Source organism: Oncorhynchus tshawytscha, linkage group LG08 (genome assembly GCF_018296145.1).
Source record: "Oncorhynchus tshawytscha isolate Ot180627B linkage group LG08, Otsh_v2.0, whole genome shotgun sequence".
NCBI lineage: Eukaryota > Metazoa > Chordata > Actinopteri > Salmoniformes > Salmonidae > Oncorhynchus > Oncorhynchus tshawytscha.
This window is the reverse complement of record NC_056436.1, coordinates 9,270,592-9,327,580: the sequence shown is the minus strand read 5'-3', so window position 1 is coordinate 9,327,580 and position 56,989 is coordinate 9,270,592. Positions and strand designations below refer to the sequence as shown.

At 44.0% G+C, this 56,989-nt stretch overlaps 1 protein-coding gene across 1 annotated transcript; it reads left to right on the top strand.

Moving 5' to 3' along the window:
• Positions 1–18,372: 18,372 nt before the first annotated feature.
• On the top strand, positions 18,373–56,630 carry LOC112255814 (isthmin-2-like). The gene is made up of 6 exons (XM_042326239.1): positions 18,373–18,501; positions 29,678–29,923; positions 32,532–33,357; positions 44,061–44,198; positions 50,857–50,925; positions 55,414–56,630. Exons 1-6 carry the CDS (start codon positions 18,373–18,375, stop codon positions 55,929–55,931), a joined length of 1,926 nt encoding a protein of 641 aa, XP_042182173.1. The 3' UTR covers positions 55,932–56,630.
• Positions 56,631–56,989: the final 359 nt, after the last annotated feature.

Below are 56,989 nucleotides of genomic sequence, written 5' to 3'. Positions count from 1 at the left end.
ACATTAATTCAGGCAGGGAAGTAGAGAGAAACTGCTTAGGTTCCCTCCATCCCCTCTCTCCCCCCTCCTCTCCCCAAACCAGTTTTATTCTCATCAGCTCCACGCCTCTTATCGGCCTCTTCCAGACGCATGGCGGGCGAGAGCGAGATATTGAGGTGGCGATACATCAGACTTCGATCACTTTGTCCCCTTATCGGCCATGACACCAATCTCCTTGACTGACATTCCGGCCAAACTGTTATATACAATTCCTTCAGAAAGTACTCATACCACTTGACTTATTCCAGATTTTGTTTTGTTAGCCTGCATTCTTAATTTATTTTTAAAAATCTTACCCTTCCACACCCAATACCGCAAAAAGACATTGTGAAAACATGTTTTGTTTTTTTTACATTTTTGAAAATGTTTTGAAAATGAAATACGGTATGTGTATTCACGCCCCTATAAGGCAATACATGTTAGAATCACCTTTGGAAGCGAGTACAGCTGTGAGTCTTTCTGGGTAAGTCTCTAAGAGCTGTGAGTCTTTCTGGGTAAGTTTCTAAGAGCTGTGAGTCTTTCTGGGTCAGTCTCTAAGAGCTGTGAGTCTTTCTGGGTCAGTCTCTAAGAGCTGTGAGTCTTTCTGGGTAAGTCTCTAAGAGCTGTGAGTCTTTCTGGGTAAGTCTCTAAGAGCTGTGAGTCTTTCTGGGTCAGTCTCTAAGAGCTGTGAGTCTTTCTGGGTAAGTCTCTAAGAGCTGTGAGTCTTTCTGGGCAAGTCTCTAAGAGCTGTGAGTCTTTCTGGGTAAGTCTCTAAGAGCTGTGAGTCTTTCTGGGTCAGTCTCTAAGAGCTGTGAGTCTTTCTGGGTAAGTTTCTAAGAGCTGTGAGTCTTTCTGGGTAAGTCTCTAAGAGCTGTGAGTCTTTCTGGGTCAGTCTCTAAGAGCTGTGAGTCTTTCTGGGTAAGTCTCTAAGAGCTGTGAGTCTTTCTGGGTCAGTCTCTAAGAGCTGTGAGTCTTTCTGGGTCAGTCTCTAAGAGCTGTGAGTCTTTCTGGGTCAGTCTCTAAGAGCTGTGAGTCTTTCTGGGTCAGTCTCTAAGAGCTGTGAGTCTTTCTGGGTCAGTCTCTAAGAGCTGTGAGTCTTTCTGGGTCAGTCTCTAAGAGCTGTGAGTCTTTCTGGGTCAGTCTCTAAGAGCTGTGAGTCTTTCTGGGTCAGTCTCTAAGAGCTGTGAGTCTTTCTGGGTCAGTCTCTAAGAGCTGTGAGTCTTTCTGGGTCAGTCTCTAAGAGCTGTGAGTCTTTCTGGGTCAGTCTCTAAGAGCTGTGAGTCTTTCTGGGTAAGTCTCTAAGAGCTGTGTGAGACGTTCTGGGTAAGTCTCTAAGAGCTGTGAGTCTTTCTGGGTAAGTCTCTAAGATCTGTGAGTCTTTCTGGGTAAGTCTCTAACAGCTTTGCACAGCTGGATTGTAGAATATTTTCACATTACTCTTTAAAATTCTTGCTCTGTCAAGTTGTTTTTCAAGTCTTACCATGTTTATTATTATTTTTATTTATTTCACCTTTATTTAACCAGGTAGGCTAGTTGAGAACACCTTTATTTAACCAGGTAGGCTAGTTGAGAACACCTTTATTTAACCAGGTAGGCTAGTTGAGAACACCTTTATTTAACCAGGTAGGCTAGTTGAGAACACCTTTATTTAACCAGGTAGGCTAGTTGAGAACACCTTTATTTAACCAGGTAGGCTAGTTGAGAACACCTTTATTTAACCAGGTAGGCTAGTTGAGAACACCTTTATTTAACCAGGTAGGCTAGTTGAGAACACCTTTATTTAACCAGGTAGGCCAGTAGAGAACACCTTTATTTAACCAGGTAGGCTAGTTGAGAACACCTTTATTTAACCAGGTAGGCAAGTTGAGAACACCTTTATTTAACCAGGTAGTCAAGTTGAGAACAAGTTCTCATTTACAATTGCGACCTGGCCAAGATAAAGCAAAGCAGTTCGACACATACAACAACACAGAGTTACACATGGAGTAAAACAAACATACAGTCAATAATACAGTAGAAAAATAAGTCTATATACAATGTGAGCAAGTGAGGTGAGATAAGGGAGGTAAAGGCAAAAAAAAGACCATGGTGGCGAAGTAAATACAATATAGCAAGTAAAACACTGGAATGGTAGATCTGCAGTGGAAGAATATGCAAAGTAGAGACAGAAATAATGGGGTGCAAAGGAGCAAAATAAAATAAATAAATAAATACAGTAGGGGAAGAGGTAGTTCATTGGGCTAAATTATAGTTGGGTTATGTACAGGTGCAGTAATCTGTGAGCTGCTCTGACAGCTGGTGCTTAAAGCTAGTGAGGGAGATGTTTCCAGTTTCAGAGTTTTTTTTAGTTCATTCCAGTTATTGGCAGCAGAGAACTGGAAGGAGAGGCGTCCAAAGGAAGAATTGGTTTTGGGGGTGACCAGAGAGATATACCTGCTGGAGCGCGTGCTACAGGTGGGTGCTGCTATGGTGACCAGAGAGATATACCTGCTGGAGCGCGTGCTACAGGTGAGTGCTGCTGTGGTGACCAGAGAGATATACCTGCTGGAGCGTGTGCTACAGGTGGGTGCTGCTACGGTGACCAGCGAGCTGAGATAAGGGGGGACTTTACCTAGCAGGGTTTTGTAGATGACCTGGAGCCAGTGGGTTTGGCGACGATAATGAAGCGAGGGCGAGCCAACGAGAGTATACAGGTCACAGTGGTGGGTAGTATATGGGGTTTGGTGACAAAATGGATAGCACTGTGATAGACTGCATCCAATTTATTGAGTAGGGTATTGGAGGCTATTTTGTAAATGACATTGCCGAAGTCGAGGATCGGTAGGATGGTCAGTTTTACGAGGGTATGTTTGGCAGCATGAGTGAAGGATGCTTTGTTGCGAAATAGGAAGCCAATTCTAGATTTAACTTTGGATTGGAGATGTTTGATGTGAGTCTGGAAGGAGAGTTTACAGTCTAACCTTGGTATTTGTAGTTGTCCACATATTCTAAGTCAGAACCGTCCAGACTAGTGATGCTGGACGGGCGGGCAGGTGCAGGCAGCGATTGGTTGAAGAGCATGCATTTAGTTTTACTTGTATTTAAGAGCAGTTGGAGGCCACGGAAGGAGAGTTGTATGGCATTGAAGCTTGTCTGGAGGGTTGTTAACACAGTGTCCAAAGAAGGGCCAGAAGTATATAGAATGGTGTCATCTGCGTAGAGGTGGATCAGAGACTCACCAGCAGCAAGAGCGACATCATAGATGTATACAGAGAAGAGAGTCGGCCCAAGAATTGAACCCTGTGGCACCCCCATAGAGACTGCCAGAGGCCCGGACAACAGGCCCTCCGATTTGACACACTGAACTCTATCAGAGAAGTAGTTGGTGAACCAGGCGAGGCAATCATTTGAGAAACCAAGGCTATCGAGTCTGCCGATGAGGATGTGGTGATTGACAGAGTTGAAAGCCTTGGCCAGGTCAATGAATACGGCCGCACAGTATTGTTTCTTGTCGATGGCGGTTAAGATATCGTTTGGGACCTTGGGCGTGGCTGAGGTGCACCAGTGACCAGCTCTGAAACCAGGGGTGAATAGTTATGCACGATCAAGTTTTCTGTTTTTTTGTCCAATTTCTTGTTTGTTTCACAATAAAAAATATTTTGCATCTTCAAAGTGGTAGGCATGTTGTGTAAATCAAATTATACAAACCCACCCAAAAAAATCTATTTTAATTCCATGTTGTAAGGCAACCAAATAGGAAAAATGCCAAGGGGGGAATACTTTCACAAGCCACTGTATTTTCAAGGTGATTTAAGTCAAAACCATAACTAGGCCACTCAGGAACATTCATTATTTGGCCTTGTGTTTAGGTTATTGTCATGCTGAAAGGTCTCCCAGTGTCTGTTGGACAGCAGACTGAACCAAATTTTACCTGTGCTTATCTCTATTCCATTACTCTTCATCATAATATAATCTCCATTCCTTGCCGATGACAAGCATAACCATAACATGTTGCAGCCCCCACCATGCTTGAAAATGTGTTGTGTTGGATTTGCCTCAAACATAACATTTTGGGTTCAAAACATAAAGTTATTATCTTTGCCACATTTTGTGCAGTTTATTGGTGAATTGTAAACAGGATGCATGTTTTGGAATATTTTAATCTGTACAAGCTTCCTTCTTTTCACTCTACCATTTAGGTTAGTGTTGTGGAGTAACTACAAAGTTGTTGATCCATCCTCAGTTGTCTCCTATCACAGCCATTAAACTCTGTTTTAAAGTCACCATTGGCCTCATGGTGAAATCCCTGAGCGGTTTCCTTCCTCTCTGGTAACTCAGTTAGGAAGGACGCCTGTATCTTTGTAGTGACTGGGTGTATTGATACACCATCCAAAGTGTAATTAATAGCTTCACCGTGCTCAAAGGGATATTCAATGTCTGCTTTTTTGTATTGTTACTTATTTACCAATTAGTTCCCTTCTTTGCGAGGCATTGGAAAACGTCTCTGGTCTTTGTGGTTGAATCTGTGACCTAACAGCGACCCTAAGCACACAGCCAAGACAACACAGGAGTGGCTTCGGGACAAGTCTCTGAAAGTCCTTGAGTGGCTCAGCCAGAGCCCGGACTTTAACCCGATCAAACATCTCTGGAGAGACCTGAAAATAGCTGTGCACCGACGCCCCCCATCAAACCTGACAGAGCTTTAGAGGATCTGCATGGAAGAATGGGAGGAACTCCCCAAATACAGGTGTGCCAAGCTTGTAGTGTCATACCCAAGAAGACTCAAGGTTGTACTCTCTGCCAAAGGTGCTTCAACAAAGTACTGAGTAAAGGGTCTGAATAAATTTGCTAACATTTCTAAAAACCTGTTTTTGGTTTGTCATTCAAAATCTAATCAAATTTTATTAGTCCCATGTGTCACGTTCTGACCATCGTTCGTGTGTGTTTTCCTTGTTTTAGTGTTGGTCAGGACGTGAGCTGGGTGGGCATTCTATGTTGTGTGTCTGGTTTGTCTATTTCTATGTTTGGCCTGATATGGTTCTCAGAGGCAGGTGTTAGTCATTGTCTCTGATTGGGAACCATATTTAGGTAGCCTGTTTTGTGTTGGGTTTTGTGGGTGATTGTTCCTGTCTCTGTGTTTGTTGCACCAGATAGGGCTGTTTTTTTTTATTTTTTTTTAAATTACATTTCTTGTTTTGTAGATTGTTCATTGTTCATCTTTATTAAAGATGTTTACAAGGAACCACGCTGCGTTTTGGTCCGCCTCTCTTTCCCCAGAAGAAAACCATTACACCATGCGCCAAATACAACAGGTGTAGACCTTACAGTGAAATGCTTACTTACGAGCACCTAACCAACAATACAGTTTCTTCTGGAGGAGAAATAAAAACTAGCAAATAAGTAAAGAGCAGCATTAAAATAACAATAGTGAGACTATATACAGGGGGGTACAGGTAGAGAGTCAATGTGGAGGCTATATACAGGGGGGTACAGGTAGAGAGTCAATGTGGAGGCTATATACAGGGGGTACAGGGAGAGAGTCAATGTGGAGGCTATATACAGGGGGTACAGGTAGAGAGTCAATGTGGAGGCTATATACAGGGGGTACAGGGAGAGAGTCAATGTGGAGGCTATATACAGGGGGTACAGGTAGAGAGTCAATGTGGAGGCTATATACAGGGTGGTACCGGTACAGAGTCAATGTGGAGGCTATATACAGGGTGGTACCGGTACAGAGTCAATGTGGAGGCTATATACAGGGGGTACAGGTAGAGAGTCAATGTGGAGGCTATATACAGGGTGTTACGGTACAGAGTCAATGTGGAGGCTATATACAGGGTGGTACAGGTACAGAGTCAATGTGGAGGCTATATACAGGGGGTACAGGTAGAGAGTCAATGTGGAGGCTATATACAGGGTGGTACCGGTACAGAGTCAATGTGGAGGCTATATACAGGGGGTACAGGTAGAGAGTCAATGTGGAGGCTATATACAGGGGGGTACCGGTACAGAGTCAATGTGCGGGGGCACCGGATCACTGAGGTAATATGTACATGTAGGGAGAGTTATTAAAGTGACTATGCATAGATGATAAGAGAGTAGCATCGTAGTAAAGGGGGCGGCACACAATGCAAATAGTCCGGGTATCCATTTGGAGAATGGAGTTGTATGGCTTGGGGGTAGAAACTGTTTAGAAGCCTCTTGGACCTAGACTTGGCGCTCCGGTACCGCTTGCCGTGAGAACAGTCTATGACTAGGGTAGCTGGAGTCTGACAATTTTTAGGGCCTTCCTCTGACACCGCCTGGTATAGAGGTCCTGGATGTCAGGAAGCTTGGCCCCAGTGATGGGGTATTGTGTGTAGATTGACGAGGGAAAAAACAAACAATTGAATACATTTTAGAATACGGGTCTGAGTACTTTCTGAATGCACTGTAGCTAGATGTAATAGGCTAATGTTGACTGTCTGGCCTGACGCATTGTTGCCCATGAAAGGAAGTTAGGCTAGCTAGCAAGCATTTTAGCCAGTTAGCCTCGGACAACAAAACCTTAAAGCGTGTACTGTATCACAGAGTCAGACCGTTTAGGCAACATGAAAGAGGAGGATGGCATTGGCTGTAGTGTGAGTCAACATGTTACCCACCCACAGAAATCAGTAACATGAGTGGCCATATTATAATAGCTTACGTTCATTGGACTAAATCGTTTTTTGGTATCTTTTAGTTGTCACTGTGCTGGAATAGCGGAGGCCTGTTTTCATTGTGACTTGCTGTAACTCCCCATGGCCCTAAATCAATAGTTGTTTAGTAGTCGGAAAACATGTCGGAAACAGCAACTTGCTGTAGGTCATGTATGTTTTGTGGACTTCACAGGAGAGATGTTTCTGGTTTTGTGATGAAACAAAGGTGTGGTTGAATTTATTCCACCACTCACTGTGCTGTATCTTCTTATTGTCTCGGCTTTAGGCCTACATATCATGGTGCCAACGCATATGAACTAACAGGTTATAGAGCAAACAACGCAATTATCACAACACATACAGTAGGTTGTAATATGGCTTTTGATTTCTGGCTTGGCTTTCCGTGATTTTACCCACGCACCGCTACTGATAATAGTGGAGTCCTACCGCACCACACTGCCCATCCCACCTACTGGTGTGATGGTTCTACCCTGTCCTTGATGGAGGAGGTAGGTCAACTATATGTACTATATGTCCCCAAAGCCAACACCCCCTTTGGCCGCCTTTCCTTCCAGTTCTCTGCTGCCAGTGACTGGAACAAATTGCCAAAATCACTGAAGCTAGTATTTCACTGAATCACTGAAGACTTACATTTCCCTCACTAACTTTAAACATCTGCTATCTGAGCAGCTAACCGATCGCTGCAGCTGTACATAGTCCATCTGTAAATAACCCACCCAATCTACCTATTTCATCCCCATACTGTTTTTATTTACTTTCTGCTCTTTTGCACACCAGTATCTCTACTTGCACATCATCATCTGCTCATTTATCACTCCAGTGTTAATTTGCTCAATTGTAATTACTTTGCTACTTTGGCCTATTTATTGCCCTACCTCCTCTCACCATTTGCACACACTGTATATATACCTTCTTTTTTTCCTGTTGTGTTATTGAATGTGTAACAGGGTTATATTGGTGATTCCCCTTGCCACCTTATTGTTATGCCAATGGGTTTTTGGTTTTAGTTTTGTCTTGCCTTCACCTACTCAACAAGGTATCTCATTGGCTGGTTTGCTTAGCTTGCTTACGAGGGAGGATGTTTCATTAGAATCCTCCCAGTGAACAAGCACCAAACCATCGGTAAGTTATTGGTTGCAAAGCACCGTACGTCAAAAGTAATTTTTATACTCCCAAGTGATGATTTAAATGTACAATTTATATCAATTTGTTTGTAAATGTTATTTGAACATCACACATCAGATGCAGCGTTTTTTTGTGAATATTTGTTGTGCATTTTGTTGTAGAGAATTACCGCTAATACTAGCTAGCAACTTACTGTGTCTGGTGGGGGGCTGTATATTTTGTACAGTGCGTGAGTGCAGAGTTGGATGGTGAGCTGTGCATTGCATGATGTGCAATTTTGTGCTGTTCCTATCAGAATAAATCTCCATGACTGGTGCTACAAGTTGGAGTTCGTGTCGATGATTGATTGTACACAACGCAAGAAGGGTACTGTTACAAATGTATGCTTGTTTATTCCACGTGTAACTCTGTTTGTGTCGCACTGCTTTGCATTATCTTGGCCAGGTCGCAGTTTTAAATGAGAACTTGTTCTCAACTAGCCTACCTGGTTAAATAAAGGTTAAATAAAAAATAAAAATAAAAAACACTATGTGCCTTGGCCTAGTGAGGCTATCCCTAGTCTCCACTCTAACACAGGGCTAGGATAAAAAAAACACCTCATTTCCCACTTATAGGGCCAGGATAGAGGTTACTGATGAAATTCCAGCAGCTACAATCCCGGACATAAACGCTCCTAGCAACCAGAAACCAGAAGATGCTCTGCTAATCTTGATTATTGTCCAGTCGTGTGGTCGAGTGCTGCAAAGAAAGACCTAGTTAAGTTGCAGCTGGCCCAGAACAGAACGGGACATCTTGCTCTTCATTGTAAACAGAGGGCTGATATAAATACTATGCATGCTAGTCTCTCTTGGCTAAGATTTGAGGAGAGACAATTATATTAATTGAAATGCTAATCCTTTGCACATGAACGCTCACTCATTTGGGAGTAATTGCAATCAATTTATATTTATGCCCAGTGTGTCGTCGTAATCTCTGTTGGAATCATCAGTCCTTCTGTTGGAAGGTTCATCTGAGCGTCTCTCTCTGCTACCCTGAAGTCTCTCGTGGTTAGAATGGATACTTCAGAGTACCATTCAGAAATGTTCTCATGGAATAGATGTTTCGGCGGTTGTCGGTCTTCGCATCTCAGGTTGACAATTTCTAGCTGCAGACTAATTATTAGTATCTAAGATTTGCTCTTATTCTGTTGGGATCGAGTCTCAGAGTTTAACCATTTCCACCCGTGTAGCCAATGCTCCACATAGTATGGTTAGGAATTCAACAACCATTACAACCTTATACTGAATTTTTTGTGGTCTCTACTCAAACCTTTCCCCCCTCGGCGATCGAGGTATGCGTGGTCTCAAGAGGATTTCTTCAGGTGTTTTTTTTATATTCCTAACAGTAGAAAAGGGCTGTCCCATGAGCCTGATCATGTCGGTACTCATGGAGGCGAGCCAAGGACTTAATTAAACTTTAAAGGGAATACAATTCTCTCACATTAAATTAACATCATTACATCATTTCACAAATAGTTTCATCTTTACTCATTCATTTGATACAATAATTAGAAGAAAACCTCATAATGGAGGCACCTGTATAAACAGAGTTATGGTAATGTGGCTGGCTGTATTGTCTTTCATGAGGTCACAAACATGAACCAAAACGGACCGGGTCGTAGCTGGCTTCTCCACCGACCATTTACACATTCTCCAAAACATGGATATTGTTCAGTTCTCAAGTTCTGTGACGTAGAAGAGGTTCCTTTGTTCTACTGTGAAACTCTCTCTATACTGCATGGCCCTGAAGAGAGTCTCCTCCAGGAATTTACAACCTGAGATAACAGAACCCGGGTGTAGGAGGGAGGGGGAGGGGGATGCCACGCTCTATACGCAGAAAGGGCCACGTCATGACACCAGAAAGACTCACGGCTGTAATGCTGCCAAAGGTGCTTATACAAAGTATTGACTCAGGGGTGTAAATACTTATGTAAATGAGATATTTCTGTATTTCATTTTGAATACATTATTCAAAAGGCACTTGCACATCTGAGCTGTCTTTTTTACAGGTGCGTGGTAACAGTTTAATTAAATTAGGATTTATGAAAACTTGCTTGGTAGGTCGATGTCCTCATTGTGGTTTTACAGACGTGTTTAATACGTTTTATGTACACACTTTATTCAAATATTTATGCATATTGTTATATTTATTGTTATATTTAGTAGCACTTATTTGTTTCCCCTTGACTCCAACCCCATTTGATGTGTGGATCACATGTGTTTGGGGTTATGTCTAAATAAGTGTGCTAATTTAAAAATCTCACAAAAGCTCTGACGAAGGCCGTGAGGCCGATACATAAAGCTCTGACGAAGGCCGTGATGCCGATACGTAAAGCTCTGACGAAGGCCGTGATGCCGATACGTAAAGCTCTGACGAAGGCTGTGAGGCCGATATGTAAAGCTCTGACGAAGGCCGTGAGGCCGATACATAAAGCTCTGACGAAGGCCGTGATGCCGATACGTAAAGCTCTGACGAAGGCCGTGATGCCGATACGTAAAGCTCTGACGAAGGCTGTGAGGCCGATATGTAAAGCTCTGACGAAGGCTGTGAGGCCGATATGTAAAGCTCTGACGAAGGCAGTGAGGCCGATATGTAAAGCTCTGACGAAGGCAGTGAGGCCGATACATAAAGCTCTGACGAAGGCCGTGAGGCCGATACGTAAAGCTCTGACGAAGGCTGTGAGGCCGATACATAAAGCTCTGACGAAGGCCGTGATGCCGATACGTAAAGCTCTGACGAAGGCAGTGAGGCCGATACGTAAAGCTCTGACGAAGGCTGTGAGGCCGATACGTAAAGCTCTGACGAAGGCTGTGAGGCCGATCGTAATACTCTGAGGCAGTGAGGCCGTTTCTTATTTTTCTCATTCAAGGCAGTGAGGCCGAAACATTTCTGAAAACATGCCGTGAGGCCGAAAGACAATCTGATTTAATCCATGATGCCGATAGCTGTAACTCTGACGAAGGCTGTACATTAAGCTCTGAGAAGGCTGTGAGGCCGATACTTTCTGAATGGCAGTGAGGCCATATGTTCTGCTCTGACGATTTGTGAGGTATTCTATTTTGCTTCTGTTCTATTTTGATGCCGATTCTATTTTGTTCTGTTCTAAGGCTGTGAGGCCGATACGTAAAGCTCTGACGAAGGCCGTGATGCCGATACATAAAGCTCTGACGAAGGCTGTGAGGCCGATACGTAAAGCTTATTAAAGATCAGTAATACTATACAGAGCAGTGTGTGGGTTTCTTATTCTTTCTCATTCAATACATTAGAAAACATTTCTAAAAACATGTGTGAGAGAAAGACAATGTATTTAATCCATGTTGAATTCAAGCTGTAACACAACAACATGTACATTAAGTCAAGGGGTGAATACTTTCTGAATGCACTGTAACACATGTTCTGTTCTATTTTGATGTATTCTATTTTTTCTGTTCTATTCTATTTTGTTCTGTTCTATTTTGATGTATTCTATTTTGTTCTGTTCTATTCTATTTTGTTCTGTTCTATTTTGATGTATTCTATTTTGTTCTGTTCTATTCTATTTTGTTCTGTTCTATTTTGATGTATTCTATTTTGTTCTGTTCTGTTCTATTTTGATGTATTCTATTTTGTTCTGTTCTATTCTATTTTGTTCTGTTCTATTTTGATGTATTCTATTTTGTTCTGTTCTATTCTATTTTGTTCTGTTCTATTTTGATGTATTCTATTTTGTTCTGTTCTATTCTATTTTGTTCTGTTCTATTTTGATGTATTCTATTTTGTTCTGTTCTATTTTGATGTATTCTATTTTGTTCTGTTCTATTTTGATGTATTCTATTTTGTTCTGTTCTGTTCTATTTTGATGTATTCTATTTTGTTCTGTTCTATTCTATTTTGTTCTGTTCTATTTTGATGTATTCTATTTTGTTCTGTTCTATTCTATTTTGTTCTCTTCTATTTTGATGTATTCTATTTTGTTCTGTTCTATTCTATTTTGTTCTGTTCTATTTTGATGTATTCTATTTTGTTCTGTTCTATTTTGATGTATTCTATTTTGTTCTGTTCTATTTTGATGTATTCTATTTTGTTCTGTTCTGTTCTATTTTGATGTATTCTATTTTGTTCTGTTCTATTCTATTTTGTTCTGTTCTATTTTGATGTATTCTATTTTGTTCTGTTCTATTCTATTTTGTTCTCTTCTATTTTGATATATTCTATTTTGTTCTGTTCTATTCTATTTTGTTCTGTTCTATTTTGATGTATTCTATTTTGTTCTGTCCTATTCTATTTTGTTCTGTTCTATTTTGATGTATTCTCTTTTGCTGCATTCTATTTTGTTATATTCTGTTCTATTTTGTTTTATTCTATTTGTTCTATTCTATTTCACTCAATTCTAGGAATTGATAGAGTACCTGCGGTCCCACTCTCACGGTGCGGTGTATGCCACGTCAATGTCATCTCCCGTCGTGGAGCAGATCATCACCTCCATGAAGTGCATTATGGGGGAGGACGGGACAGCGATAGGTGAGTCTGACACGTAGAAACGTGGTAGATAGAATGGGAAAGGTTCCATTTTCCACACACACACTGATACAACTGAATGCAATTTTGAAGACATTGCACTTAGGTGCAAAAACATGTCATGAGGTGTTTGGTCTGGGGTTGGTACGGAATGATTTTCTATTGGTTCATACCAGCTATCACCACAAGGGGGCTGTAGAAGCTTGTGTGAGACTAGAGCAACTGCAGTTTACAACTGGTTGGGTTAGACTGCTCACTCTCGACAGGTAGACAGTGGGTTTCTTATTTACTGACTGTGTGTGAGGTAATCAGTGTTGTATATTGGTGGAAATGTACATGTTATACAGAGACTGGTGAAGGCTCTGACTATACAGTAGACCATTCAGTATTCATCTACAGTGCCATCAAGTGATCTTGGAATGGAATGAATGAGGGTGCAATCCTCAGCTTGCTCTGGGCTAAGTCAGAAGGAGACCGATTTAATTTAGGCTAGCTACCTGCAGTACTGGCCATGTCTGCAGACTCTCTCTCTCTCTTTCACTCACTCACTCACTCACTCACTCACTCACTCACTCACTCACTCACACACACACACACACACACACACACACACACACACACACACACACACACACACACACACACTTATATTGTCTCCACCGTGCGGCCTGTCTGATCACTGTCAGCTCTGTGGGCAGAACAGCTTAGGTGTCATATTCAGATGACCCTGGCACACACACACACACACGCACACGTACGCATGCCACTAAATCACGGCAGGACAACAACAACAACAAAAACAGTTCCTCTTGCCTTGTGCGTCCCAAGTGAAGTTGTGTGTGTGTGTGTGTGTGTGTGTGTGTGTGTGTGTGTGTGTGTGTGTGTGTGTGTGTGTGTGTGTGTGTGTGTGTGTGTGGGAAGAACATATCACATGCACGTATCTCAGTGAGAATCGGTGATTGAGAATGAGGAATCCGTTGGTATTGAGAATGAAGAATGAAGAGAGATTCAATGAGAGAATTGAGAATGAAGAATGAAGAGAGATTCAATGAGAGAATTGAGAATGAAGAATGAAGAGAGATTCAATGAGAGTATTGAGAATAAAGAATCAGAAAAAGTGATTGAGTGAGACGATCTCATCCTATATGAGGTTTTCAGACTTCAACTTGGCCTGTTAGAGGAAAAGTTAAATCGATCAACGCTTGGTTCTCACTCAACCTTCGTGTTGATCTCCGAAGACAAACACTGTGAGGTTTACCAGTGGAAGTCCATGGGGAAACCATCAAAAGATTCAAAACCCTTTTCTCTCTGTGTAACACAGATACATTACCCTACACTGTGGGAACAGGGCTTTTTTTTATATACACACACGCATACCAACATACACACATACACATGCATGCACAGCACACACACACACACACACACACACACACACACACACACACACACACACACACACACATACGCATGTACACATGCAAGCATGCACACACACATACGCACACATACACACATACACATGCAAGCATGCACACACACATACACACACAGTCCATGGTGTGATTGGATTCCAGCCAGGCAGTATAATTGATCTCCAAGCCAGGCAGTATAGTTGATCTCCTAGCCAGCCAGTATAATTGATCTTCTAGCCAGGCAGTATAATTGATCTCCTAGCCAGGCAGTATAATTGATCTCCTAGCCAGGCAGTATAATTGATCTCCTATCCAGGCAGTATAATGGCAGTATAATTGATCTCCTAGCCAGGCAGTATAATTGATCTTCTAGCCAGGCAGTATAATTGATCTCCTAGACAGGCAGTATAATTGATCTACTAGACAGGCAGTGGTACAGTAGAGCTATAATCTCTGAAGTTGCAGGAAACCTGTAAAGTGAAAACACGGTCTCAGACCTTTGGGCCAAACGCAGTCATTTTTCAGGACTAGTCTAGGCCTCATCGGGACCACAGACCAGGGCAGTCATTATACAGGGCTAGTCTAGGCCTCATCAGGACCACAGACCAGGGCAGTCATTATACAGGGCTAGTCTAGGCCTCATCAGGACCACAGACCAGGGCAGTCATTATACAGGGCTAGTCTAGGCCTCATCAGGACCACAGACCAGGGCAGTCATTATACAGGGCTAGTCTAGGCCTCATCAGGACCACAGACCAGGGTAGTGCGGATGAGGTTTGCAATGGAAATACAGTTGAAGTCGGAAGTTTACATACACTTAGGTTGGAGTTATTAAAACTAGTTTTTCAACCACTCCACAAATTTCTTGTTAACAAACTATAGTTTTGGCAAGTCGGTTAGGACATCTACTTTGTGCATGACACAAGTCATTTTTCCAACAATTGTTTACAGACAGATTATTTCCCTTATAATTGTCACGCCCTGACCTTAGAGCTTTTTATGTCTCTATTTTGGTTTGGTCAAGGTGTGATCTGGGGTGGGCATTCTATGTTCCTTCTTCTATGTTTTTGTATTTCTATGTTTTGACCGGGTATGGTTCTCAATCAGGGACAGCTTTCTATCGTTGTCTCTGTTTGGGAACCATACTTAGGTAGCTTTTTCCCACAGGGTTTTTTGTGGGTAGTTATTTTCTGTTTTGTGTTTCTGCACCTGACAGGACTGTTCTGGTTTTCGTTCATTCTCTGTGTTAGTTTTGTTATTTAGTGTTCAGTTGAAATAAGAGTATGAACACTTACCACACTGTGCTTTAGTCCGATGATTCCTCTTCTTCCGACGACGAATAATTCACAGTATCACAATTCCAGTGAATCAGAAGTTTACAACCACTAAGTTGATTGTGCCTTTAAACAGCACGAAAAATTCCAGAAAATTATGCCATGGCTTTAGAAGCTTCTGATAGGCTAATTGACATAATTTGAGTCAATTGGAGGTGTACCTGTGCATGTATTTCAAGGCCTACCTTCAAACTCAGTGCCTCTTTGCTTGACATCATGGGAAAATAAAAAGAAATTAGCCAAGACCTCAGGAAAAAAATTGTAGACCTCCACAAGTCTGGTTCATCCTTGGAAACAATTTCCAAACACCTGAAGGTACCACGCTCATCTGTACAAACAATAGTACGCAAGTATAAACACCATGGGACCACGCAGCCATCATACCCCTCAGGAAGGAGACGCGTTCTTTGGTGTGAAAAATGCATTTCAATCCCAGAACAACAGCAAAGGACCTTGTGAAGATGCTGGAGGAAACAGGTACAAAAGTATCTATATCCAGAGTTAATCGAGTCCTATATCCAAATGGACAATGACCCCAAGCATACTTCCAAAGTTGTGGCAAAATGGCTTAAGGACAACAAAGTCAAGGTATTGGAGTCGCCATCACAAAGCCCTGACCTCTCATAGAAAATTTGTGGGCAGAAGTGAAAAAGTGTGTGCTAGCAAGAAGGCCTACAAACCTGACTCAGTTACACCAGCTCTGTCAAGAAGATTGGGCCAAAATTCATCCAACTTATTGTGGGAAGCTTGTGGAAGTCAACCCGAAAAGTTTGACCCAAGTTAAACAATTTAAAGGCAATGCTTCCAAATACTAATTGAGTGCATGTAAACTTCTGACCCACTGGGAATGTGATGAAAGAAATAAAAGCTGAAATAAATCATTCTCTCTACTATTATTCTGACCTTTCACATTCTTAAAATAAAGTGGTGATCCTAACTGACCTCAGACAGGGAATAATTACTAGGATTAAATGTCAGGAATTGTGAAAAACTGAGTTTAAATGTATTTGGCTAAGGTTTATGTAAGCTTCCGACTTCAACTGTACTAAAAAAAGTGTTTCTTATTGGACAAATTCAGTTACTACCTCCCCTAATGAAGACGACCCGGGGGCTTGGACTACAGCCAGCCAGCCTAATGAAGACGACCCGGGACCTGGACTACAGCCAGCCAGCCTAATGAAGACGACCCGGGGGTCTGGACTACAGCCAGCCTAATGAAGACGACCCGGGGGTCTGGGCTACAGCCAACCAGCCTAATTAATTACTATTCTTCAGAGTGGGTTTACAAAGCCCTGTCACATGATTATTGGCATAACGTGGATCTATCATAGAGAGATGTTCTATCATAACGTGGATGTGTTCTATCATAACGTGGATGTGTTCTACCATAACGTGGATGTGTTCTATCATAACGTGGATGTGTTCTAACATAATCTGGATGTGTTCTACCATAACGTGGATGTGTTCTACCATAACGTGGATGTGTTCTAACATAACGTGGATGTGTTCTAACATAACATGGATGTGTTCTACCATAACGTGGATGGGTTCTAACATAACGTGGATGTGCTCTAACATAACGTGGATGTGTTCTAACATACAGTAACATGGATGTGTTCTATCATAACGTGGATGTGTTCTAACGTACAGTAACGTGGATGGGTTCTACCATAACGCGGATGTGTTCTAACATAACATGGATGTGTTCTACCATAACGTGGATGTGCTCTAACATAACGTGGATGTGTTCTAACATAACGTGGATGTGCTCTAACATAACGTGGATGTGTTCTAACATAACGTGGATGTGTTCTACCAATAGTGCATAATATTTGCAACACTTTTTTGAGGATAAAAGAAAAGTGCACTGTTGGCAACATATGATTGGATCACCTATTTGTAACTGCTTAACTTGTGTTACGGGCATCAACATGTCATTCAAATGATGTAACTAAGTTGTGTTTTATTATACATTTATTGTCATCAACTTATTACGCCCCTATTCACAAAACACCTCAGAGTGCTGATCAGGGATCAGCCCCCCTTCCTCCTTTATTCATGATGTTTTTAAATGCATCTGATCCTAGATCAGAACTCGTACCTATAGACATTTTGTGAATATGAGCCAGACCACTTCATACTTTCCATTTCATTTTGAAATGGCCTCTCATATTGCTTTTGCTATGTAATTGAACACAGTGGCGCGTGTTCAGTGGCGCGGGTTCAGTGGTGCTGTATGGCCGTGGGAAGATGCATTTAAATAAAGGTTAAATAAAATAAATTAATAAAATGTATCCAAATTTTTTTGCTCTGCCTCGCCCATACAGTATTTCTTTTTTTATGATCTTTAAATGTTATGTTTTATTTTTTATATGAATAATAGTTTTAATTGTGATTTATCAGGGGGTGCTGGCCCTCTGGACCCATAGCTATTAGGATCTGTCTGTGTATCATTCCTCCCACTTTAGTTTACATGGTCACACCCCTCTGCTTCACTTCATATCTATGTATCTTCAGTCTATGAGAAAACACTCTCGCTCTGGAGGTAGGTGCCCCAGGGCCCCACATGCCATAGTCTGGTCCTGAACAGATGGTGACGGAGAGACATGCAGTGTCAAAACCAGTGGGCTGTATGTAGATGGCAAACGGTTGTTCTCAAGCATTCAAAGAAGAGGTTCTTTTACAACTAACTATAGAAATATTTTCTCAGAGCTCATGGGGAAAGATGTATGTGTACATTTGCAATAATAATTTTTCGACAAAAGTTCCCTACCTACAATTATATCAACTTATTTCAAAGGAGTATAAGGTCGCAACAAGCAACACAGAGAAGACGCTTGCACGGAAAGCGAGCAAGGAATGAGACCGTGTGAAGTCAACGAAGGATACATAGCCTATATACCAGCTTCTGAACGGGTTTGATACAAGCACACGTGTGGATATAACCCGGAGACGAATCGACGGGATTTATTGATCACGGCGCCAAATGTTCCAAGCAACTTTTGAGCGTCAACATAACGGCGCATTTGGAAAGCAAATAGCACTGGTAAGACGCATCAAATTGGTTAAAAGTTCAGGTAATTTTTAGACAACAATGTTGGATTAAGTATCATGTGTATTGATTTAGGAATTATGTTGATTATATTTATGGACCAAATGCGATGGTACTGAAAACGTGTCCAGGACGCTAAGGGCTTCTAAAGATCAGAGGAGAGACCGACCACAGCATCCCAACATCAGCGGACTTTGTCCCAACGTGGAGAAACCATGCAGAAGATGCGCAGGCAGGTTCAGCTACTGTGTGTTGTCCTCCTGGTGACCATCCAGGTGTCAGTCAAGAGCTTCCCCACCAACAGTCAAAAAAGCGCAGTCCCCAACGGCACTTCGACCACGGAGGTAATAGCATGCTTACTTTATCAATAACGAGGGGTTTATGTCATTTGTTAATTTTATTAACAAAAAACAAAACAAATCTAAACTTTCATCAATTGTTTTATGATTGGGAAATGGGAAATGTGCTGAAACTTCACAGCGTAACATTTATGAATTGATGCGTAATGTCACATTCACACCTTGACTGCGTGTAACACATTGTAGTCTGAAATGACGTTATTGTTTAGGGATTGGCAGCATACATCATAAGGTAAATCGGGTACATCTTACTTCTGAGAGCCCAATAGGTCAGAGACCGTGAACAACGATGGAGTCGTCCAAAGTGGCTACATTGCGCAATCACTTTGATGAAGTGAAAACTGACCGGGGTCGGGAGCTGGAAAGGGCACTAGACACTAAATCATGTGAAACGTTTGTCTTCTCTTTACGTGTGTAGTCAAGCAATTGAAACACATAAAATAATGTACTGCAGAATGAATGATCTCAGGCAGTTCTGGGGCTGACAGGGACAGTAGCAGAGATCGTAACTTTGGCCGATAAGGAGATTGTCCAGTTAGGATGACACTCTGTGAGGGAGGAACTCATACCCCATCAGACCTCCGTAGACTTTCTCCAGTTTATACAGTGATGGGCTGTATTCTAATCTGTATGAAGATGAAGGCATTGCACTTCACATAGACCTGTATTTGATTACGATGGTATTACTGTGCTATACAGTTATGACTCAGTTACTAGTCATCATGTCTCTTCCAGGGTTCAGGGAGCATGTCAGAAGTAAAGGGTCAGAGGTCAGAGGGTTAAGCAAGTGTAGCCTTCGGCTAGTACACTTAATGATGATTTACAGAACTGAGGAGGGGTCCTCGTACTCTCTCTCTCATTCTCTCTATCTATCAGTGGCGGTCTTTGATGTTTAAGATCTATCCGTCTGTCCTATCTTTCTATCAACAGTATCTATCTACAGTATCTATCTATCTATCTATCTATCTATCTATCTATCTATCTATCTATCTATCTATCTATCTATCTATCTATCTATCTATCTATCTATCTATCTATCTATCTATCTATCTATCTATCTATCTATCTATCTATCTATCTATCTATCTATCTATCTATCTATCTATCTATCTATCTATCTATCTATCTATCTATCTATCTATCTATCTATCTATCTATCTATCTATCTATCCAGAGAACATTGTTTAGAGTTTTATCTTGTTTCCTCTCCTCTCTTCCTCTTATTCCTCATCAATGTAACACATAAATGACCTGGTAACGATCTGCTGTATGGAGCTGAGCTGAACTGCAGTGTATGTTGGTTGTTTGAAGTTAGAGATCTACCTCTTGTCTTTCTACCTCTCGATTTATGGGCTGTTTCTAGAACACAGAAACCCTATATCCTTCCCTCTAGAGATCCCTCACTCTCTATCTCTCCCTCTCCCAGCCCGGCATTTGTGGGGGGGGGGGCACTTCGCTTGGAGGTTGAAAAGTAGCACAGCGACAGTTGAGTGATGAAAGCTACAATGTCACAGGGCATCATCTCTCCCTATCCTGATCTCTCTTTTTTCTCTCTCTCACTCCCTCTCTCTATCTTATTCTCTCCCCCTCTCTCTCTCTCTTCCTCCTCCATCTTATTCTCTTTCTCCCCCCTCTCTCTCTCTCTCTCTCTTATTATTTTTATCCCGTCTCTCTCCCCCTCTTATCTTATTATTTTTATCCCGTCTCTCTCTCTCCATCTTATTCTCTTTCCCCCTCTCTCTCTCTCTCCCTCTCCCCATCTCCATCTTCTTCTCTTTCTCCTCTTCTCTCTCTCTCCCTCCCTCCATCTTATTCTCTTTCTCTCTCTCCTCCCTCCATCTTATTCTCTCTCTCTCTCTCTCTCCTCCATCTTATTCTCTTTCTCCCTTCTCTCTCTCTCTCCCCATCCCTCCATCTTATTCTCTTTCTCCCTTCTCTCTCTCCCTCCCTCCATCTTATTCTCTTTCTCCCTTCTCTCTCTCTCCCTCCCTCCATCTTATTCTCTTTCTCCCTTCTCTCTCTCCCTCCATCTTATTCTCTCTCTCTCTCTCTCTCTCTCTCTCCATCTTATTCTCTTTCTCCCCCTCTCTCTCTATCTTATTCTCTTTCTCCCCCCCCTCTCTCTATCTTATTTTCTCCCCCTCTCTTATTTTCCACCCCTCTCCCTCTCTCTCCCTCCCTCTATTGCCCCCTCTCTCTCTCTCCGTAGAGTCCTGGAGTATGTGTTTTCATTGAAGCGAGTGGTTGGGTCACATAGGTTAGAGTGAGCCGGCGAGGCTGAACATTTGAGGGACGCCTGTTTTACACACAAACAACCACTTACTAATCCAAACTCTGAACTGGAATGTATGCAGCGATATTGGATATGACTCTGTGTGTGTGTGTGTGTGTGTGTGTGTGTGTGTGTGTGTGTGTGTGTGTGTGTGTGTGTGTGTGTGTGTGATGTGTGGTGTGTGTGTGTGTGTGTGTGTGTGATGTGTGTGTGTGTGATATGTGTGTATGTGTGATGTGTGTGTGATGTGTTTTGTGTGATGTGTGTGTGATGTGTGTGTGATGTGTGTGTGCGTGTGTGCGTGTGTGTGATGTGTGTGATGTGTGTGTGATGTGAGTGTCATGTGTGTGTGTGCATGATGTGTGTGTGAAGACAGAGAGCAGCAGGGATGGAGTAAAGGCTCTGGTAAATTGTTAAACCACATCATTCTGGAAGATCGTCCGGACCCCCCCCTCCCCTCCTCAGAGCGGAGCTAAAGCCGATGCCGCCACTTCACGGAGGGTGATAAATTCTTCGCCACGTTCAGAAGTTCATGTTGCTCTTCTATATGGTAGCGGGGGATGACTGTGTGGTCTGGAAATCTCTCAAATGTCCGGCGCCCTAATTGAGGTTCATCTGAAACTGTATACCATCATGTAGGTATGAAAGTATAGCCTGCTGGAGACACACACTGCGAGCTCAGCTCAAAGTTTCAATGAGGAAGAAACATAAGCTAATGTTTCAGTGTAACATTAGCACGCACACACTGACACACACACACACAGACACGCACGTGCACTCACACAGTGCATACACACACAGAGACATCTGAAATAATTCATTGGAAGCATAACACTGAACAAAAATATAAACGCAACATGTAAAGTGTTGGTCCCATGTTTCATGAGCTGAAATAAAAGATCACTGAAATGTTCCATATGCACAAAAAAAGCTTATTTCTCTCAACACTTGGTGCACAAATTTTGTTTACATCCTTGTTAGTGAGCATTTCTCCTTTGCCAAGATAATTTGACAGGCGTGGCATATCTAGTAGCTGATAAAACAGCATGCTCGTTACACAGGTGCACCTTGTGCTGGGGACCATAAAAGACTCTAAAAAGTGAAGTTTAGTCACACGACACAATGCCACAGATGTCTCAAGTTTTGAGGGAGCGTGCAATTCGCATGCTGACTGCATGAATGTCCACCAGAGCTGTTGCCAGATAATGTAATGTTCATTTCTCTACCATAAACTGCCTCCAATGTCATTTTAGAGAATTTGGCAGTACGTCCAACCGGCCTCACAACCGCAGACCACGTGTATGGCGTTGTGTGGGTGAGCGGTTTCCTGACGTCAGGGAACCGCTCACGCTTTGGGCGGTGTGGTTATGAAATGGGCAGGCATAAGCTACGGACAATTGACACAATTGTATTTTATCGATGGCAATTTGAATACACAGTGATACCGTGACTTGAACCTGAGGCCCGTTGTTGTGCCAATCATCCACCGCCATCACCTCATGTTTCAGCATGATAATGCACTCCGCATGTCGCAAGGATCTGTACACAATTCCTGGAAGCTGAAAATGTCCCAGTTCTCCCATGGCCTACATACCCACCAGACATGTCACCCATTGAGCATGTTTGGGATGCTCTGGATGGACATGTACAACAGCGTGTTCCAGTTCCCATCAATATCCAGCAACTTCACACAACCATTGAAGAGGAGTGGGACAACATTCCACAGGCCACAATTAACAGCCCGATCAACTCTATGCGAAAGAGATGTGTTGTGCTGCATGAGGCAAATGGTGGTCACACCAGATACTGACTGGTTTTCTGATCCACATCCCTACCTTTTCTGAAGGTATATTTGACCAACAGATGCATATCTGTATCCCCAGTCATGTGAAAACCATAAATTAGTTCCTAATGAATTTATTTCAAATTACTGATTTCCTTGAACTATAACTCAGTAAAATATTTGAAATTGTTGCATGTTGCGTTTATATTTTTGTTGTTGCTCTTTTACCTAATAGGGCTATCTTCTGTATACCACCCTTACCTTGTCACAACACAACTGATTGGCTCAAATACATTAAGAAGGAAAGAAATTCCACAAATGAACTTTTAAGAAGACACACATGTTAATTGAAATGGATTGCAGGTTAATGAAGCTGGTTGAGAGAATGCCAAGAGTGTGCAAAGCTGTCATCAAGGCAAAGGTTGGCTAATCAAATCAAATCAAATTTATTTATATAGCCCTTCGTACATCAGCTGATATCTCAAAGTGCTGTACAGAAAACCAGCCTAAAACCCCAAACAGAAAGTAATGCAGGTGTAGAAGCACGGTGGCTAGGAAAATCTCCCTAGAAAGGCCAAAACCTAGGAAGAAACCTAGAGAGGAACCAGGCTATGTGGGGTGGCCAGTCCTCTTCTGGCCTTGCCGGGTGGAGATTATAACAGAACATGGCCAAGATGTTCAAATGTTCATAAATGACCAGCATTGTCAAATAATAATAATCACAGGCAGAACAGTTGAAACTGGAGCAGCAGCACGGCTAGGTGGACTGGGGACAGCAAGGAGTCATCATGTCAGGTAGTCCTGAGGCATGGTCCTAGGGCTCAGGTCCTCCGAGAAAGAAAGAGAGAAAGAGAGAATTACAGAGAGCATACTTAAATTCACACAGGACACCGGATAGGACAGGAGAAGTACTCCAGATATAACAAACTGACCCTAGCCCCCCGACACATAAACTACTGCAGCATAAATACTGGAGGCTGAGACAGGAGGGGTCAGGAGACACTGTGGCTCCATCCGATGACACGCCCGGACAGGGCCAAACAGGAAGGATATAACCCTACCCACTTTGCCAAAGCACAGCCTCCACACCACTAGAGGGATATCTTCAACCACCAACTTACCATCCTGAGACAAGGCCGAGTGTAGCCCACAAAGATCTCCGCCACGGCACAACCCAAGGGGGGGGCGCCAACCCAGACAGGAAGATCACATCAGTGACTCAACCCACTCAAGTGACGCACCCCTCCTAGGGACGGTATGAAAGAGCCCTAGTAAGCCAGCGACTCAGCCCCTGTAATAGGGTTAGAGGCAGAGAATCCCAGTGGAAAGAGAGGAACCGGCCAGGCAGAGACAGCAAGGGCAGTTCGTTGCTCCAGAGCCTTTCCGTTCACCTTCACACTCCTGGGCCAGACTACACTCAATCATATGACCCACTGAAGAGATGAGTATTCAGTAAAGACTTAAAGGTTGAGACCGAGTTTGCATCTCTCACATGGGTAGGCAGACCATTCCATAAAAATGGAGCTCTATAGGAGAAAGCCCTGCCTCCAGCTGTTTGCTTAGAAATTCTAGGGACAATTAGGAGGCCTGCGTCTTGTGACCGTAGCGTACGTGTAGGTATGTACGGCAGGACCAAATCAGAGAGATAGGTAGGAGCAAGCCCATGTAATGTAGGTTAGCAGTAAAACCTTGAAATCAGCCCTTGCCTTCACAGGAAGCCAGTGTAGGGAGGCTAGCACTGGAGTAATATGATCACATTTTTTGGTTCTAGTCAGGATTCTAGCAGACGTATTTAGCACTAACTGAAGTTTATTTAGTGCTACTCAAATATATTTGGATTTTTTTTTTACACTTTTTTGGTTACTACATGATTCCATATGTGTTATTTCATAGTTTTGATGTCTTCACTATTAAGCTACAATGTAGAATTTATTTATTTTTTTTAATAAGAAAAACCCTTGAATGAGTAGGTGTATCCAAACTTTTGACTGGTACTGTATTTATTTTTTATTAGTCATTCATACATTATGGCGCTGAACCAGTTTCTACGTGACCTGTCATTATGGTCACCAGAGAAAGAGTAAAGAGGCTAGAGGGCCAAGAGGCTAGAGGGCGTAAGTCATTTTAGACTACAGTAATGTACAGTAATGTAGTGCTAATCAAGGGTTATGGAAGGAGCATCTCTGCACTTCTCTCCTCTCCTCACCTCGCCCTTTCTCTTCTCTTTTTTGGTCTTGTCTTCTCCAGCCCTTTACCCCTCTACCTGTATCTGGATGGAAGTTGTTAACGGTCCAATATAGCCAGGGTTCTTTTTCTCTCTCATTTTTGGGTAACAATTAAGTACCTTAATGTGATTGTTTTCAATTAAAATGGTTAGAAATAAACAAAAATAGCTTCTTAATTAAGCAAAGAGCAATTTCTCAAGCAAGGATTTTGCTAGGACTGTCTGGGAGTGGTCTGAGTGGGGAGGGGACAACTGAGAACTAGCTGTTATTGGAAGATAGACCAATAATATAAGAGAGTTCCAAATCTATTAACTAGTTTACTGGTGATGTCACCAGGCAGGCCAAAACTCCATCCCACCAAAACAGGCTGACATTTTCAGGCGTTCTTTTCAAACAGCTCTTACCCTAAAAGGTCATTATCATCATTTTCACAATTTCACCGTATTATTCAAACTTCATATTGTGGAAATATACAGTATATAAAATACAGGAAATCATGTTTTTGACTACACTGGGCCTTTAAGACTAGAATAACTTTGCTTTTATTATACAGTGTGCCTGGTGAATCCAGACTTACTCATGAATAGTTATTCTTCCTGGCACAGAACCTTTAGTTCTTGGTCTCCAACTCTGTCTTTGACTCATTGAAAGGCAGGCTCATCTGTTATGAGTACTGGGATAGTTGTGCTTTAACACCCAGCCTCTGCTAAAGTAAAGCCCCAACCTAATCCTTCTCTGCTACAGACCTCTGGTTTTAGGTCATGTTGAAATCTATCTGAGGGCTGTAGGCTGGAGATGGAATGTACAGTATGTATGGGTGGTATGGGTCGGATGGGGGAGAGGACATCTGTTTTGCGTGTGTTAGAGACACAGCCAGAGACGTGAGTCAAGACAGGATACACATGATCACATGATCAGGGGAGAGAAGGCTTTGATCAGAGGCAGAGCAGCCCCCCCCCATTACCTCCCCCCTCCTTATGACCCACTCCTTTTACCCTCCTCCTCCTCTCCCTGTCCCCCTCCCCAACTCTACCATCTTCTTTCTTCCATCTCCCCTCCTTCTCCTCTTCCTCCTCCTCCTCTTCCTTTAGCCCCTGTCCCCCTCCCCAACTCTACCATCTTCTTTCTCCAATAACTCTTAACCTCCACTCACCTTATTCTCTCCCCCCTCCCAGAACCTCTCAACTCTTGCCCCACCTGGCCCTACCTGTCTTCCTGTATTTCTCTCACTGCGAACCCAGCAGCATTGACAATGTAATATATATCCATTGGAACAGTACAATGTGATGTCTCACGATACAGACAGACAGTGATGGGTTAAACAGACAGACTACTAAAGTGAACCAGATGATGGAGATCTGTGTGTCTGTTTGATTCTCTACCTGCTTGTACCACCCGAGCCTCCCTTCAGGTCTAAACAGACCTCCTCCATCCCTACAGATGGTATTACTGCTAACGCCAACCAGATGTGATGTAGACCGACTGACATAAGGATAGACGGACTTACAGACTGACTGACTGACCGACTGACTGACAGAAGGATAGACGGACTGACTGAATAACTGACTGACAGAAGGATAGATGGACTGACTGACTGACTGATGGAGAGACAGAATGACTGAATGACTAACGGACTGACTGAATGACTGAATGACTAACGGACTGACTGAATGACTGACTGACTGACTGACGGACTGACTGACTGACTGACTGATGGAGAGTGACTGACTGACTGACAGAAGGACAGACGGACTGACTGACAGAAGGACAGACGGACTGACTGACTGACGGACTGACTGACTGGAGAGACGGACTGAATGAATGACTGGCTGACTAGCGTACTGACTAGCGTACTGACTAACTGCCTGACTGACTGATGGAGAGACGGAATGACTGGCTGACTAGCGTACTGACTGACTGCCTGACTGACTAACGGACCTACTGACTGACTGATGGAGAGACAGACTGACTGACTGACTAAATGACTGACTTACTAAATGACTGACTAATGGACTGACTGACTGACTAACTGACTGACTGACTGAATAACGGACTGACTGACTGACTGACTGACTGACTGACTGACTGACTGAATGACTGACGGACTGACTCTTCTCTGTAAAGAGCAAACCTAGACTTGTGTTGTTTGTATTTCATCCTGTTAAGTGTTGTGTTTTGCTTCATTGTCCTCATTTGTCTCAGATCAGAGAGAGAGGGAGGGAGGGAGGGAGAGAGAGGGTGGGGGGGAGGGAGAGAGAGAGAGGGTGGGAGGGAGAGAGGGGTGGGAGGGAGGGAGAGAGAGGGTGGGAGGGAGAGAGAGGGTGGGAGGGGGAGGGAGGGGAGGGAGGGAGAGAGGGGTGGGGGGAGGGAGAGAGAGAGAGGGAGGGTGGGGGGAGGGAGAGAGAGAGAGAGGGGTGGGAGGGAGGGAGAGAGAGAGGAGAGAGGGTGGGAGGGAGGGAGGGAGGGAGAGAGGGTGGGAGGGAGAGAAAGAGAGAGGGGTGGGAGGGAGGGAGAGAGAGACAGAGGGGGGGGGGGAGGGAGGGAGAGAGAGAGGGTGGGGGGAGGGGGGTGGGGGAGAGAGAGAGGGGGGGAGGGAGGGAGAGAGAGAGGGTGGGAGGGAGGGAGAGGAGAGAGGGTGGGAGAGAGAGGGTGGGAGGGAGGGAGGAGGGTGGGAGGGAGGGAGGGAGGGAGGGAGAGAGAGAGGGTGGGGGGAGGGAGGGAGAGAGGGAGAGAGAGAGGGTGGGAGGGAGGGAGAGAGAGGGGTGGGAGGGAGGGAGAGAGAGAGAGAGGGTGGGAGGGGAGAGAGAGAGAGGGAGAGAGAGGGAGAGAGAGGGAGGGAGGGAGGGAGAGAGAGAGAGAGAGGTGGGAGGGAGGGAGAGAGAGAGAGAGAGGGGTGGGAGGGAGGGAGAGAGAGAGGGGGGGGGGAGGGAGGGAGAGACAGAGGGGGGTTGTACAGACTGTTTTAATAGTTGCTTTGACCTCCAGATGACAGACAAAGAAAGAAAACAGAACATAACAGTATGCCAGTGGAAGAGAGGACAGTAGCAGGAGACACTATGAGCTGAACATAACAGTATGCCAGTGGAAGAGAGGACAGTAGCAGGAGACACTATGAGCTGAACATAACAGTATGCCAGTGGAAGAGAGGACAGTAGCAGGAGACACTATGAGTTGACCATAACAGTATGCCAGTGGAAGAGAGGACAGTAGCAGGAGACACTATGAGTTGACCATAACAGTATGTCAGTGGAAGGGAGGACAGTAGCAGGAGACACTATGAGTTGACCATAACAGTATGTCAGTGGAAGGGAGGACAGTAGCAGGAGACACTATGAGCTGAACATACAGTGGGGAGAACAAGTATTTGATACACTGCCGATTTTGCAGATTTTCCTACTTACAAAGCATGTAGAGGTCTGTCATTTTTTTATCATAGGTACACTTCAACTGTGGGAGATGGAATCTAAAACAAAAATCCAGAAAATCACATTGTATGATTTTTAAGTAATTAATTTGCAAGTATTTGATACATCAGAAAAGCAGAACTTAATATTTGGTAAAAAATTACAGACCTCTACATGCTTTATAAGTAGGAAAACCTGCAAAATCGGCAGTGTATCAAATACTTGTTCTCCCCACTGTAACAGTAGGCTAGTGGAAGAGAGGACAGCAGCAGATGACCCAACTGTGGTTTATGACTACTATGATTTTCCATTATAGCCAATTCAATTGCAGTAATTCCGTTACTGATTTTTCGGAAATTATTTTTACCAATCTGTTACCAATGAATCCTTGAATTATTCATGAACAGAGTAGATTTCAGTAGAAACACTATAACTCATTAGTAGGTTTACCGTTTACCGGTTTCTTCTGTGAACATTCATTATCCTCTCTCATCACGAGGGAGAGAAATTAGAAAATATCTTTACATTTTAAACATCTTTAAAATATGTGGGTTTTTGGTAATATACAGGGTTATTCTCTCTGAACATTTCACAACATTTTGTGAAAAGAAAATAACTTTTTTTGTGGCCAATTATTATTTTTTTTTAAATATTTGGGGGGTTGTTCGTTGAGGTGGGTTACAGCCAGGTACAATATGTTAATTGATACAATTTCATATTCTATATATTTTAAATGAATTATTCCTACATTGTCCCTGTGGGCTGGCACTTTTAAAGAAGACAATAAGAAGAGACAGCAAAATAAAACATAACAAAAGTATTGATAATTTTTATCCGATTTTTTAAAGTTTAAGTAATAATAAATTCAGGAAAATCAGGAAAAAGTTTTACGTTCGCTGAAAGATGGATTAGATCAAGGTGCAGCGTGGTAGGCGTACATCATACATTTATTAAATGAACACCAAAAAACAAGAAAGATCAACAACACGTAATGTTTTGTAGCGCTAACACAGCAACTATACAAAAACAAGATCCCACAATCTAAGGTGGGAAAAAAGGGCTGCCTAAGTATGATCCCCAATCAGAGACAACGATAAACAGCTGCCTCTGATTGGGAACCATACTAGGCCAACAAAGAAATAGAAACATAGACATGCCCAACCAAGTCACACCCTGACCTAACCAAATAAACAAGGCTCTCTGAGGTCAGGGCGTGACAAAAAGAAATGGGCCTCTACCTCCAACCTCCCATCCCATTCCTCCAGCCCCACCCAGCCAACAAAAGAGATACCTACTCTCAATGGATCAAGTCAATAAATCAATGTGAATGATGTCAGAGATCATGTCAATGGATCAAGTCAATAAATCAATGTGAATGATGTCAGAGATCATGTCAATGGACCAAATACTGGATTCTACTGTCAACCTGTATGAGGTGATGCATAAAAAAAGGTCTCTCTCTTTTTTTCCCCTACAGGCAATATCACAGGCCAGCCCGGGTGGCGATGTGGGTGAGACTCTGGAGGACCTCCAGCAGCAGAACCAGCTGCAAAGCCTGGCATCCTCCACCCAGCCCTCCAAGAGACCCCGATGCCGGAGCTGGTCCCACGTGGTTCTGCCCAAACCAGAACCAGAGGAGGAACCAGAACCGTTCATCCTGGACCTCAGGAACTTCCCTGAGTTGGCCAACGCAGACCTGGGATCTCACAGCCCTAATATACAGGTAGAACCCTAACCCACACACCCTAATATAATAACCACAACATACTGTACAGGTGGGACTCTGTAGTACCATTTCATTCTGGCAGAAAGGGAAGGTTGACTGAAAGCATAGAGTTTTCACATCAAAGATCTCAGTGTTTTTAATGGCAGCTCAGCATTACCGTAAGCCATACACACACACACACACACACACACACACACACACACACACACACACACACACACACACACACACACACACACACCCCTGCATTAAAACTAAGGGTGGCAGGTAGCCTAGCGGTTGGGAGCGTTGGGCCAATAACTGAAAGGTCACTGGTTTGAATCCCTGAGCCGAAAAACAGACAAATCTAAGGGGTGAAAGGTCAGCGTATGAACGTGCTCTCCAAGAACAGCAGCTCTCAATAATCTACCAGGATGTTTTTTTATACACAGAGGTTTTATTTAATATTTTGGGTTATTACAGAGATGGTTTATATGTGCAGGTGGATTAGAAAATAAATGAAGTTAGACTTTGGGGTAAAACCGACACAAGAGAAGCCCAGGTATCCAGAAATTGAGAGCGCCTCGTTTCTGTTTTAATAACAAGGAACATGTGTTCTTCATCCAAGTGGGATTGGGCCATCCTCTTCTAGTTTATAGGAACCAGACAAAGATATTTGGTTTTATCATTCTTTCTTTGGGAGCCAGCGGCTAATACCCTCGACTGCTTTCATGGGCTTTTCACCTTGTTATCACGTCGGCTGGAATTCATTGGTTTTGACTGTGGAGGGTCATAGCTTGACGAGCTGAGTGAACCATACCAGACTGTACTGGTGCACTATGGGGAATAGAATACAACAGTAGAATAGAATAGAATAGAACGCAGTAGATCCATGATATAAATGAGGGTGTTCAAATATCTCTGTCTTGCACACAAACATTGGCCTGATCTCTTCACCGTTAATAAATGACTAACATTCTGTACATTATAATCTCCTGATTGACAATATCCAGTAAATATTTGACTGGAGTAGCTTGGTTCATGTATGGTTTGTCTGGGGCATTAAGGGTGGAAGGGGCTATCCTTCAGATCTACAGCTATGTACGAGTCACAGCCTCTAATGGGTCGTAATGAGGCCTAATGCACTCTTATAATTACCGCTCAGACACGAGGGAGAAAACAGAGCACAGCTTCAATATGCAGAGGTCCTATACAGTACAGTACAGCTTCAATATGCAGAGGTCCTATACAGTACAGTACAGCTTCAATATACAGAAAAGGCACAAAAGTAAAACTGCAAAACATTGAGCCAAAAATGTACTTTATGTCCTGAATACAAAGAGTTATGTTTTGGGCAAATCCAACACACCACTGAGTAACTCTCTTCATATTTTCAAGCACGGTGGTTGCTGCATCAGGTTATGGATATGCTTGTCATCGGCAAGGACTGTGGATTTTTTTTAGGACTAAAATACATGGAATATAAATGAGGGTGTCTTAGAATAAAACCTGTTTCAGTCTGCTTTCCACCAGACACTGGGAGAAAAAAAAATCACCTTTCAACAGGACAATAACCTAAAACACAAGGCCAAAATCTATACTGGAGTTGCTTACCAATACAACATTGAATGTTCCCGAGTTGCCGAGTTACGGTTCTGATTTAATCAGCTTGAAAATCTATGACAAGACATGAAATTGGCTGTCTAGCGATGATCAACAAACAACTTGTCAGAACTTAAAGGATCGGTAAGAAGAAGAATCTACAAATATTGCACGATTTAAGTGTGCATGGCTCTTAGAGACTCACAGCTGTAATCGCTGCGAAAGGTGATTCTAACATGTTTTGATTCAGGGGGTTGAATACTTCTCTAATCAAGATATATTATTGTTATATTTGTAATCTTTATTTTTGTTTCTACTACTTTGACATTACAGAGAGTATTCTGTGTAGATGGCTAACAGAACATGACAATTAAATCCATTTGAATCTTTATAACACAACAAAATGTGGGAAACTCAAAGGGGTGTGAATACTTACTGAAGACACTGTATGTGTGATCAGCATTGCTTTATAGTCGTCTGGGAAAGTACTGTGTGTTCAGCGTTGCTTTATAGTCATCTGGGAAAGTACTGTGTGATCAGCGTTGCTTTATAGTCATCTGGGAAAGTACTGTGTGATCAGCGTTGCTTTATAGTCATCTGGGAAAGTACTGTGTGATCAGCGTTGCTTTATAGTCATCTGGGAAAGTACTGTGTGATCAGCGTTGCTTTATAGTCATCTGGGAAAGTACTGTGTGATCAGCGTTGCTTTATAGTCATCTGGGAAAGTACTGTGTGATCAGCGTTGCTTTATAGTCATCTGGGAAAGTACTGTGTGATCAGCGTTGCTTTATAGTCATCTGGGAAAGTACTGTGTGATCAGCATTACTTTATAGTCATCTGGGAAAGTACTGTGTGATCAGCGTTGCTTTATAGTCATCTGGGAAAGTACTGTGTGATCAGCGTTGCTTTATAGTCTCCATAGTCTTTATGGACTCCATCTTTGCATCCCAAATGACCCCCTTTACCAATATATCCCCCTCAATTTCTCTCTCTCTCTCTCTCCTCCCCCTCCCCTTCCCCCCAGGTGACCATTGAGGTGGTTGAGGACACCCAGACGGAAACAGAGATGGAGATGGAGATGGACCTGGCCAAGGAGGGGGGTGATGGGGGCCGCAACGACTGGTCCCTGTCCTCAAAGGAGTGGCTCGGCCACAAGAAGCTGTTCTTGGCTCTGTTCTGGGAGTACCCGGAACAAGCTGAGACTGAGAGTGGGCAAGGCGGCAGGGCCAGCCCGGAAGAACAGGAACAGGAGCAGCCCACAGAGGACTACAACTATGACCCCGAGGAACAGGAACCTGAGCTTAGTGGGACCAGAGGGACTGGGGTGGAGACCGGGGCGGCTGGGGCTGGGGTGGAGACCGGCGGGGCTGGGGTGGAGACCGGGGGACTGGGGCTGGGATGGAGACCGGGGGAATGGGGCCGGGGTGGAGACTGGGGGATCCCAAATGACCCCCTTTACTGGGGGACTGGGGTGGAGACCGGGAGACCGGGGGACTGGGGTGGAGACCGGGAAGACCGGGGGACTGGGGTGGAGACCGGGGGACTGGGGTGGAGACCGGAGGGACTGGGGCTGGGGTGGAGACTGGGGGACTGGGGTGGAGACCGGGGGGGGCCGGGGTGGAGACTGGGGTGGATACCGGGGGACTGGGGCTGGGACAGGGGCTGGGGTGAATACCGGGGGACTAGGACAGGGGCTGGAGTGAAGACCGGAGGTGCTGGGACAGGGGTGGGGGTGAAGACCGGAGGGACTGGGTTGAAGACCGGGGGGACTGGGACCGGGGTGGGGGTAGGGGGAGACTGGGGGAGCCACTGGAGAAACAACAAAGGATGGGACTCCAAGGAAAACTATGGTACGTTTTTTATGTTTAAATGTTTTTGTTGTAATTATCTTGAAATGGCAGATTAAGAAGGAACAATTCAGCAGTATTGAGTTACAATGCGTACCAATGTGATGTGTAGCACCAGTACCTACCTCGAAGATACCCTGCAAATAACATCCTCTTAAAGGGACACTGCCAGATTTAGCCTTGTTTTCATTCAATTTACTATAGTGTTTTACAGACTGTAGTATACTGTCATATCTACGATAGTGTTTTTGTTTTAATCCCTTTGACATAGAAGTGGAGGCTTTTTTCTTCAGGAAACCTACTGGAGAAATACAAAAAATGCACATTTTCTATAACTTGTAGGTCGGTAGGACTGGGGTCTGAACGGAGAGTTCTGATCTCCTGCTCTCTGCTATAACCTGTAGGTAGACTAGGACTGGGGTCTGAACGGAGAGTTCTGATCTCCTGCTCTCTGCTATAACCTGTAGGTAGACTAGGACTGGGGTCTGAACGGAGAGTTCTGATCTCCTGCTCTCTGCTATAACCTGTAGGTAGACTAGGACTGGGGTCTGAACGGAGAGTTCTGATCTCCTGCTCTCTGCTATAACCTGTAGGTAGACTAGGACTGGGGTCTGAACAGAGAGTTCTGATCTCCTGCTCTCTGCTATAACCTGTAGGTAGACTAGGACTGGGGTCTCAATGGAGAGTTCTGATCTCCTGCTCTCTGCTATAACCTGTAGGTAGATTAGGACTGGGGTCTGAACGGAGAGTTCTGATCTCCTGCTCTCTGCTATAACCTGTAGGTAGATTAGGACTGGGGTCTGAACAGAGAGTTCTGATCTCCTGCTCTCTGCTATAACCTGTAGGTAGATTAGGACTGGGGTCTGAACAGAGAGTTCTGATCTCCTGCTCTCTGCTATAACCTGTAGGTAGATTAGAACTGGGGTCTGGACGGAGAGTTCTGATCTCCTGCTCTCTGCTATAACCTGTAGGTAGACTAGGACTGGGGTCTGAACAGAGAGTTTCAGATCTTCTGCTCTCTGCTATAACCTGTAGGTAGACAAGGACTGGGGTCTGAACAGAGATTTCTGATCTCCTGCTCTCTGCTATAACCTGTAGGTAGACTAGGACTGGGGTCTGAACAGAGAGTTCTGATCTTCTGCTCTCTGCTATAACCTGTAGGTAGACTAGGACTGCGGTCTGAACAGAGATTTCTGATCTTCTGCTATAACCTGTAGGTAGATTAGGACTGGGGTCTGAACAGAGATTTCTGATCTCCTGCTCTCTGCTATAACCTGTAGGTAGACTAGGACTGGGGTCTGAACAGAGATTTCTGATCTTCTGCTATAACCTGTAGGTAGATTAGGACTGGGGTCTGAACAGCAACAACACAAGATATGGTCTATAGGTCAATATCATTAAAACGTCACAATAACGTGCAGAGTGTTCGATTTGTCATCTGGGGAGCAAGGAGACCCCCCCATGCCCTTTTCTCGGGATTATTCAATAAATGTTAACTATTTGGTTGTAATACTGTATCATCAACTATTGGACAGCATAGTAAAAACTACACATTTCTGATTATTCCATGCAAAACAACTGTGCACATTTAGGTTATACATTAGTTACTGAAACTGCTTTTCATGGTCAGTAAACATCAATGTAATTTCAGATAGGTGACGATATCTCTCAAAATTGGCCACCATTAATTGAATATTAATGGACATAAAAGTCAACTACACCTGACAGGTGTGAAGTGGTTTAGGTTCATTTCCCATCCTTTGTGGGCTCTGCCTGTCAAGCAGCAGAAGGACACATTTTGTCGATGTACCGTTCGCCGATAATGTTTATTTTGCAAGTTACCGGTAGAAACGTTGTACAGTAGGCTGATCGTAGTGGTAAGTAGACCTAATGTACTGTTTTTCTCTAACCAACGTAGGACTACCTAGCGAAGTTAGCTAACATGATCCCCTCTTCGAGTGTTTAATCACGATTGCTGCTAACAGACATGATTGGCTACATTGATTGATGGACCATGTCAAATTAGCTAGCTAGCTAATAAGAGATCACATCAATATAGCTAGGTAACAAGCTAACTTTCAGAGGATAAACTAGATGGCTATATCCAAATAATGTTTGATTTGCTTTCCGTCTATAGTGGTGATGACAGTAGTCCGACTGGCTACTTTACCAGGACGAGGACTTGCCGATATCAAGCTCTTTTCCAAAAGCCTAATGTCAGACGAAACAAGCTAATTGACACATTGTTTCCTTAGCTAGCTAGCTACATGCCAAATGGATTTGCTTACCTTCAAGTATCTGAAAACACATGATCAATTGATGTTTATTGATCACGAAAAGCATGCGGTTTCTTGCTGTATAAGTCTGACGATAGACCTGTGTGGAATAATCAAATTGTATTGGTCACATACACATGGTTAGCAGATACTAATGCTTGTGCTTCTAGTTCCCGACCGTGCAGTAATATCTAACAAGTAATCTAACAATTTCACAACAATTACCTAATACACACAAGTGTAAAGGAATGAATAAGAATGTGTACATATGTCTAACCATTTGTTTTAGCGAAGCTGGGGGGTGTCTATACCCCTTCCAGACCCCGAAACGACCTCGATATGGGGAGGGTATATTCAAATTAAATACCGTAGTACCAACTGGTTTTGCGGACATCACTGTAGTACTGTAAATACTATAGTATTCTACATTATACTACAACATTCTATAGCAAGTACTACACATGATCCAGCGATACTACAGTGTTGTTTATAGTATTCTACAGTATAATACATTTTATTCCATAGTAATTCCATAGTAAGTGCTGTAATATTCTACAGAAAACAGTAGTATTTCTTTCATGTGGGAAGGGCAAGTACCAACCACATGTGGTCTGGGGAAGGCTTTTCAGTGGGCGATTTCATGTTGAGTGTCCCGGGTGGGCCGGGTTTGCTCATTTTCGACCATTCCATTGGTCATCCAAAGGAGAGGTCTCTGACCGGCTGTGGTCACCGGGCCATGGAAAGCGAACTCTTTATCCCAGAAAACAAGGTGCCACCACGTCGTAATAGGATGAAAGAGCCACTGTCATCCAAAACCCAACCGTTGTGATGCACTCAGGTTCCAGACTCGGTTTTGGACGAGACTGACTTTATGACCCAAATTATTCTATTTACACTTTGTAGTCAATTTTGACACTCGTGTTTATGACTAATAACTATGACACATCGTTTTCAAAAGGAAAACCTTTAAAAAAAAAGTTTTGTCTCTTTAGTTTCTTCCATAATGGCTAGAGTAGGTTTCTAAGAGAAAGTATTGGTTTGTGTACTGCTACTGTATGTCTCTATTGTTGAAGTGGGCTACTCCTGTTTGTTTGGTGTCCCTTATCACAGGCCTGAGAGAGGGCTGGTGTTTGTGTATGATTCTGGGTCAGGGGTCAGGTGCCGGGGTCAGGGCCAGGGCATGTATGCAGCGAACTGTCGGAGATGTTTTCGTTGTGACAGTTTCCTCCGTGGGGCTCAGAGACAGTGATACCCCTCCCCCCCTCTCTCTGACCCTCTGTTCCTCTGACATGATTTATGATTCCAGGCTGTTCTTTCAAGGTTGGCTACATAAACATGCCAACTCCCTCCCTCCCTCATCCTCCCTCATCCTCCCTCCCTCATCCTCATTCCCTAATCCTCCCTCCCCCATCCTCCCTCCCCCATCCTCCCTGCCTCATCCTCCCTGCCTCATCCTCCCTGCCTCATCCTCCCTGCCTCATCCTATCTCCCTCATGCTCCCTGCCTCATCCTCCCTGCCTCATCCTCCCTGCCTCATCCTCCCTCCCCCATCCTCCCTGCCTCATCCTCCCTCCCTCATCCTCCCTCCCTCATCCTCCCTGCCTCATCCCATCCTCCCTGCCTCATCCTATCCTCCCTGCCTCATCCTATCTCCCTCCCTCCCTCATCCATCCTCCCTCCCTCACCCTCCCTCATCCATCCTCCCTCCCTCATCCATCCTCTCTCCTTCCTTCCTCCCTCCCTCCCTCCTTCGGGCTCTCCCCCAAACTCTCCCTCCCTCAGCAATCTGATGCCTATTTTAAAACAGTCAGGGAGAGGGACGAACAGGCTGGACATGGCCTGTAAGGTCTACTGTGTTCACCCTGCCTAGGTAAGGGAGGGGCTTTCTGTCTTCTGGGGACACGATTAGAGGTGTTTGTTGACATCCTAGAGTTTCGGATATACGATCAAATAACTTACTTTATACTTGCTATGGTATATTGTAGGCCTGTAGGTTGATTTCTTTAGAAATACTGCTATTACTATCTTTCTCTCTCTCTCTCGCTTTCTTTATCAATTCAATTTCAATTCAATTCAATTCAAGGGCTTTATTGGCATGGGAAACATGTGTTAACATTGCCAAAGCAAGTGAGGTAGACAACATACAAAGTGAATATATAAAGTGAGAAACAACAAAAATTAACAGTAAACATTACACATACAGAAGTTTCAAATCTCTTTATCTCTTTCTATCTCTCTGTCTCTCTCTGTTCAATTCAATTAAAAGGGCTTTAATCGCATGGAAAACATATGTTTACATAGCCAAAGGGAGTGAAACAAACATATCAGTAAACATTACACACACAATAGTTTTAAAATAATAGACACACTTCAGATGTTATATTATTGGCAATGTTTTAAAAATTTGCAAATATATGAAAGTGAATATAGATAAACAGATGATGAATGCAGGATGCTGGATGAAGTAATCTCCTCTCCTACTTCTTTCTCCTCTCCTCTCCTCTCCTCTCCTCTCCTCTCCTCTCCTCTCCTCTCCTCTCCTCTCCTCTCCTCTCCTCTCCTCTCCTCCTCTCCTCTCCTCTCCTCTCCTCTCCTCTCCTCTCCTCTCCTCTCCTCTCCTCTCCTCTCCTCTTCTCCTCTCCTCTTATCTCTTCTTCTTTTCTCTCTCCTCCTCTCCTCTTATCTCTTCTTTTCTCTCTTCTTCTCTTCTCTCCTCTTATCTTCTCACTTCTTCTCTCCACTTATTTATTCTTCTTTTCTCTCTTCTTCTCTCCTCTCCTCTCCTACTTCTCTCCTCTCCTACTTCTTTCCTCTCTCCTCTCCTCTCCTCTTCTTCTCTTCTTCTCTCCTCTTATCTTCTCTTCTTCTCTCCTTTTCTCTTCTCTCCTCTTTTTTTATTTGATCTTCTCTCCTCTTATCTTCTCTCCTATTCTCTTCTCTCCTCTTATCTTCTCTCCTATTCTCTTCTCTCCTCTTCTCTTCTCTCCTCTTCTCTTCTCCCTTCTTCTCTTCTCCTCTTTTCTCATATTCTCTTCTCTTCTCCTCTTTTCTCCTATTCTCTCCTCTTCTTCTCTTCTCTCCTTTTCTCCTATTCTCTCTTCTCTTCTCCTCTTTTCTCATATTCTCTCCTCTTCTTCTCTTCTCTCCTTTTCTCCTCTCTTCTTCTCTTCTCTCTCCTCTCATTTCCTCTTCTCTTCTCATTACCTCCATCCCTTGATCACATGTTAAATATGTTCCTTGCTGGATCTCTCCCTATCTCCTACCTTGCATTGCTCCCTCCATCTTCTCCTCACTCACAATTTGAACCCTTTTTTCCCATTGCTCTCCCTCGCTGTTTGTCTCTCTCTTCCCTCCTTCTATCCCTTCTATTCCTTCTCACGCTCTTCCTCCATCCCTCCATCCCTCCACTGAGTCTGTAATCTTTTTAACATGGGGAGAGAACTCATTGTTCATTAAACAGAAAACCTATTAGCCAGCCTGGTAGAGGTCTAACTGTCCTGGGGCATTGTTTGTTTTGGCTCCACTCTGCTGGAAGCTGCTGAATTTACCATTGACATACTGTGTGTATTATAACTAGGAGAAAACCACATAGACACACACACAAACACACACGCTGGCACATACACACACGCTGACACATACACACACACAAACACACACGCTGGCACATACACACACACACACACACACGCTGGCACATACACACACACACACACACACACACACACACACGCTGGCACATACACACACACACACACGCTGGCACACACACACACACACACACACGCTGGCACATACACACACACACACACACACGCGCTGACACACACACACACACGCTGGCACATACACACACACACATGCTGGCACATTCACACACACACGCTGGCACATACACACACACACACACACGCTGGCACATACACACACACACGCTGGCACATACACACACACACACACACACGCTGGCACATACACACACACACACACACGCTGGCACATACACACACACACACACGCTGGCACATACACACACACACACACACGCTGGCACATACACACACACACACACACACGCTGGCACATACACACACACACACGCTGGCACATACACACACACACACGCTGGCACATACACACACACACACGCTGGCACATACACACACACACGCTGGCACATACACACACACACACACACACGCTGGCACATACACACACGCACACACAAGCTGGCACATACACACATGCACACACACACACACACACACACACACACACACACAGACTGGTACATGAACAAGCATACACACTTACGAGGAGACGCACGCGTCCACACACACACACACACACACACACACACACACACACACACACACACACACATCCTAAGCTGCCAGCTGGACCCATAGCCTAATCATTAGTGACATCATACTTTCCTGAAAAATATGCAATATTAATTTAGTCCCACATCGTTAACGTCTTTGTGGAAACGGAACAGTTCACAATTCTCTGGTGTTGGGAAGGAGCCTAACTAAGACAGAGACAGGTCCTAGATCAGTTTACAGCAGGTTGGTGTCTGTCTCTGTTAAGGAGATTCACTTTACTTGGCAGGTCCTAGATCAGTTTACAGCAGGTTGGTGTCTGTCTCTGTTAAGGAGATTCACTTTACTTGGCAGGTCCTAGATCAGTTTACAGCAGGTTGGTGTCTGTCTCTGTTAAGGAGATTCACTTTACTTGGCAGGTCCTAGATCAGTTTACAGCAGAGACCATACCAAGGCAGGATAGGAGCGTGACAGTCTATTTAATCTCAGAGACTATATCAAGGCAGGATAGGAACGTGACAGTCTATTTAATGTCAGAGACTATACCAAGGCAGGATAGGAGTGTGACAGTCTATTTAATGTCAGAGACTATATCAAGGCAGGATAGGAGCGTGACAGTCTATTTAATGTCAGAGACTATACCAAGGCAGGATAGGAGCATGACAGTCTATTTAATGTCAGAGACTATACCAAGGCAGGATAGGAGCGTGACAGTCTATTTAATGTCAGAGACTATATCAAGGCAGGATAGGAGCGTGACAGTCTATTTAATGTCAGAGACTATACCAAGGCAGGATAGGAGCATGACAGTCTATTTAATGTCAGAGACTATACCAAGGCAGGATAGGAGTGTGACAGTCTATTTAATCTCAGAGACTATACCAAGGCAGGATAGGAGCGTGACAGTCTATTTAATCTCAGAGAATATACCAAGGCAGGATAGGAGCGTGACAATCTCAGAGACTATACCAAGGCAGGATAGGAGCGTGACAATCTCAGAGACTATACCAAGGCAGGATAGGAGCGTGACAATCTCAGAGACTATACCAAGGCAGGATAGGAGCGTGACAGTCTATTTAATCTCAGAGACTATACCAATGCAGGATAGGAGCGTGACAGTCTATTTAATCTCAGAGACTATACCAAGGCAGGATAGGAGCGTGACAGTCTATTTAATCTCAGAGACTATACCAAGGCAGGATAGGAGCGTGACAGTCTATTTAATCTCAGAGACTATACCAATGCAGGATAGGAGCGTGACAATCTCAGAGACTATACCAATGCAGGATAGGAGCGTGACAGTCTATTTAATCTCAGAGACTATACCAAGGCAGGATAGGAGCGTGACAGTCTATTTAATCTCAGAGACTATACCAAGGCAGGATAGGAACGTGACAGTCTATTTAATCTCAGAGACTATACCAAGGCAGGATATGAACGTGACAGTCTATTTAATCTCAGAGACTATACGAAGGCAGGTGATAGAAACACAATCAAGTGTTGATAAAGAAAATATTAACCAACAATTTGTCTTTTGCATTAGAAGTGATGTCTGTAGCATTTACTTTTAAATTGTTCAAAAATGACAATTAATATTGATGCCCCGTGTGAGGAATGTTAAAGGCAATTTCCAGATCTTTGAGTACAGTAATATATTTTTTATGAATTAGAGAACATTTTGTCGGAACCTGATCCCGCCTCCTAAATAGAGAGCAAAATCAGCCACTGTTGTTATCTCTCTGTCTTCTCTCTGTCTCTATCTTTCTTCTCTCTGTCTCTATCTGTCTTCTCTGTCTGCCTTCTCTCTGTCTCCCCTCTGTCTTCTCTCTTTGTCTCTCTCTGTCTCCGCTCTGTCTTCTCTCTGTCTCCGCTCTGTCTTTTCTCTGTCTTCTCACTTTGTCTCTCTCTGTCTCTATCCCCTGTAATTCATAAGCCAATGTCTTCTCTCTGTCTCCTCTCTGTCTTCTCTCTGTCTCCGCTCTATCTGTCTCTCTCTGTCTTCTCTCTGTCTTCTCTCTGTCTCTATCTGTCTCTCTCTGTCTTCTCTCTTTGTCTCTCTCTGTCTTCTATCTGTCCATATCTGTCTTCTATCTGTCTCTATCTGTCTTCTCTCTGTCTCCGCTCTGTCTTCTCTCTATCTGTCTCTCTCTGTCTTCTCTCTGTCTCTATCTGTCTTCTTTCTGTCTCCGCTCTGTCTTCTCTCTATCTGTCTCTCTCTGTCTTCTCTCTGTCTCTATCTGTCTTCTTTCTGTCTCCGCTCTGTCTTCTCTCTATCTGTCTCTCTCTGTATCTGTCTCTCTCTGTCTTCTCTCTTTGTCTCTCTCTGTCTTCTATCTGTCCATATCTGTCTTCTCTCTGTCTCTATCCCTGGTAATTCATAAGCCACTGTCTTCTCTCTGTCTCTATCCCCAGTAATTCATAAGCCACTGTCTTCTCTCTGTCTCTATCCCCAGTAATTCATAGGCCACTGTCTTCTCTCTGTCTCTATCCCCAGTAATTCATAAGCCACTGTCTTCTCTCTGTCTTTATCGCCGGTAATTCATAAGCCACTGTCTTCTCTCAGTCTCTATCCCCAGTAATTCATAGGCCACTGTCTTCTCTCTGTCTCTATCCCCAGTAATTCATAAGCCACTGTCTTCTCTCTGTCTTTATCGCCGGTAATTCATAAGCCACTGTCTTCTCTCAGTCTCTATCCCCAGTAATTCATAGGCCACTGTCTTCTCTCTGTCTCTATCCCCAGTAATTCATAGGCCTCTGTGAGTGAGTGTTTTTTTGCCCCACTCTTCCACCAAGGCACCTGCAAGTTCCCGGACATTTCTGGGGGGGAATGGCCCTAACCCTCACCTTCCGATCCAACAGGTCCCAGATGTGCTCAATGGGATTGAGATCCGGGCTCTTCGCTGGCAATGGCAGAACACTGACATTCCTGTCTTGCTGGAAATCACGCACAGAACGAGCAGTATGGCTGGTGGCATTGTCATGCTGGAGGGTCATGTCAGGATGAGCCTGCAGGAAGGGTACCAGATGAGGGAGGAGGATGTCTTCCCTGTAACGCACAGCATTGAGATTGCCTGCAATGACAACAAGCTCAGTCCGATGATGCTGTGACACACCGCCCCAGACCATGATGGACCCTCCACCTCCAAATCGATCCCGCTCCAGAGTACAGGCCTCGGTGTAACGCTCATTCCTTCGACGATAAACGCGAATCCGACCATCACCCCTGGTGAGACAAAACCGCGACTCGTCAGTGTAGAGCACTTTTTGCCAGTCCTGTCTGGTCCAGCGACGGTGGGTTTGTGCCTATAGGCGACATGGTGCTGGTGATGTCTGGTGAGGACCTGCCTTACAACAGGCCTACAAGCCCTCAGTCCAGCCTATTGCGGACAGTCTGCGCACTGTTGGAGGGATTGTGCGTTCCTGGTGTAACTCGGGCAGTTGTTGTTGCCGCCATCCTGTACCTGTCCCGCAGGTGTGATGTTCGGATGTACCGATCCTGTGCAGGTGTTGTTACACGTAGTCTGCCACTGCGAGGACAATCAGCTGTCCATCCTGTCTCCCTGTAGCGTTGTCTTAGGCGTCTCACAGTACGGACATGGCAACTTATTGCCCTGGCCACATCTGCAGTCCTCATGCTTCCTTGCACCATGCCTAAGGCACGTTCATGCAGATGAACAGGGACCCTGGGCATCTTTCTTTTGGTGTTTTTCAGAGTCAGTAGGAAGGCCTCTTTAGTGTCCTAAGTTTTCATACCTGTGACCTTAATTGTAAGCTGTTAGTGTAAGCTGTTAGTGTCTTAACAACTGTTCCACAGGTGCATGTTCATTAATTGTTTATGGTTCATTGAACAAGCATGGGAAACAGTGTTTAAACCCTTTACAATGAAGATCTGTGAAGTTATTTGGATCTTTACGAATTATCTTTGAAAGACAGGGTCCTGAAACAGGGACGTTTCTTTTTTTGCTGAGTTTATGTACAATGCATTCGGAAAGTATTCAGACCCCTTGACTTTTTCCTCATTTTGTTACATTACAACCTGAGTCACTTCAAACTGACAATGTGAACAAGGCTTTAAATACATCCCCCCCCTCTCATCCCTCCATCTCAGAGTACGAGGAGGAGGAGTGGAGTGACTGGTCGCCATGCAGCGTCACCTGCGGCAATGGCAACCAGAAGCGTATCCGTTCTTGTGGTTACGCATGCACAGCGACCGAGTCCCGGACCTGCGACCTGGACAGATGCCCAGGTGAGATAGAAACCTGGGTGATGTCATCAATAATAGCCTGGGTGACATCATCAATAATTCCCTGGGTGATGTCATCAATAATTCCCTGGGTGATGTCATCAATAATTCCCTGGGTGATGTCATCAATAATACCCTGGGTGATGTCATCAATAATACCCTGGGTGATGTCATCTTAATGGCCTGGATGACGTCATCAATAATGGCTGTGTCTCTGGTTGTGTCCCAGTAGTTCCAAATAGCATCTGTCTCCTTTCCATCATGATCACTGATGCCAAAGGACTTCATAAGTGTTGAAGCAATAATTACCGGTCAGTTGCTTGTGTGTCTTGTACAGTGATCGTACCAGTAGGCTCTTCCTGATGGGTCAGCCTGATGCTTCCAGTACAAGGCTCTTTATATCAGTGGAATGTGCTCAGTGCAAATGGGACTTGGATGCAGTCCAGCTGGGACTCCTGTGTTGAGTAGTGAGCTGCCTGCTTGTTGCTCCCCTGAGGAGTCCTGGTGTGTACACAGCTCTATGGCTGTTTCACTCCGCTCAATGGAGGCTTGTACCACAGAGCTGGAGGGTAGAGGAGATTGTGTGTGTGTGTGGGCACAGACATTCACGCCAGTCATATATCCACAGCTAATCATCAAATAAAAAATATAAGTTCATTGGTCACGTACACAAATTTACAGATAATATCCCAGGTGCAACGAAATGATTGTGTTTCTAGCTCCAACAGTAATACCTAGCTAAATGATTGTGTTTCCAGCTCCAACAGTAATACCTAGCTAAATGCGTGTGTTTCTAGCTCCAACAGTAATACCTAGCTAAATGCTTGTGTTTCTAGCTCCAACAGTAATACCTAGCTAAATGCGTGTGTCTCTAGCTCCAACAGTAATACCTAGCTAAATGCTTGTGTTTCTAGCTCCAACAGTAATACCTAGCTAAATGCGTGTGTCTCTAGCTCCAACAGTAATACCTAGCTAAATGCTTGTGTTTCTAGCTCCAACAGTAATACCTAGCTAAATGCGTGTGTCTCTAGCTCCAACAGTAATACCTAGCTAAATGCGTGTGTTTCTAGCTCCAACAGTAATACCTAGCTAAATGCTTGTGTTTCTAGCTCCAACAGTAATACCTAGCTAAATGCGTGTGTCTCTAGCTCCAACAGTAATACCTAGCTAAATGCGTGTGTCTCTAGCTCCAACAGTAATACCTAGCTAAATGCTTGTGTTTCTAGCTCCAACAGTAATACCTAGCTAAATGATTGTGTTTCCAGCTCCAACAGTAATACCTAGCTAAATGCTTGTGTCTCTAGCTCCAACAGTAATACCTAGCTAAATGCGTGTGTCTCTAGCTCCAACAGTAATACCTAGCTAAATGCTTGTGTCTCTAGCTCCAACAGTAATACCTAGCTAAATGCGTGTGTCTCTAGCTCCAACAGTAATACCTAGCTAAATGCGTGTGTCTCTAGCTCCAACAGTAATACCTAGCTAAATGCGTGTGTCTCTAGCTCCAACAGTAATACCTAGCTAAATGCTTGTGTTTCTAGCTCCAACAGTAATACCTAGCTAAATGATTGTGTTTCCAGCTCCAACAGTAATACCTAGCTAAATGCTTGTGTCTCTAGCTCCAACAGTAATACCTAGCTAAATGCGTGTGTCTCTAGCTCCAACAGTAATACCTAGCTAAATGCTTGTGTCTCTAGCTCCAACAGTAATACCTAGCTAAATGCGTGTGTCTCTAGCTCCAACAGTAATACCTAGCTAAATGCTTGTGTTTCTAGCTCCAACAGTAATACCTAGCTAAATGATTGTGTTTCCAGCTCCAACAGTAATACCTAGCTAAATGCTTGTGTCTCTAGCTCCAACAGTAATACCTAGCTAAATGCGTGTGTCTCTAGCTCCAACAGTAATACCTAGCTAAATGCTTGTGTCTCTAGCTCCAACAGTAATACCTAGCTAAATGCGTGTGTCTCTAGCTCCAACAGTAATACCTAGCTAAATGATTGTGTTTCCAGCTCCAACAGTAATACCTAGCTAAATGCTTGTGTCTCTAGCTCCAACAGTAATACCTAGCTAAATGCTTGTGTTTCTAGCTCCAACAGTAATACCTAGCTAAATGCTTGTGTTTCTAGCTCCAACAGTAATACCTAGCTAAATGCTTGTGTTTCTAGCTCCAACAGTAATACCTAGCTAAATGCTTGTGTTTCTAGCTCCAACAGTAATACCTAGCTAAATGCTTGTGTCTCTAGCTCCAACAGTAATACCTAGCTAAATGCTTGTGTCTCTAGCTCCAACAGTAATACCTAGCTAAATGCTTGTGTCTCTAGCTCCAACAGTAATACCTAGCTAAATGCTTGTGTTTCTAGCTCCAACAGTAATACCTAGCTAAATGCTTGTGTTTCTAGCTCCAACAGTAATACCTAGCTAAATGCTTGTGTTTCTAGCTCCAACAGTAATACCTAGCTAAATGCGTGTGTCTCTAGCTCCAACAGTAATACCTAGCTAAATGCTTGTGTTTCCAAATCAAATCAAATCAAATCAAATTTTATTTGTCACATACACATGGTTAGCAGATGTTAATGCGAGTGTAGCGAAATGCTTGTGCTTCTAGTTCCGACAATGCAGTAATAACGAGCAAGTAATCTAACTAACAATTCCAAAAAAAAACTACTGTCTTATACACAGTGTAAGGGGATAAAGAATATGTACATAAGGATATATGAATGAGTGATGGTACAGAGCAGCATAGGCAAGATACAGTAGATGATATCGAGTACAGTATATACATATGAGATAAGTATGTAAACCAAGTGGCATAGTTAAAGTGGCTAGTGATACATGTATTACATAAGGATGCAGTCGATGATATAGAGTACAGTATCAACGTATGCATATGAGATGAACAATGTAGGGTAAGTAACATTATATAAGGTAGCATTGTTTAAAGTGGCTAGTGATATATTTACATAATTTCCCATCAATTCCCATGATTAAAGTGGCTGGAGTAGAGTCAGTGTCATTGACAGTGTGTTGGCAGTAGCCACTCAATGTTAGTGGTGGCTGTTTAACAGTCTGATGGCCTTGAGATAGAAGCTGTTTTTCAGTCTCTCGGTCCCAGCTTTGATGCACCTGTACTGACCTCGCCTTCTGGATGACAGCGGGGTGAACAGGCAGTGGCTCGGGTGGTTGATGTCCTTGATGATCTTTATGGCCTTCCTGTAGCATCGGGTGGTGTAGGTGTCCTGGAGGGCAGGTAGTTTGCCCCCGGTGATGCGTTGTGCAGACCTCACTACCCTCTGGAGAGCCTTACGGTTGAGGGCGGTGCAGTTGCCATACCAGGCGGTGATACAGCCCGCCAGGATGCTCTCGATTGTGCATCTGTAGAAGTTTGTGAGTGCTTTTGGTGACAAGCCGAATTTCTTCAGCCTCCTGAGGTTGAAGAGGCGCTGCTGCGCCTTCCTCACGATGCTGTCTGTGTGAGTGGACCAATTCAGTTTGTCTGTGATGTGTATGCCGAGGAACTTAAAACTTGCTACCCTCTCCACTACTGTTCCATCGATGTGGATGGGGGTGTTCCCTCTGCTGTTTCCTGAAGTCCACAATCATCTCCTTAGTTTTGTTGACGTTGAGTGTGAGGTTATTTTCCTGACACCACACTCCGAGGGCCCTCACCTCCTCCCTGTAGGCCGTCTCGTCGTTGTTGGTAATCAAGCCTACCACTGTTGTGTCGTCCGCAAACTTGATGATTGAGTTGGAGGCGTGCATGGCCACGCAGTCGTGGGTGAACAGGGAGTACAGGAGGGGGCTCAGAACGCACCCTTGTGGGGCCCCAGTGTTGAGGATCAGCGGGGAGGAGATGTTGTTGCCTACCCTCACCACCTGGGGGCGGCCCGTCAGGAAGTCCAGTACCCAGTTGCACAGGGCGGGGTCGAGACCCAGGGTCTCGAGCTTGATGACGAGCTTGGAGGGTACTATGGTGTTGAATGCCGAGCTGTAGTCGATGAACAGCATTCTCACATAGGTATTCCTCTTGTCCAGATGGGTTAGGGCAGTGTGCAGTGTGGTTGAGATTGCATCGTCTGTGGACCTATTTGGGCGGTAAGCAAATTGGAGTGGGTCAAGGGTGTCAGGTAGGGTGGAGGTGATATGGTCCTTGACTAGTCTCTCAAAGCACTTCATGATGACGGATGTGAGTGCTACGGGCGGTAGTCGTTTAGCTCAGTTACCTTAGCTTTCTTGGGAACAGGAACAATGGTGGCCCTCTTGAAGCATGTGGGAACAGCAGACTGGTATAGGGATTGGTTGAATATGTCCGTAAACACACCGGCCAGCTGGTCTGCGCATGCTCTGAGGGCGCGGCTGGGGATGCCGTCTGGGCCTGCAGCCTTGCGAGGGTTAACACGTTTAAATGTCTTACTCACTTCGGCTGCAGTGAAGGAGAGACCGCATGATTCCGTTGCAGGCCGTGTCAGTGGCACTGTATTGTCCTCAAAGCGGGCAAAAAGTTATTTAGTCTGCCTGGGAGCAAGACATCCTGGTCCGTGACTGGGCTGGGTTTCTTCCTGTAGTCCGTGATTGATTGTAGACCCTGCCACATACCTCTTGTGTCTGAGCCGTTGAATTGAGATTCTACTTTGTCTCTGTACTGGCGCTTAGCTTGTTTGATAGCCTTGCGGAGGGAATAGCTGCACTGTTTGTATTCAGTCATGTTACCAGACACCTTGCCCTGATTAAAAGCAGTGGTTCGTGCCTTCAGTTTCACACGAATGCTGCCATCAATCCACGGTTTCTGGTTAGGGAATGTTTTAATCGTTGCTATGGGAACGACATCTTCAACGCACGTTCTAATGAACTCGCACACCGTATCAGCGTATTCGTCAATGTTGTTGTCTGACGCAATACGAAACATCTCCCAGTCCACGTGATGGAAGCAGTCTTGGAGTGTGGAGTCAGCTTGGTCGGACCAGCGTTGGACAGACCTCAGCGTGGGAGCTTCTTGTTTTAGTTTCTGTCTGTAGGCAGGGATCAACAAAATGGAGTCGTGGTCAGCTTTTCCGAAAGGGGGCGGGGCAGGGCCTTATATGCGTCGCGGAAGTTAGAGTAACAATGATCCAGGGTCTTTCCACCCCTGGTTGCGCAATCAATATGCTGATAAAATTTAGGGAGTCTTGTTTTCAGATTAGCCTTGTTAAAATCCCCAGCTACAATGAATGCAGCCTCCGGATAAATCGTTTCCAGTTTGCAGAGAGTTAAATAAAGTTCGTTCAGAGCCATCGATGTGTCTGCTTGGGGGGGATATATACGGCTGTGATTATAATCGAAGAGAATTCTCTTGGTAGATAATGCGGTCTACATTTGATTGTGAGGAATTCTAAATCAGGTGAACAGAAGGATTTGAGTTCCTGTATGTTTCCTTCATCACACCATGTCACGTTGGCCATAAGGCATACGCCCCCGCCCGTCTTCTTACCAGAGAGATGTTTGTTTCTGTCGGCGCGATGCGTGGAGAAACCCGCTGGCTGCACCGCTTCGGATTGCGTCTCTCCAGTTAGCCATGTTTCCGTGAAGCAGAGAACGTTACAGTCTCTGATGTCCCTCTGGAATGCTACCCTTGCTCGGATTTCATCAACCTTGTTGTCAAGAGACTGGACATTGGCAAGAAGAATGCTGGGGAGTGGTGCACGATGTGCCCGTCTCCGGAGTCTGACCAGAAGACCGCTTCGTTTCCCTCTTTTCTGAGTCGTTTTTTTTTTTGGTCGCTGCATATGATCCACTCGGTTACACTGGTTGTAATGCAGAACTCAGGATCCGCATCGCGAAAAACATATTCTTGGTCGTACTGATGGTGAGTTGACGCTGATCTTATATTCAGTAGTTCTTGTCGGCTGTATGTAAAGAAACCTAAGATGACCTGGGGTACTAGTGTAAGAAATAACACGTAAAAAAACAAAAAACTGCATAGTTTCCTAGGAACGCGAAGCGAGGCGGCCATCTCTGTCGGCGCCGGAAGTACAATTTCCAGCTCCAACAGTAATACCTAGCTAAATGATTGTGTTTCCAGCTCCAACAGTAATACCTAGCTAAATGATTGTGTTTCCAGCTCCAACAGTAATACCTAGCTAAATGCTTGTGTCTCTAGCTCCAACAGTAATACCTAGCTAAATGCTTGTGTCTCTAGCTCCAACAGTAATACCTAGCTAAATGCTTGTGTTTCTAGCTCCAACAGTAATACCTAGCTAAATGCGTGTGTTTCTAGCTCCAACAGTAATACCTAGCTAAATGCTTGTGTTTCTAGCTCCAACAGTAATACCTAGCTAAATGCGTGTGTCTCTAGCTCCAACTGTGCATTAATACCTAGCAAGTTAAAAATCTATACACACGAAATCCAGAAAAATACAACAACAAAAGAATATATGTAAACATTATTAAAGTGACCAGTGTTCAATGACTCTATGTACATTGGGCAGCAGTCTGTAAGGTGCAGGGTAGAGTGCCAGGTGGTAGCCGGCTAGTAACAGTGACTAATTCAGGGCAGGGTACTGGGCGGATGCTGGCTAGTGGTGACTGTTTAACAGCTACCCACTGAAACATATTTTTTTTCCTTTTTGTGGTATCTTGTGCTATTCATTCAGCAGGTTTCATATTGTGTCTTTCCCCTCTCTTTCTGTAGATGACCTCCTAGCAGTTACTGAGCTGATGACTCTGGAGAAAACCAATGGCACTGACTCCCTTGACACAAGTACGTTTGTTGCAGTGTGTGTGTGTGTGTGTGTGTGTGTGTGTGTGTGCGCCTGTAATCAACAGGGCCTGTTGTAGTATTTGGGGGGCCTTCATGGTCTGTTCCGTTTAGGATGGTTTAAACTGCTCTACTGGGGCTCCAATCATAGAGGGACTGTGGGAGTCAGAAACCCCCTTCACCTCGTTAAGGATTGCTCAACCAAGAGTGTTGCACAGCCAATGGAAAACATGACTGTTCCTCCAAAAAATTCTTGAATTGTTTCTTTAGTTTGCCTTTTAGTTCCCCCGCTGATAGCTCTCTCCACTCATATCAAAGAATAAAACTATCGGAAACATAACGAGAAAAAGTGTCTTTCCCCAATCCTCTATCGAACATACACTGTACATTCTTATAATGAATAGGTTCCAATTTGAACACAGCCTATAACATAGATTGTATTATTTGGCAGCGAGTACGGACGTGGCTGAGTTTTCAACCCACTCTTGTTTCGATCTCTGTTGTCTTTGAGAGTAAAGGGTTTTAAGGTGCTGAAATCACTCCTTTATGCTTGGAAAGTCTCTCTCTCTCTCTGGTTTCCTCAAGGTAATCAATGCTGTCTTCACGTATAATCCTCCCAAGTTGTGTCAAGTTGGCTGGATGTCCTGTGGGTGGTGGACCATTCTTGATACACATGGGAAACTGTTGAGTGTGAAAACCCCTCCAGCAACATTGCAGTTCTTGACACAAACTGGTGCGCCTGGCACCTACTACCATACCCCATTCAAAGGCACTTAAATCTGTTATCCTGTCCATACACCCTCTGAATGGCACACATACACAATCCATGTTTAAAAATTGGTCTGTAGCCCTTTCCTGCAGTCAAATAACCTAGTGGCCTCATGGGTGGAATATTACCTACCGGGATAGCCTAGTGGTTAGAGCATTGGACGAGTAACTGAAAGGTTATCCCCGAGCTGACAAGGTAAAAATCTGTCCTTCTGCCCCCGAACAAGGCATCCCATCGTCATTGAAAATAAGATTTTGTTCTCATCTGACTTGCCTAGTTAAATAAAGGTCAAATAAAATGTATACATTTCATAATTTGTGAAAATTATTCCCGCCAAAAATCCAGTGTTGCTATGTCAAACAGCTTAGTTATATTTCAGTGGTCTGTGATGTACAGTACTGGTCAATATTTATATTTGAGATTCTTCAAATAGCCACCCTTTGCCTTTGATGACAGCTTTGCACACTCTTAGCACTCTCTCAACCAGCTTCATGAGGTAGTCACCTGGAATGCATTTTAATGAACAGGTATGCCTTGTTAAAAGTTGATTTGTGGAATTTCTTTCCTTCTTAATGCGTTTGAGCCAATCAGTCGTGATGTGACAAGGTAGGAGTGGTATACAGAAGCCCGATTTAGTCAGAGACCAAGTCCATATTATGGCAAGAACAGCTCAAATAAGAAAAGAGAAATGACAGTCCATCATTACTTTATGACATGAAGGTCAGTCAATATGGATAATTTCAAGAACTTTGAAAGTTTCTTCAAGTGCAGTTGCAAAAACCATCAAGCACTATGATGAAACTGGCTCTCATGAATACCGCCACAGGAAAGGAAGACCCAGAGTTACCTCTGCTGCAGAGGATAAGTTCGTTAGTGTCACCAGCCTCAGACATTGCAGCCCAAATAAATGTTTCACAGAGTTCAAGTAACACACACATCTCAACATCAACTGTTCAGAGGAGACCGCGTGAATCAGTCCTTCATGGTCAAATTGCTGCAAAGAAACCACAACTAAAGGACACCAATAATAAGAAGATATTTGCTTGGAGCAAGAAACACGAGCTATGGGCATTAGACTGGTGGAAATCTGTCCTTTGGTCTAAATTTTTTATTTTTGGTTCCAACCGCCGTGTCTTTATGTGACGCAGAGTAGGTGAACAAATGATCTCTGCGTGTGTGGTTCCCACCGTGAAGCATGGAGGAGGTGGTGTGATAGTGTGGGGGTGCTTTGCTGATGACACTGTCAGTGATTTATTTAGAATTCAAGGCACATTTAACCAACATGGCTACCACAGCATTCTGCAGTGATACGCCATCCCACCTGGTTTGCGTTTAGTGGGACTATCATTTGTTTTTCAACAGGACAATGACCCAACACACCTCCAGGCTGTGTAAGGGCTATTTGATCAAGAAGGAGAGTGATGGAGTGCTGCATCAGTTGACCTGGCCTCCACAATCACCCGACCTCAACCCAGTTGGGATGAGTTGGACCGCAGAGTGAAGGAAAAGCAGCCAACAAGTGCTCAGCATATGTGGGAACTCCTTCAAGACGGTTGGAAAAGCATTCCAGGTAAAGCTGGTTGAGAGAATGCCAAGAGTGTGCAAAACTGTCATCAAGGCAAAGGGTGGCAACTTTGAAGAATCTAAAATACAACATATTTTTTTATTTGTTTAACACTTTTTTGGTTACTACATGATTCTATGTGTCATTTCATAGTTTTGATGTCTTCCCTATTATTCTACAATGTAGAAAATAGTAAAAATAAAGAAAAACCTTTCAATGACTAGGTGTGTTCAAACCTTTGACTGGTACTGTATATAAAATGTAATATTGGGATTCAAACTCAAAATGGAATACATTTCAACTCTACATCTGACATGGTACAGGTGTCTTCTTTTTTTAAAGCCCATAACCATGTGTGTGAGGTGTATACTTTTGTTTCAAAGTAGATTTGTTTAAGACTACCAAGAAACACTCTGTGTGCCCCTGAATTAACCCACTAGAGTAAAAGTTTAACCTGTATCATCCCCTTCATCTACACTGATTTGAGTGGATTCAACAGGTGACAGGGACCTGTCGTGGAATATCTAATCAATATCTAGCTAATCAAAGGGAAGAAAGACTGCAGATTCTTTCAAACAAACACTTTTATTATAAGATTTGCAAAAATGGAGAATCAACTACCCACTCAACAGTGCATAGTTGAAAAGCTCAACGAACTGTGCCGGTTCAATGCTTTTATAGAGAAAATACACACAACCCCTTTCTGAAAACGTGGCAGTCAGTAGATATTGTGTAAAAGGTCATTAGTTGTATGTGCAGATTAAAGATAACACAAGGTTGATAGCCCGAGGGCTCAACCGTCCAACTGCTGTTCACGACAGCAAAGCACTATAATGGGCTCCTTTCTGCAAGTTTTCATACATGTGACTTCCTGTAGATAGTAAACCCACAGGATGTCACCTGCCGAGGTTGCACCCAAGCGGACCTTTAGCTATACGCCCAGTCTGATGACTCAGTCCCACAAAGACACGTCTATCTCAGGTTAGAAAAAACACTAACATATAACGAGAGACAATTCTTTAAACAGTCAAATATGGGATAGCTTAATTAATAATGTAATTCTTCACAATAGATCCTAGCTTTCACCTGGATTCATCTGGTCAGTTTATTTAATGCAAAGTGCAGGTGTTCTTAATGTTTTGTACACTCAGTGTATATGATTGACTCCTACTGTATATGGTTGACTACTATACGATTGACTCCTATATGATTGACTCCTACTGTATATGGTTGACTACTATACGATTGACTTCTATATGATTGACTCCTACATGATTGACTCCTACTGTATATGGTTGACTACTATACGATTGACTTCTATATGATTGACTCCTACACGATTGACTCCTACTGTATATGGTTGACTACTATACGATTGACTTCTATATGATTGACTCCTACATGATTGACTCCTACATGATTGACTCCTACATGATTGACTCCTACATGATTGACTCCTACATGATTGACTCCTACATGATTGACTCCTATACGATTGACTCCTACTGTATATGGTTGACTACTACATGATTGACTCCTACATGATTGACTCCTATACGATTGACTCCTACTGTATATGGTTGACTACTATACGATTGACTTCTATATGATTGACTCCTACATGATTGACTCCTACATGATTGACTCCTACATGATTGACTCCTACATGATTGACTCCTATACGATTGACTCCTACTGTATATGGTTGACTACTATACGATTGACTTCTATATGATTGACTCCTACATGATTGACTCCTACATGATTGACTCCTACATGATTGACTCCTACATGATTGACTCCTACATGATTGACTCCTACATGATTGACTCCTACATGATTGACTCCTATATGATTGACTCCTACATGATTGACTCCTACATGATTGACTCCTACGCGATTGACTCCTGTATGATTTCTCTCCTATACGATTGATTCCTACATGATTGACTCCTACATGATTGACTCCTACATGATTGACTCCTACATGATTGACTCCTATATGATTTCTCTCCTATACGATTGACTCCTACATGATTGACTCCTATACGATTGACTCCTATACGATTGACTCCTATACGATTGACTCCTACATGATTGACTCCTACGTGATTGACTCCTATACGATTGACTCCTATACGATTTCTCTCCTCCCCAGATGTGGACAGCTGTGACAAGTGGCTGAGCTGTAAGAACGACTTCCTCCAGAAGTACCTCCATAAGGTGCTGACCGAACTACCCAGCTGCCCCTGCTCCTACCCGTCCGAGGCAGTCTACAACGCCGTCCACATCTTCGACACGACGCTGCGTAAGACCTACCGCTGGCGCGACGCCTCCGGCCCCAGAGAACACCTGGACATTTACAAGCCTTCCGCTCGCTTCTGCACGCGCTCCATGATCTCCTCCAATAGCACCACCCTGGCTGCGCAGCACTGTTGCTACGACGACCACGCAAAGCTTATCACGCGAGGTAAAGGGGCGGGCGCTCCGAACCTCATCAGTACTGAGTTCTCGCCAGAGCTGCATTACAAAGTGGACGTGCTGCCCTGGATCCTGTGTAACGGGGACTGGAGCCGCTTCCACTTGGTGAGGCCACCCAACAACGGGCTGCTGTGTCCCGACAACCCACACGAGGAGGTGCATCAGGCTCAACTGGAGGAGGCCAGGGAGTACTGATGGGAAGGAGAACTGAGACCCTGACCGGGGGAAGAGCTGGAAAGAGGGGGTAGAGAGAGCCACATGGTCCCCAATTATGTCTGGATTTCAGCATAGACCACATACTGAATATGTGTAGCGTTAACTATCAGTTGGTTTGGGAAGAAAAGGACTCCTGGATGTCCCATCTCTAGCTCCTCCTTATTCAGTGTTCGGTCACATTGAGGTACGGAGTTTATTAATGACTGAAATTGGACATTTCTCCAATCAGGGAAGCCGGCAACCAGCCATCCAAAATGGAGTGAAGTTGAGCTCCTCTCTTGCAGTGGCGTACTCTGACGTGGGAAAACGATGTGAGCGCCCCGTTTTAATGCTGTGTTTTTAGGACATCTTCACCATCAAGCACTTCACTCCTTGAATGATTCGTCAGGATCCACCGGCCAATTGGAATATACTCTTCCACGAATGACATACTGTGGCATTACAGGAAGAGAAAAATCAAAATAATTCTAACGTGCTGCTGATGTATTGCTTGTGAAAGTCCAGATTTTGGAGTTTCTGAGGCTTTATACACTCTTCAATCAGAAGAAACTGGTTTGTGAACGTTAGGAACAGTTGGAGAGGATGACATGGTTCTAGTTATCCTCTCACCCCCAAGCACCCCACCCTCCACTTTCATACACTCACATGTGCTGCTGCTATTGAGAAGAGGGATGGGTACAGGGGGATGGGTACAGAGGGATGGGTACAGGGAGATGGGTACAGGGGGATGGGTACAGATAGATATGTACAGGGGGATGGGTACAGGGGATGGGTACAGGGGATGGGTACAGGGGGATGGGTACAGGGAGATGGGTACAGGGGGATGGGTACAGGGAGATGGGTACAGGGAGATGGGTACAGGGAGATGGGTACAGGGGGATGGGTACAGATAGATATGTACAGGGGGATGGGTACAGGGGATGGGTACAGGGAGATGGGTACAGGGGGATGGGTACAGGGGGATGGGTACAGGGAGATGGGTACAGATAGATGGGTACAGCGAGATGGGTACAGGGGGATGAGTACAGGGGGATGGG

Bases quoted from the DNA above. Each gene is read 5' to 3' on its own strand.
- LOC112255814 (XM_042326239.1), top strand. From the start codon at position 18,373: ATGCAGAAGATGCGCAGGCAGGTTCAGCTACTGTGTGTTGTCCTCCTG. The intron at 29,924-32,531 runs GTAGAACCCTAA...CCTTCCCCCCAG, and splicing joins CTCACAGCCCTAATATACAG to GTGACCATTGAGGTGGTTGA. The intron at 44,199-50,856 runs GTGAGATAGAAA...CTCTTTCTGTAG, and splicing joins CGACCTGGACAGATGCCCAG to ATGACCTCCTAGCAGTTACT.